General features: G+C 39.5%; 1 protein-coding gene across 1 annotated transcript; it reads right to left on the minus strand.

Moving 5' to 3' along the window:
• Positions 1–15,003: 15,003 nt before the first annotated feature.
• Positions 15,004–50,885, minus strand: LOC106093747 (ATP-binding cassette sub-family G member 1). Its single transcript, XM_059370165.1, has 8 exons — positions 50,680–50,885; positions 34,662–34,803; positions 24,712–25,047; positions 24,185–24,423; positions 23,864–24,114; positions 23,636–23,804; positions 15,525–15,781; positions 15,004–15,463 (listed from the first exon to the last, which is right to left on the minus strand). The coding sequence occupies exons 1-8, from the start codon at positions 50,810–50,812 to the stop codon at positions 15,032–15,034; spliced, it is 1,959 nt and encodes a 652-aa protein (XP_059226148.1). The 5' UTR covers positions 50,813–50,885; the 3' UTR covers positions 15,004–15,031.
• Between the last annotated feature and the right edge of the window lie 10,780 nt (positions 50,886–61,665).

The following is a 61,665-nucleotide window of genomic DNA, read 5'->3' on the forward strand; positions in this document are numbered from 1 at the left end:
AAAGATTTGTGCGGTCTAGCGTTGTCCTGGTGGAATATGACACCTTTACGATTGACCAATTCTGGTCGCTTCTCCTTGATGGCTGTATTCAATTTGTCCAATTGTTGACGGTAAACATCCGAATTAATCGTTTGGTACCTTGGAAGTTATGATTCGTTTTAAAACGGATCGAATTAATTGCGCTTAAGGTGCATATCACAAGCGTTGATTCGGCTTGTTAAATGAATTTCTTTCAATACATGTGGTACCCAAATATCAAGCTTTTTCACCAGTCCAAAACTTTTTATGTGATAATGAACGGTTGATTTTGGTATATTTAACTTCTCTCCTATCTCACGCTCAGTTACATGACGATCCAATTCGATTAATGCTTTGATTTGGTCATCATCAACTTCATTTGGCCGACCTGAAAAATCCGCAATTACTTTGGGGCATCCCAATACATGTTGTCTAAGCAATACCTTTGGGGCTGTTATCGCAGAGGCCATCCAAATCATCATCTTGTGGATAGATATCGACCGCCCAGAAGCCTTAAGATAGATCTACATGATCTAGAGTGCTACAAGAGAGAACCTCTAAATCAGCGGCATATCAAGCAACAACTATGCAGACACGTTAGCAGATGCGGTAATTATCTAACGTATGAATGTAGTCCTTGGAGAACGACCGCCTCCCATTGCACCTGAAGAAATTGAGCTCCCCCGGCAAACCAGAGTAGTTCTGGCTCAATTACGTTCCAGCAGATGCAGCCGCCTCAATTCCTACAGAGCTAGGATTGATGCCGACATGCAAGATGTATGTCCCGATTGTAACCAGGGACCGCACGATACATGTCACCTGTTTAACTGCCCGGCCAGACCCACTCGACTCAGACCCGGATCCCTGTGGACGCACCCCATCTTGGTAGCAGAGTTCCTGGGTCTTGACACTCAACAGAATCTAGCAGACGAAAGTTAGAACACAATAAACTGCTACAACAACAACAACAACATTAACAAATTCAATAATCTAGAGTCGAGAAGGGCTGGCGGCTTGAAAGTCGTGTTACACTCAGCACCGGCTTCGAAATATTTAAAGAAATAATTTGTTTTTGAAAAGCCATCTTTGGGTGTAGTAAAGCATCCGAGCCTGCTAGTAATTGGATAATATCTCTTGACATAATGGAGTTTCCATTAAAAGTCAAAAAAAAAAAAATAATAACATTCATCGTTTTAAAATCATAATTTACTTTTTGTGATGCGGAACATAGGCTTATTTCGCTTCGGACTTCCGACTAGCCCTGTTGTCGAGAATAGGCATGGTTTTGATAACACTCGGCTGCATACAGATATCACAGGTAAGTTTTGATGAATTTCCATTGGTACGCATATTTATCCATCCACATTGATGCAGCCTTCCAAACGTTCCATGGGTTTACGACTCTATAACTTTACATGTACAACATTTTCAAATGTCGTAGTTGATTATGGTTGCTGTCTTAAAAAATTAAGTGATACCGAATATGCATACAGGGTTATGGTTATATTGAGAAGAGAATTAACAAAAAATGCTGAAGTTGAAGTTTTGCTGGATGCAAGGCCCTCTAAAGGAAAAAATGTTATAAAATTCATAAGTATAAGAATAAACGTGTGCGAAGCCTTGACTCAGATGTTCTCTAATCCCATGTTGAAGACTCTAATGATTCAATTGTTCCGAAGCACCAACTTGCTCTTAACAACACTAACTGCTAAGGAACCTCTTTACAGAACTTTATGTATAACACAACCGATTGTATAGTAAGCGATAACTTGATACCTTTTTACGCACCAGTAGCTCAGTTTAACTTTACAGTTAATTTTTTTCAGAATCGCAAACGTTTTGCTGAACTTTTCTTTCAGGGTTCTACAGTGTTTAAGAAGTAAATTCAGTTATGGCAACTTAATGGAATGCGGCCAACTGCAATCGGCGCTGTATGAACTGAGTTGTTAAATTGTAAACCCTGTCCATATTCGTTTTTAATGGAAATTTATATTGTATACATCAATTAAAAATGTATATATTGAAATGTTTCAATTTAAATTTTGGCTACTATAGCCATACAATATCGGATAAATTATTGAAGTGTGAACTTTATTTGATATTGAAACGGAAGAATGACATTTGCAAAATTTTATGGTAATCGGGCAACAAATGCTGGTTTTCAAGAATACATGGACAAAAGGATGAACATAGCCACATCGAAATGATTTCCGGAAATCCTGCTTCCATAAACGTTCAGAATAATTTAAGTCTGAGTATTGAAATCATGCAATAGGCCACCGTAGCGCAGAGGTTAGCATGTCCGCCTATGACGCCTGGGTTCAGCTCCTGGCGAGAACATCAGAAAAATTTTCAGCGGTGTTTATGACCCCATAATGGGAAGAACTATGTCGCTAAAAAAGGTATGGCAGCCATGTAAAAGCTTCTCCTCAAAGAGGGGTCGAACTTCGGCACGCCGTTCTGTCTCGGCCATAAAAAGGAGCCCACTTAGCACTGAGCTTAAACTTGAATCGGACATAACTCATTGATATGTGAGAAGTTTGCCCCTGTTCCTTAATGGAATATTCATGGGCAAATTTTAATTTTTGTAATAGAGTCTTCTGGCAACCCAATTTTTCCCCAAAACATAATATAGGATAATTTTTTTTTTTTTAACTTATTTGATTCGTCCACTTTATGCCAACGAAACCTGCTTTGGAGTATTTCATTCATAATTGCATCTACCGAAGGATGGGAGTATATTAATTTTGTCATTCCGCTTGCAAAATATCGAAATATCCATTTCCGACCCTACAAATCTAAGACGATGTAGACATGTCCGTCCGTCTGTCTGTTGAAATCACGCTACAGTCTTTAAAAATTGAGATATTGAGCTGAAATTTTACACAGCTTCCTTTTTTGTCCATAAGCAGGTTAAGTCCGAAGATGGGCTATATCGGACTATATCTTGATATAGCCCCCTTATTGACCGATAGACAGTGAGTTGTGTTAGGCCCTTCGACATCCTTCGTCAATTTGGCTCAGATCGGTCCAGATTTGGATATAGCTGCCATATAGACCGATCCTCCGATTTAGGGTCTTAGGGCCATAAAAGCCACATTTATTACCCGATTAACTCGTTGAAATTTAAGACAGTGAGTTGTGTTAGGCCACTCGACATCCTTCGTCAATTTGGCTCAGATCGGTCCAGATTTGGATATAGCTGTCATATAGACCGATCCTCCGATTTAGGGTCTTAGGCCCATAAAAGCCACTTTTATTATCTGATTTTGCTGAAATTTGGAACAGTGGTATATGTTAGGCCCTTCGACATCCTCCGAGAATTTGGCTCAGATCGGTCCAGATATAGATATAGCTGCCATATAGACCGATCCTCAGATTTAGGGTCTTAGGCCCATAAAAGCCACATTTTTATCCGATTTTGCTGAAATTTGGGACAGTGAGTTGTGATAGGCCGCTCGACATCCTTCGTCAATTTGGCTCAGATCGTTCCAGATTTAGATATAGCTTCCATATAGCCAGATCCTCCGATTTAGGGTCTTAGGCCCATAAAAACCACATTTATTATCCCATTTTGCTGAAATTTGGACAGTGAGTTGTGTTAGGCCCTTCGACATCCTTCGTCAATTTGGCCCAGATCAGTCCAGATTTGGATATAGCTTTTATATATACCGATCCTCCGATTTAATGTCTTAGGCCCATAAAAGCCAAATTTATTATACGATTTTGCTGGAATTTGGGACAGTGAGTTGTCTTAGGCCCTTCGACATTTTTTTTTTTCAATTTGACCCTGATCGGTTCAGATTTGGATATAGTTGCCATATAGACCGAACTCTCGATTTAAGGTATTGGGCCAATGAAAGGCGCATTTATTGCCCGATGTCGCCGAAATTTGGGACAGTGAGTTAAGTTATGCCCCTTGACATACTTCTGCAATATGGTACAGATCGGTCCAGATTTGGATATAGCTGCCATATAGACCGAACTCTCGATTTAAGGTATTGGGCCCATGAAAGGCGGATTTATTGTCCGATTTCGCTGAAATTTGGGACAGTGCGTTGTGTTAGACTCTTCGAAACTTTTCTGCAACTTAGCCCAAATCGGTGCACATTTGGATTTAGCTGCCATGTAGACCGACCTCTCGATTTAAAGACTTGGCCCCATAAACGGCGCATTTAAAATCTGATTTAACTGAAATTTGACATAATGACTTATGTCAGGCTTTTCGACATCTGTGTCGTATATGGTTCGGTTTATTTTTAGATATAGCTACTAAAAAGACCAATATTTTGTTATACACAATTGAATAATGACTTATACTTATTAGTATTTGGTCCAAATCGGAACATATTTCGATATAACTGCTATGGGACATAATGTATGCAATTTTCACCGGATTTTGATGGAAGGTGGTTTACATACAATACATAACGCATGCAATGCAGTTCAAAACCCAAAATTCGTTTATTTGGCAGCTATATCTGGTTATGAACCGATTTAAACCATACTTAGCACAGTAATTGGGAGTCATACCAGAGCACTTCGTGCAAAATTTCAGCCGCATCGGATAGGAATTGCGCACTCTAGAAGCTATAGAAATCAAGACACCAGATTAGTTCATGTGACAGCTATATCAGATTATCAACCGATTTAGACCACACCTGGCACAGATGTCGGAAGTGATACCAAAACACCACGTGCAAAATTTCAGCCAAATCGGATACAAATTGCGCCCTCTAGAAGCTCAAGAAGTCAAGACCGCAGATCTGATTATATGACAGCTATATCAGGTTATGGACTGAATCCAACCATACTTGGCACAGTTGTTGGATATCATAACAAAACACGTTATGCAAAATTTCATTCCAATCGGATAAGAATTGCGCACTCTAGAGGCTCAAGAAGTCAAGACCCCAGATCGGTTTATATGGCAGCTATATCAGGTTATGAACCGATTTGAACCATACTAGGCACAGTTGTTGGATATTATAGCAAACCACGTCGTGCAAATTTTCATCCCAATCGGATAAGAATTGCGCACTCTAGAGGCTCAAGAAATCAAGACCCAAGATGGTTTTATGTGGTAGCTATATCAAAACGTGGATCGATTTGGCCCATTTCCAATCCCATCTGACTTACACTAATAAAAAGTATTTGTGCAATCATCTAACATTAATCTTTCAAAAGTTTGCATGCTTTCGACAGACAGACGAACGGACATAGCGAGATCGACTGACGATCGGGAATATGTATACTTTATAAGGTCTTAGACGAATATCATGGATTTTGACTTCTTGAGCCACTAGGGAGCGCAGTTCTTATTCGCATTGGCTGAAAGTTTTGTTCTGTTATGATTTTGAACAAATGATTGTTTTTAAAGTTGAAATGGGTCTGTAACCTGATATAGCTGCCATATAAACCGATCTGGGGTCTTGACTTCTTGAGCCTCTAAAGGACGCAATTACTATCCGATTTGGCTGATGTGTTGCTCGACGAGTTTCACTATGACTTTAAGCAATTATACTAAGCATGGTTAAAATCGGTCTATAACCTGATATAGCTGCCATTTAAACCGACCTTGAGTCTTGATTTCTTGAGCCGCTAGAGGGCGCAATTCTGATCCAATTTTCTGACATTTTGCATGAGGTGCTCTGTTATGATTTTCAACAACATTGATAAGTATGGTTGAAATCAGTCTATAACCTGACATAGTTGTCATATAAACCGATCTGGGGTCTTGACTTCTTGAGCCTCAGGATGGCGCAATTCCTATCCGATTTTGCTTTTTTTTTGCATGATGTGTTTCGTTATGGCTTCCAACAACGGTGCCAAATATGGTTCAAATAGGTCTATAACCTGATACAGCTGCCATATAAACTGAGATCTGCGATCTTAACTTCTTGAGCCTCTTGATGGCGCAATTATTATCCGATTTGTTTTATATGGTCTGAAGCGATCTATAGCCTGGTACAGCTTCCATATGTCCCTGTTTTACTTCTTGAGCTCCTAAAGGGCGCAATTCTTATTCGAATTGGCTGAAATTTTACACAATGACTTATACTAAAGTCTCCAACATTCAATTCAATTAACTTCCGAATCGGCCTACCGATTCGGAATGGTCCAATTCGGACCATAATTTGATATATCTCCAGTAGCACGGAAATTCTGTTCTGCAAATTCGATCTATGGTGGAGGGTATGTAAGATTCGGTCCAGCCGATCTTAGTCTATAGCCTCTACTTGTTTTAAATTAATCTGTAAAGAATATTTATCAGCAGATAATTATCTCTTAATTTAATTGAGTTTCCATTAAAAATTCAATGATATTAATTACACATGTAGTTTAAAAATAATAGCTTAACTTTTGTGATGCGTAAAATACGCACCACTTTGCTTCAGACTTCCGATTAGTCATGTTGCGGAAAATAAACATATTTTTAATCATACTCGGTTGCATGCAGATATCGCAGGTAAGTTTTGATAAATTTCCATTAACACCCACTTAATCCATTCGTATTGATCTAGTCTGCAAAACGTTCCGTCGGTTTGAAACTCTACAACTTCACATGTACAACATTTTCAAATTTTGTAGTTGATTATGCTTGTTCCCTTAAAAAGTTGAGCGACAAAGAACATGCATACAGTCTTATGTTCATTTTGAGACGACAGCTGCCAAAAAATGCTGAAGTAGAAGTTTTGCTAGATGCAAAGCCCTCGAAAGGAAAAAATGTTATAAAATTCATAAGTGTAAGAACGAACGTGTGCGAAGCTTTGACTCAGATGTTCTCTAATCCCATATTGAAGTCTCTAATGATTCAATTGTTCCGAAGCACCAACTTGCCTTATTCATGTCCAGTTAATGGGGTAGGTGTAATCCATTTGAGTGAAAATATATATCTGAAATTATTGTTAATAAACTTCTTTACAGAACTTTATGTATAACATAACCGATTGCATACTTAGCGATGACTTGGTACCCTCTTATGCACCAGTACTGCAGTTAAACTTTACCGTTAATTTCTTTGAGTATCGAAGACGCTTTGCCGAACTTTTTTTTCAGGGATCTACAGTACTTAAGAAGAAAACTTAATTGCTAGATGAATTAGGTTTATCTGCAATCAGCACGGTGTGAACTGATGTATAAAAATGTGAACCTTGTGTCTGTATGCGTTTGAAATATTTATATGTATATCCATTAACTGCTAATATATTGTAGAACAAGTAAAAACATACTAAGTTCGGCCGGGCTGAATCTTGGGTACCCACCACTATGGATTCCGCTAAAAGTGTACCTTATTAACTGAGTTTTTATTTTGATTATCTTGGTCTCAAGAAGTCATATCGGGATATCGGTACTTAGCGGGGCCTATATCACCATATTGACCAATTTGCATAAAACTTGGCATTGATGTTGTAAGTCATAAGATAGGGTTTTGGGCTATATTTCAGCCAAATCAGGTGAAAATTGAAACTTCTAAGGGCTAAAGAAGTCAAATCCGAGGATTGGTTTATGTAGGTTAGGTTAGTTTGAAAAGAGGGTGTAGATATTAATCATAAGATAGGGTTTTGGGTCATATTTCAGTCAAATCAGGTGAAAATTTATAATTCTAAGGGCTAAAGAAGTCAAATCCGAGGATTGGTTTATATAGGTTAGGTAAGGTTGAAAAGAGGGTGCAGATATTAATCCTCCCCATGCCCATATGGATATACACCTAAGCCAGTAATCGGCTTGTTGTGCGCTCCATGCTACTTACTAAATCCTTAATTGTTTCCGATACCACTCCCCTAAGTTGGCTCATGTCTGGTAGGTTTATATAGGGGCTATATCTGTTTATTGATCAATTCGATCATACTTGACATAGATGTTGGAAGTCATGACAAAAGCTTTTGTTCCAAAATTCAGCCAAATCGGATTAAAATTGAGGCTTCTCAAGACTCAAGAAGTCAAGTCCGGAGATCGGTTTATATGGGAGCTATATCTGTTTATAAATCAATTCTGATCATACTGAACATGGATGTTACAAGTCATTCCACAAGTTTTTGTTCCAAATTTTAGCCAAATCGGACGAAAATTGAGGCTTTTCAATGCTCAAGAAGTCAAGTCCGGGGATCGGTTTATATGGGAGCTATATATGTTTATAGAACATTTTCATATTCTGCTCTTTGTACTGCTTCCTCCCCAGTTCCGGAGCGGTCAATATTTTTATACCAAAAAGCACGTTGGACTGATCTCAATGGATTCTTCCAGCATTTTAATTGTAAACTATGTTTTCTAGATGATATAAATGCTACTGCTGAAATGATTGAGAAGATAATTTTAAATGGGATGAGGACATTTATTCCAGTTAAGACTATAACGCCAAAATCAAACGACAAAAGTTGGTTTAACCAGACATGCAGAGATGCTGTCAGATCGAAAGAGTTTGCATTCAGGAACTGGCACTTGGATAAAAATGCCTATACTGAAGTGCTGCGCAAGCAGGCAAGATCCTCGTGTACCAAGGTACACGAAAAATTTGTGCGAAAAATTTTTTTACGAACACCGTCTGCGTACTAAGGTTCTTGCTTCTACACGAGGAAGTAAGAGCTTTTGGTCGTTCGTGAAAAGAGTAAAGGATATTTCTTCATCTATTCCTACTCTTGTTTAGGATGATCAAACGTTCACTGACCTGGTTAATAAGGCTAACCAGTTGGCTAATATATTTGCAGGGAACTCTTCCCTACCGGATAGCAATCAACCACTTTCCTCAATCGAAAATGTATCTGGCGTCATGCCCCAAATATTTTTTCGAACTCGTGGAGTTAAAAGGGTTCTTGAGAAACTAGACGTAAATAAATCCATGTATCCGGATGGAATATCAACACTTGTCTTACGCAAGTGTTCTTCGACGCTCGCTCGTCCATTACGCAACCTTTTCAACCTTGCCTACGTGCGGGAGTCTTCCCGGCGCGTTGGAAGGTTGCGAACGTTCTGCCAATAGCCAAGTAAGGTGAGGCAAACAACCCTGCGAATTATCGGCCAATTGCGATATGCTCCGCTCTCTCCAAGGTCATGGAGAGCATGGTCAATCACCATCTTGTGAGGTATTTAGAGTCTAATGGCCTTCTTAGCGACCAACAGTATGGGTTCCGCAGAAATCGTTCTACGGGTGACCTCATGGCACTTCTGTCGGAACGTTGGAGTCGCTCAATCCACCAGTTTGGTGAGAGTAAATCAGCAAGGGTAAGATTCATATTGCCTTTATTCAGGAGCAATGGACGACAAGGATAATAGTTTCGGAACTGAACCACATAAACTACCAATTTTTATACCCACCACCATAGGATCGGGGTATATTAATCTAGTCATTCCATAAAGTATAAAAATTTTTTTTGATCGTCTCGACATCTGAGTCGTCCATCCGTCTGTTTAGATGACCCTTGCGGTCGAACGAGTAAAGCTAGGCCCTTGAAATTTTGCACAGATACTTACTATTGATGTAGGTCATTGCGGATTGCAAATGGTTCAGATTTGGATTTGAGCTGAAACTTTACACAAATTCTTTTTTTATCCATAAGCAGGTTAAGTTCGAAGATGGGCTATATCGGACTATATCTTGATATAGCCCCCATATAGACAGATCCGCCGATTTAGGGTCTTAGGCCAATAAAAGCCACATTTATTATCCGATTTTGCTAACATTCGGGACAGTGAGTTGTGTTGGGCCCTTCAACGTCCTTCGTCAATTTGGTTCAGATCGGTCCACATTTGGATATAGCTGCCATATAGACCGATCCTCCGATTTGAGTCATAGACCCATAAAAGCTGCATTTATTATCCGATTTTGCTGAAATTCGGGACAGTGAGTTAAGTTAAGCCCCTTGACATACTTCTGCATTATCGCACAGATCGGTCCAGATTTGGATATAGCTGCCATATAGACCGATCTTCCGATTTGGGATCTTAGGCCCATAAAACACGCATTTATTGTCCGATGTCGCCGAAATTTGGGAGAGTGAGTTAAGTTAAGCCCCTTGACATACTTCTGCATTATCGCACAGATCGGTCCAGATTTGGATATAGCTGCCATATAGACCGATCTCTCGGTTTTAGGTTTTGAAGCCATAAAAAGCGAATTTATTGTCCGATGTTGCCGAAATTGTGGACAAAGAGTTAAGTTAAGCCCCTCCACATATTTCTGCTATGGGACATAAGGTATGAGTTTTGCACCGGATTTTGACGAAAGGTGGTTTGCATATATACCCGAGGTGGTGGGTATCCAAAGTTTGGCCCGGCCGAACTTAACGCCTTTTTACTTGTTTATGCTAATACGGGTACTCGGACGAGGATCTGCGTTATTTCTCATAAAAATTACAATAAGATTCTTTCTCCAGGACTGTACTGCTGCCAGCGGCAAAAAATCGGATCGTGGGGTTATACGAGACACTACCAGACAAGAACCGACTTCGGTGCCTGGTATGGAAAACAATTGAAGATTTTGTTAGTAGCACGGAATTCCTGACTTTGATTTCTTTTCCTTCGAGCTTCCTTTTTATACCCGCTACCATAAGATGGGTGGTATACTAATCTACACTGATAGAAAAATGACGGTACTTTTCCAATACCGCCTTGTATTATTTTGTTCGCGTCATTGGCAAAGATTTTTAATACCATTTGGAATCTATTCAGTACCAGACAAATGAGGCTGTTAAGAATTGACGGCATCACATATGTATGTATTCTTGTCATGGCGCCAGCAGCGTTGTTAGGCTTTGAACTTAAAATATTGACGCAATTATAAAATATTTGTTAAACAAATAAATAAAATGTTTTAATATAATTTGAGTGCGTAAAAACCTTTTCAAATATTCGCATGCGGTGAAAATGGAAATAGTATAAATTCCAAGGATATTCTACATTTAAAACATGATAGGCTCTTATGTGGAAAACGAAGCTGTGTTAATGTATTCATATGAAAACGACTTCTGGGAATCAATGCATATGAAATCAATTGCTGATTACAAAGAATTGAGGTTGGTCACGGTGTAACATTATTTTTATACCCTCCACCATAGGATGGGGGGTATACTAGTTTCGTCATTCTGTTTGTAACTACTCGAAATATTCGTCTGAGACCCAATAAAGTATATATATTCTTGATCGTCGCGACATTTTATGTCGTTCTAGCCATGTCCGTCCGTCTGTCTGCCGAAAGCACGCTAACTTTTTGCACAAATACTTCTTATTACTGTAGGTCGGTTGGTATTGTAAATGGGCCATATCGGTCCATGTTTTGATATAGCTGCCATATAAACCAATCATGGGTCTTGACTTCTTGAGCCTCTAGAGGGCGCAATTCTTATCCGATTGGAATGAAATTTTGCACGACGTGTTTTGTTATGATATCCAACTACTGTGCCAAGTTTGGAATCGGTCCATAACCTGATATAGCTGCCATATAAACCGATCTTGGGTCTTGACTTCTTAAGCCTCTAGAGGACGCAATTTTTATCCGGTTTTAATGAATTTTAGCACGAAGTATTTTGTTATGATATCCAACAACTGTGCATAGTATGGTATGGTATGGTTCAAATCGCTTCATAACCTGATATAGCTGCCATATAAACCGATCTGGGATCTTGACTTCTTGAGTCTCTAGAGGTCGCAATTATTATCCGATTTGCCTGAAACTATGTACGACGGATCCTCTTATGACCATCAACATTCGTGTTTATTATGGTCTTAATCGGTCTATAGCCCTATACAGCTCCCATATAAATCGATCTCTCTATTTTACTTCTTGAGCCCCCAAAGGGCGCAATTCTTAATCGAATTGGCTGACATTTTACACAGGTCTCCAAAATGTAATAATATAATAATAGCAGAGCAAATCTTTTCTTTTGCCTAAGAGGAGATGCCGGGAGAAGAACTCGGCAAATACGATCCATGGTGGAGCGTATATAAGATTCGGCCCGGCCGAACTTAGCACGCTTTTACTTGTTTGTAATTACTAACATAAATAATCACAAAAAAAAAATTTTACTAAAATAACTTTCAATGGTTTTATTTTGGTTAATTAGGGGTGGAAGAATCACCAACGGTTTGGTACTTAAACCAATAACGGTCTGGTGCAAAAAGCAATAACAGATTGGCATTAAAACCAACACCAGTTCTATCATAGGGCTAGTACCAAACGGTACTAATCATTTTATGTTTCATCCATACCATCCGGTATTGGTTTGTACCATACGGTGTTGCTATACTCCATTTGAAGCACGTTTGGTATCAACTTTTCTCTGGGTGTAGTCACCTCGAAATATTGATCTGAGATCCTGTAAAGTATATATATTCTTGATTGTCTTGAAATTTTGCTTCGATTTTTCCAAGTCTGTCCGCCCGTTTGAGCGTGCATCGAAATCATCACAGCGTTCGAAAGAATGAGGATATTTTTCTCGATATAAGATTCGATTGTTACAAAATAATTCCCTGGCTTAGGGAGATATAATCTGCTTGCATCAGAATGTCATATATGCCTGTGGGATGGAGGGACACGAAGGTCATTTTCATTCCGAAAGCAGGAAAACCCTACCACACGAAGGCGAACAATTTTCGTCCTATTAGCCTGTCATCCTTTATGCTGAAGACTTTTGATAGGTTGATAGAAACATATCTTAGGATAAAGATCCCTGGAGAGCGCCTGTCGCGGTGGCAGCATGCATATAGTTAAGGCATGACCTAGTCGGGTACATAGAGGGTTCTCTTGCTGTCAAGGAATATACAATGGTAGCATTTCTTGACATTGAAGGTGCTTTCAACAATGTAAAACCGAGCCATTCATGAAGGAGTTGGAGTTTCTAAGCATCAACTCTACCGTAAGAAAGTACATTAATAACTTACTTACTAAAAGATGCATTACGGCAGGCTTGGGATCTATGGATCTAAAAATATGGGTCAGCAGAGGAACACCTCAAGGAGGTGTACTGTCTTCTCTACTTTGGAATATAGCCATTAACAATATATTATTGTCTCTGGAAGAAAAAGGCGTAAAAGTGGTCGCGTATGCTGATGACGTGGCAATTGCGGTTAGGGGAAAGTTTCCCCGTACGCTAAGAGATAAACCACAGGAAGCTCTACGTGCAACAGCAAAGTGGGCTACCGAAAGTCGTCTGGGTATAAATCCATGCAAGACAGAAGTAGTTCTTTTCAGCCATCGAACAGCTAGCCACCCATTAAATCCTTGGAGAACGTATTTCTGAACACAAAAACCGCCCCCGACGTCGCAAATCTCTCAACGAGATGGCTGAACAGTTAAAAATAAATCTGTTCTGGGTGCCGGGCCACAGAGATATCCCAGGGAATTGTAAAGCAGACGAGCTTGCGAGACTAGGAACTATCTTACACACTCCAGGGATACTAGAATCAGTGGGTATGCCTCTAACGACATGTAAGCTAAGGTAAGGACCAGGCCCGAAGGGCAACGAATGATAGGTGGTCACAAAGAGGGGCTGTGAGCATTCCAAAACTATGTGGCCTCATCTAGACTTGAAGAGGTCTACAGCTTTGCTGTCATTGGCTAGAACATACGTCTCAATCATTGTGTCCCTCATGACAGGTCATTGTCTAATCGGAAAACATGCCGACAGTCTGAAGGTTGCCAGCAACGACTTTTGCAGAAGCTGTGGGGACATAGAGGAAGAAGAGACTATAGAACATCTTCTGTGTGTGTGTCCTAATTTCTTTGAGAACCTGTCTGATTTAGCGGATGTGAACATTCGCAAGTTACTGGGCTTTTTATAGTGATCTGGATGGTTCAACGGCAGGAACTAGAAGGCATCTTCCTTCTTCTGTTCCTGTGGTATCACAATGGACGAAAACGTCTAAGTGAGTCTGATGGCAGACTGCCATTTAAACCTAACCTAACCTACAAAATAAATCAAATACAATCTGTGAGGGTAAACTTTTAACGGAATCCATGGTGATGGATACCCAAGATGTGGCCCAGACAAATTTTGCCTCTTTTTTGGTTGTCTTAAACCTAACTTTACCTATATCTCCGAGTGAAGAGCAACACATTCTCACAGTCCTTCATGACAGTCTACTCAGTGACCTTTCCATGATCTCGCTGATCGTCGACAATAACTTGCATTGGATGACATTGTCCTCATTTTTTATTTGTTAGGAACCAACATGACTTCGTTTCTCACGGGAGAACACTCACCCTTGAGGCGTTACCCTAATCTCGCGCCCGATTTGGCCATTTTGTCTCCAAAGTTTGCATTGATAATCCTGGCGACCTTTAGTCGGAGTACGCTATGTCGGCTTAATTGGATAACAAGTGAGCATTCAACAACGCACAAATAAGGTTGATAATAACAGATCTGAACTGCACCGGGCCTCCTTTTGGTCAAAAAAATTGTCTTTGCCAAATTTAAAGAAAGTCCGATCATACCATCCGATGCGATCTGAACTTTTTGCATAAATTAACACTTACGGAAGGACAGATAAACAGAGGGACATGGCTTAACCGAATCTGGAAATGATCAGTATACTCAACACTGGGTCCATGTCATTTTCTTTTGGGTATTACAAAATAATTTGCACAGGGTAATGTAGCACAGTGGTGAGGAGGGGTATGATAGTAGTTACATGATTTAATATTTTAGACTTGTGTTTTCCTTGAGCAGATATTTATTAAACATATTCTTAAAAAGGAGTACAAAATATATGCAGCCTAGTCCATGAGAAGAAATCACATATCTTATAATCCATAGATAAGTAAATATAAAAGTTTAATTGGAAATTAGATTCTAGTGAGCTTACATTCAGTATACAAATTCTAAATGCTTATCCATTATTTAAAATATTTTCATTCTTTTTAAATTCTTATGATGAAGAGCTTCTAGAGTGCAACTAATGATGACCCATATTTTGTCCAAACCTCAAGCTCCAAGGGTACACTCAATTTGCATTCCTTTGCTATTTTTAATACTTTAATAAACATACAAATTAAATACCCATCGCAAAGTTATTTAATTTATTTATATTTAAACACTCTTAGAGTACATGTTAATAGAGAACGTTTCAATTTGCCTAAATTGCTGCTTTTGTTCGACTCCTTTTCTGTGGTGCCCAGACGTTGTTTAAAAACTAGAAACGACATAAATGACATAACGAAGTATAAGCCGCACAAAACCAACACAGAGCGAAAATAGCTGATCTTCACATCCCCGGCAAGACGTAGTATGTATTTGGGCTTGGCCGACCAACACATAAATTCGGTTTCAGGACAGGGGAAATCTGGTCGACCAAAACCTAGCAGCAGTTCCAGTAGTCCCTCCAATGGATATCTTACAAAATTGCCATAGCTGACAAAATACTCCAATGCGGATAGGTTGGTGCGTTCACCTGGATAAGAGGCCATAATAATCATGCCAGACATTACATAGGGGCCTAAAAATAGAGCATGCTGAAAATAGAAAAATTATGAATCATAGTTAGGTGCTAGCTAGTGCTAATGTTCTGCTTACCAAAACACAAAATCTTGAGCCCAGAAGTAGACCGAAACTCGACGCCATCATTGATGTGGCAAATGCTATGCCCAGAAAAAGTAAAAATCTGTGCAATTCCAAGGGTTGAGCACTGCCAAGGTAGAGAGTAACGGTTCCAATCAAAGATGTTGCGCATAGTATAGGCAACTGTGATGTCAGCAAAGCCAAAAAATATGAACTTAAACGATACCATTGATTGAAGCATTCTCTTCGGATGAATTGCATGTCTTGAGGAACTGTAAATAGTAAAAATACAATATTAACAAGTAAAAGCGTGCTTTATATGGCAGCTACATCAGATTATATACCGATTTAGACCATACTTGGAACAGTTGCAGGAAGTCATACCAAATCGACATATGTAAAATTTCAACCGCATGCGATAGGAATTGCGCCCTCTAGAAACCCAAGAATTCTAATCGGGAGATCGGTTTATATGGCAGCTATATCAGGATATGGACTGATTAAGACCATTCTTGACACAGTTGTTGGAAATAAAAAAAAAACACACTTCACGCAAAATTTCGGCCAAATCGGATAAGAATTGCGCCTTCTAGAAGCTCAAGACCCAAGATCGGGTTTAATGGCAGATATATCAGGTTATCAAACGATTTTAACTATACTTAGCACAATTGTTGGAAATCATAACGAAACACGTCATGCAAAATTTCACTCAAATCTGATAGGAATTACGCCCTCCAGAGGCTCAAGAAGTCTAATCGCGAGATCAGTTTATATGGCGGCTGTATCAGGTTATGGACTGATTTAGACTTTACTTGGCACAGTTGTTGGGGGTCATACTCGAATACTTCATGCAAAATTCCGGCCAAATTGGATAAGAATTGCGCCATCTAGAAGCTCAGAAAATCAAGACCCAACCTCGGTTTATATGGCGGCTATATCAGGTTAAGAACCGATTTCCACCATACTTAGCACAGTTGTTGGAAATTATAACGAAACACGTCATGCAAAATTTCAGCCAAATCCAATAGGAATTACGCCCTCTAGAGGCTTAATTACTCTAATCGGGAGATCGGTTTATGTGGCGGCTATATGAGGTTATTATGGTTAGGACTATACTTGGCACAGTTGTTGGGAGTCATACTACAACACTTCATGCAAAATTTCAGCCAAATTGGAAAAGAATTGTGCCTTTCAGAAGCTCTAGAAGTCAAGACCCAAGGTCGGTTTATATGATAGCTATATTCGGGTATAAAAGGATTTAGACCATACTTGGCAAAGTTGTCGGAAGTGGTACCAAAATACTACGTGCAAAATTTCAGCCAAATAAGATAAGAATTGCGCCCTTTAGAAGCTCAAGAAGTCAAGACACAAGATCGGCAGCTATATCAAAACATGGACCGATTTGGCCCATTTACAATCCCAACCGACCTACCCTAATAAGAAGCTTTACTCCTTCGAAAGTTAGCGTGCTTCCGACAGACGGACGGACATGGATAGATCTACTTAAAAAGTCATGACGATCAAGAATATATACATTTTATAGGGTCTTAGATGCATATTTCGAGGTGTTGCAAGTAAGGAGGTGTCGACTATATAATACCCCACCTAGTCTGCCAACTATTTTTGCCAATATCTGCAAGGTATGGCTTAAAGGGGTCCTTAACCTGAGTTCCCATATAAACCGGTCACCCGATGTCACTTCTAGAGGGTGCAATTTTTATCCGATGGCTGAAATTTTAAACGTGATATTTTTTATGACTTTCAACAGCCATGACAAGTACGGTCCATATCGGTGCAAAACCTGATGAATATCTTATATATTGGAAAAAGTCTAGAAAGTTTCGTTCAATCATGTTACACGGATAGATCAAAACTAGGGGACAGAGTGGGCCTGGGGGTCTACATTGAGAATCTAGGGACTGATATCTATTTTAGACTGCCTGACCATAATACGGTCCTGCAAGCGTGAGGTGGTGTGGACGTCGAGTTTGAACATCTTTATGGACAGTAAAATTGCTATAAGAGCAATAACAACCAGGCTGGTAATTTACGAACAGTCATGCATTGTAAGAAGGAGATTAACGCCATATCTGAGGATGGCACAATCCGCATCGTTTGGTTGCCTGGCCGTAACGGAGCAAGGGGGGAATGAAAGGGCAAACGATTTGGCAGTGAAGGCCATAGAACTTTCGCCAATAAACTTGGTTAACCCGAAGCCTTTCGGGACGACGCAGTCCGATTTAAGGGCGTAAGCGACAAACGCATGCAACACTGTGGAACAGCGAAACAGTCGGTAGGACGGCGAAAATCTTGTGTGGTGATCAGGATCATTAGAGGACGAGGCTATAACTGAAAGGAAGTAAGAAGGAGGTCAGTATATCTTTTGGTATCACAACGGGACACATAGCATATGGGAAAGATGTTGAGATGGTGGAGCATTTCCAATGTCATTGCCCGGCTTTCGCGAGTAACAGATACCGGTACTTAGGTGAGGACACGATACCAGACATTAACCAATTTTGGGGAGTGGTATGGAAAACAATTAAGGATTTTGTCTAAGCAATATTCATGCAGACATGGTAGCAGATGCGGTGAATAGCTACCGATTGAATCTGGTCCTTGGAGGACAACCGTCTCCCATTGGACCTGAAGAAATTAACCTCCTCCGGCAAACTAGAGAAGTTCTAGCTCAATGACAATTCGCTAGATGCAACTGCCTCAACTCCTACAGAGCATGGATTGGTGCCATTGTGACCAGGAATCACACGTCGCTGTTTAACTGCATTGCTGGACCCAGTCGACTCAGACCCAAATCCCTCTGGACGCACCCCATCTTAGTCGCAAAGTTCCTGGATAAGGATACTCAACAGAATCAAGCAAACCAAAGATAGAGGGTGATTTTTTAGCTATTACCATTTTGGAAACACTGGTTTAAACAGCTCATGCACTTTTCATGATTTGTTTCACTGTCAAACATCTTCAGTTTGGTCTACAATTTTAACCATGAATCGTCTTGCAAACGAACAACGCTTTCAAATTATTGAATTTTATTTTCAAAATGCGCGGTCTGTTAAGAAAGTTCATCGCGCGCTCATTTTTTCTAATTTTTGGCTGAATGGATGCACAAATAAGCAGAATTGGCGATTTTGGGGTGAAGATCAGCCAGAAGCATTTCAAAAGCTTCCAATGCATTCACAGTTTGGTGCGTTTTATGGGCTGGTGGCATCATTAGACCGTGCTTCTCCAAAGATGATGCGTAATGTAACTGTGAATGGTGAGCGCTAGCGTTAGATGAAATCCAAATTTCTTTTGCCCAAAATGCAAAAGCTTGACTTGCAAGACTTGTGGTTTCTATAAGATGGTGCCACATGTTATTTCTCTCTCTGAAACCATCTACTCTTCTTATAAACAAATCGATCAAATTACTTGACTAACCATATTGGACGGTACATTAGATTCGTTTCCACCGAACTTAATTGTAAACCAAGCATTTTGAAAGCTCTGCTATGGCTTAATTATTTATTACAATTATCTGATTCGTTACTTTAATAGAGAAAACGTTGGCGAACCATAAATTTTTTTCAGTCTATGCAACAATTTTTGCTTATTTGGCTATTTTTAAATTCTTCAATTGCATATCGTACTTTGGTTTAGGTTGTGGTGCCAAGCTGTAGCAACACTAAACGTGTTTTTTTTGTAATGTCATTATATACCAGTAGATATAATTCTTAGGTTGTTTTTCAATCTGGCATTGTAAAAGAGTTAAGGCCATTAAAATTTGTTTTGCTTTTAAATTTTGAAAACTATGCCATAAGCGCAGACTAAAAACAACTTCGACCCTAAGAAATCGAAGAAACAAAACATTGCTATTACTCAGGGTTCATACTTTAATGCTCGAAAAATCAAATCGGAGAATCCGTTTTTAAGCTATACGAAGTGTGAACTTACTTGATCCAAATTTAAGGTGCTTTCGACAGGCGGACAAACGGACAGGGCAAGGTTGATTAAGAGTGTCAAAGCGATTATAAATTCATATACTTTACAGGATTGCATAGGTATTGCGAGATGTTATATACCAAAGGCCACCATAGCGCAGAGTTTACCATGTCCGTCCTTGACACTTAACGCCTGGGGAGAACATCAGAAAAAAATTTTCAGCGGTGGTTTTCCCCTCCTAATGGTGGTGACCAGCGACGTAGCCAGGTGACGTTTGGTCAAAAAGTCGGAGATGAATTTTACATTTACATACTGATTGCCAATACAGTGCTAATATCTTTTGGAAGTTGTACGGTATACAACGGCAACGGCTCTTGCTGCTGCTCCGAGTGCCCAGCTTGGCATTAACGACGAAAAATACCCAAGAATAGAGCTGCCTTAGAAAAATTCTAGCTCCAGTAAGGAAAAAGGTATGGTAATAAAATTTGGACTAGCGTAAAGTAGACGATTTAAACCAGTTACAACAATTTTTCCCGTCATGTTTTGGGGGAAAATCGGCTTGTCAAAAGTCAGCAATTTTTTATATCCCAAAACAAGTACAAAGGCGTTAAGCTCGGTCGGTCCGAATTTTAGATACCCACCACCTCTGGTATATATGTAAACAACCTTTCATCGAAATCCGGTGAAAATTTATACCTTATGTCCCATAGCAGTTATATCGAAATATGTTCCGATTTGGACCAAATAATAATAAGTAGAAGTCATTGCTCAATTGTGTATAACAAAATATTGGTCTTTTTAGTAGCTATATCTAAAAATAAACCGATCTGAACCATATGCAACATGTATGTCGAAAAGCCTAACATAAGTCACTGTGTCAAATTTCAGTTAAATCGGATTATAAATGCGCCTTTTATGGGGCCAAGACTTTAAATCGAGAAGTCGGTCTATATGGCAGCTATATGCAAATCTTGATCGATCTAGACCAAATTGCAGAAATATGTGAAGGGGCTTAACTTACCTCTATGTCCCTAATTTCGGCCACATCAGACAATAAATGCGCCTTTTATGGGCCCAAAACATTAAATCGAGAGATCGGTCTATATGGCAGCTATATCCAAATCTGGACCGATCTGTGCAATATTGCAGAAGTATGTCAAGGGGCTTAACCTTACTCACTGTCCCAAATTTCGGCGACATCGGACAATAAATGCGCCTTTTATGGGCCCAAAACCTTAAATCGAACGGTCGGTCTATATGGCAGCTATTTGAACGAGTCTGAGCAAAATTGACGAAAGATGTCGATAACTCACTATCCCAAGTTTCATAATAGCTGCCTTATAGACCGACCCTCCGATTTAGGGTATTAAGCCCATAAAAGCCACATTTATTATCCGATTTTGCTGAAATTTGGGATAATGAGTAACATCCTTCGTTAATTTGGCCTGGATCGGTCGAGATTTGGTTATAGCTGCCATATAGACCGATCCTCCGATTTAGGGTCTTAGGCCCATAAAAGCCACATTTATTATCCGATTTCGCTGAAATTTGGGGCAGTGAGTTGTGTTAGGCCTTTCGACATACTTCGTCAATTTGGCACAGATTGGTCCAGATTTGGATATAACTGCCATATAGACCGATCCTCCGATTTAGGGTCTTAGGCCCATAAAAGCCACATTTATTATCCGATTTTGCTGAAATTTGGGACGGTGAGTTGTGTTAGGCCCTTCAACATTTTTCTTCAATTTGACTCTGATCGGTTCAGATTTGGATATAGCTGCCATGTAGACCGAACTCTCGGTTTAAGGTTTTGGGCCCATGTATTGCCCGATGTCGCCGAAATTTGGGACAGTGAGTTAAAATATGCCCCTTGACATACTTCTGCAATATGGTACAGATCAGTCCAGATTTGGATATAGCAGCTATATAGAACGATCTCTAGGTTTTAGGTTTTGGTGCCATAAAAGGCGCATTTATTGTCCGATTTCGCTGATATTTGGGACAGTGCGTTGTGTTAGACTCTTTGACATGTTTCTGCTTAACTTAACTCAAATCGGTGCAGATTGGGATATAGCTGCCATGTAGACCGATCTCTCGATTTAAAGTTCAGATCGGTTTATTTTTAGACATAGCTACTAAAAAGACCAATATTTTGTTATACACAATTGAACAATTACTTGTAGTTTTTACTATTTAGTCCAAATAGGAACATATTTCGATATAACTGCTATGGGACAAAAGGTATGCAATTTTCACCGGATTTTGATGGATGGTGGTTTACATATATACCCGAGGTGGTGGGTATCCAAAGTTCGGCCCGGCCGAACTTAACGCCTTTTTACTTGTTATTCTACTACTTGTACGATTTCAAAATTTCATCTTTGGTACAACTAATTGTATATTTTTCAAAACATTGATCAGTTTTAGCAAATTTTTTTAATTTTACCCTTCTCCGTTCACTGTAAAAGTAAATAAGCTATTTCGTACTTTTTGGTATTGAAACGTAAAAGTATAAAATGGCACCAAATAGGGTACGGTACTTTTTCCGTTTTCGTAAATATTTTTCTGTCTACTCTTTATTTCGCAACAACAATCATATAAGCCAAATTTCGATGTTCTAGCTCTACCCGTTCGCCCTATGCAAAGTTCCCTTATTTCGTACCATTTTTGGTCCTTTTTTGTTTCTAAATGTCCAAAAGCTTTTCTGGGATACCAATTAGTTTGCCATAATGTACCTAAATTCCAAAATTGAAAGCTCTAGCTCAATTAACAAATAAGGTACCAAAAAGTACCACTTGCGGTATTAAACGTACCATTTTTCCCACTTGCGGTACTATTTTGGGAAATTTAAGTCACCAAATCGTATTTTTTTGAGACGCTCTTTTATTTGAGGCCAAAATCATAATTCTAGCCCTAGAGATACAATTTTATCAAAATCACACAATGGAATAGAGTCAGGCATAATGGGTTCACATTTTGCCTTTAAAAATATTAATTGAAAATTGTTTATAGAAAAAATTTTATGAAAATGTTTTTTGGGACAGATAAGCATAATAAAACCAGTAGGGAAAGGCAAAAGTCGGGCGGAGCCGATTATATAATACCCCACACCACCGAGTTTATGTAATACTTTTAATAGATAGCCGTTATATTGAAATTTAGTCAGACTTTAATTTTGCATACCTATTAAAATATCGAATAGAACCTTATACGATTTTCTTACGATGGTACGAAAATTGTGACTTCTATGGCTTTAAAAGTCGAAACGCACAAAAGATTTATATGAGAGTTTCATCTAAATCGATTTTGATGAAATTTTGCACACGTATTGGGATGTCAATTAAACCATCTCATGAAAAATTTTGTAGAGATCGGACCAAAATTGTGGCTTCTACAGCCTTAAAAGGCCATATCGGATGAAAAATATATATGGAAGCTATATCTAAATCTTGACCGATCTTATTGGAACTTTGCACACATATGAGGACGTTGAAAAAAACCCTCCATGCCAAATTTTGTAAAGATCGGACCAAAATTATGCCTGCTACAGCCTTAAAAGTCCATATCGGATGAAAGATATGTATGGGAGCTATCTATGAATCTGATCCGATTATGATGAAATTTTGCACACATATTGGGACGTCAAAAAAAAAAATTAGTGCCAAATTTTGTAAAGATCGGACTTAAATTGTGCCTTATACAGCCTTAATAGGTCAAATCGGACGAAAATTATGTATCGGAGCTATATCTAAATCTGAATCTTCGTGCCAAATTTGGTAGAGATCGCACCAAAATTGTGGCTCCTACAGCTTTAAAGGTGCATATCGGAAGAAAGATATATATGGGAACTATATCTAAATCTGGACCGATTTTTTCCAAAAGACACTTATACAAAATTTTGTGAAAATCGGACAACAAATGCGACCTGTTCCTTTAATAAAAGAATACATGGACAGACAGACAGACGGACATAGCTAAATCGAATCAGGAAGTGATCCTAAGCCGATCCGTATACTTATCGATGGGTCTAGCTCTTCTCCTTCTTAGCGTTGCAAACAAATGCACAAATCTATAATACCCTGTACCACAGTGGAGGGGCTCGGCCCCGGGGTCCCCCCAACTAGATTTTTTCTATCGTATGTTGACTTTAGTATGCAAAACATTTTCAATTTTTGAATATTTAATCTCACCTGTTGATAGCATGGGAACCATAGATATAAAGAAGAACATTATTGATACTATCAATGAGAAATGATAATTGTAAATGCTGTATTTTGCATTCCTGCTGACATTTATATTGGCACTTCCAATCAATAGACCGCTAAGTATATGAGCAGCCAAACGCAATCTAAAGTTGGCCTGAAATAAGATAAACAATAAGAAATGCGAAACTGTGGGGAAAAAACCTAAACATTTACCTGATCGCGCCATAATTGTGAAAGGAACCTTTGCAAGTTCAGACTATACTCCTTGGACCATGAATTGTACTTGTGGGGATTTGATTTTAAATATCGTTTTATATCATGTGTATTCTTTGTGTTCTGCAGGAACTGGCACTCGTTGGTGGCAACTTCCATGTTAGGGGTCCATTTTGAAACCTTGCCATTTGATATTGCCTCAACCATTACATTATGATAATCACCATAGGCTTTCATGGCCACTTCTATAACTGTAATATATGAGAGGTATTCTTATTTTCAATATTCTGTTAAAAGAAAACAAAACGCATGTCATATTACTAAAGTCCGTGGGATTATACGACACCGGGCAACACAGACTAAAACATTCCAAATAGGGCACTATATCATCAACGGTTCCTTGGTAAATACATTGACCGCTGGCCATGGCATACACCTTATCGAACATTTGAAATAATCTCGCTGAAGGACAGTGCAGGGAACAAATGATGGTACGACCACAGTCTGCTAAATGTTTCAAAAGTCGTACACATTTGGAAGCTGAGACTTCATCTAAACCACTGAAAGGAAAAAAGTTAAGAAACAGTTCATTTATGTTGGTTGCCGATAAAATCAGAACGAATTAGAGATGAGAAAAGTAAAATAATAAAGACATTCCGTCACAAACTTTTCTCGATAATTTTTATTCTATAGAGTAAGTGGAAATTGAACCAACTACCACCCAAGCGCTAGTAAGCTGAGTACCCAACCAACTTGGTTACAGGGGCGTCCAACATAGATGGCATATTCTCCTACCTCACCATATACTTTGTAACACTTAAGTCCATTATTAAAATTTGCATACTTACGCTGTTGGCTCGTCAAGGAATAAAACAGACGGATTGTCAATCAATTCCAATGCAATGCAGATCCTTTTTCTCTGGCCACCCGACAGCTTTGAGATTAAAGTATCGCTGTGTTGTAGCAGATCAAAAATATCAAGAATTTCATTGACCACAGCCTCTCGTTGTTTATCCGTACGTTGTGAGTCCAACTTAAGCTTCGAAGCAAATGTCATTGTTTCCATAACGGTGAAATATGGACTGATGTGGTCTTCTTGTAGAACATAGCGGGACAATTTGCGAAAAGACTTCATCTGGCGAGGTTGGTTGTTGACATAAATTTGTCCAGAAGTTTTTTGTAATCTAAAACGAATGAATAGCAATTAAGAAAACAGCAAGAAGATTGTAACTGGTAAAAGCGCATTAAACCCGATTTGAATCCCAGGTACTATAACAGGTATCTTAAGTCCTAATTATATTATGGTAGTACTGTACACTTCAGATCAAATCATCTATGGACGGAGGTATATTCAATTCGTTTGCCTTTAAATCAAGTCTGACTGCGGATGGGGATATACTAATCTAGTCATTCCGATTGTAACAACTCGAAATATTCTTGATCGTCTCGACGTTCTGAGTCGAGATATTCTTGATCGTCTCGACGTTCTGAGTCGAGATATTCTTGATCGTCTCGACTTTCTGAGTCGAGATATTTTTGATCGTCTCGACGTTCTGGATCGATCTAGCCATGTCCGTCAGTCCGTCTAACGAAATCACGATTGCGGTCGAACGCATAAAGCTAGCCCCTTGAAATTTTGCACAGATACTTAATATTAATGTAGGTCGTTGGGGATTGCCATATCGGTTCAGATTTAGACATAAATCAAATATTAACCGCTCTCCCAATTTTACTTCTTGAGCCCCTGGAAGCCGCAATTTTTGTCCGATTTGTCTATAATTTTGCAAGCGGTGTTCTGTTACGATTTTCAAAAACTGTACTAAGTACGGTCCACATCGGTTTATAACATGATATAGCTCCCATATAAGCCGACCTTCCGATTTGACTTATTGAGCCCCTACAAGCCACAATTTTTGTCCCATTTGGCTGAAATTTTGCATATAGGATTGCAACTGGGCCACATCGGTTCAGATTTAGATATAGCTGCCATATAAACCGATCTCTCGATTTAGGGGCTTGTGCCCATAAAAGACGCATTTATTGTCCGATTTTGCCAAAATTTGACCGTACTCTCGATTTAAAATCTTAGCTCCATAAAAGGCGCATTTATAATCCAATTTCGATGAATTTTGACACAGTGACTTATGTTAGGATTTTCGTCATACATGTCGTATATGGTTCACATCGATCTATATTTGGAAATAGCTACCAAAAAGGCCAATATTTTGTTCTACAAAATTGAACAATGGCTTGTACTTATTGGACCACTCAATGTCTGTGCCGAATTTGGTCTAAATCAGACCATATTTCGATATAGCTGCTATTGGGTCATTTGGTTTCCATATACAGCCGAGGTGGTGGGAATCCATAGTTCGGACCGGCCGAACTTGACGCCTTTTTACTTGTTACTTGTTAAACTATAAGTTTATTGTATATTTATAATTGCAAGTTTGGAAGTAATTGGCAAGAAACACGAAGAAGTGTTTATTGACCTCTTATTGACCATAAGTGGTAGCTATTTGCACATACTTTGAATGGTCCTTATTAATGAGCATTTATTAAATATATGCTACATCGTATATATCCGTATAGTCTGTCTGTCAGTTCACCCATCAGTGGAAATAATGATAGCGGTCGAACGAATCCGCATTCACAGAGATTTTTATTGATGTACGTCGTTGTGGACTGCAAATGGGACAAGTCGGTCCAGATTCAGATATAGCTCCCTTATAATGTGGTATTTCAATTTGACATTTTGAGGCCCAAGAAGCCGCTATTACTGTACGATGAATTATTGCGTCCAACAACCGTGCCAATTACTGTCCAAATTGGATAATAATCTGATATACATGAAACAAGTATAATCGTGCTAAGTTCGGCCGGGCCGAATCTTATATCCCCTTCACCATGGATCGCATTTTTCGAGTTCTTTTTCCGGCATCTCTTCTTAGGCAAAAAAGGATATAAGGAAAGATTTGCTCTGCTATTAGAGCGATATCGAAATATGGTCCTTTTCGGACTACAATTAAATGTTGGTGACCTGTCAGCCAATTGGAATAAGAATTGCGCCTTGTAGCGGCTCAAGAAGTAAAATAGGGAGATCGATTTATATGGGAGCTGTATCAGGCTGTACACCGATTCAGATCATAATAAACATGTTGTATGTTGCTGGTCATGAGAGGATCCGTCGTACAAAATTTCAGGCAAATCGGATAATAATTGCGACCTCTAGAGGCTCAAGAAGTCAAGATCCCAGAACGGTTTATATGGCAGCTATTTATATCAGGTTATGAACCGATTTCAACCATATTTCGCAAAGTTGTTGAAAGTCTTAATAAAATACGTCATGCAAAATTGCATCCAAATCGGATAGGAATTGCGTCCTCTAGAGGCTCAAGAAGTCAAGTCCCAAGATCGGTTTATATGGCAGCTATATCAGGTTATGGACCGATTCGAACCATGCTTAACACAGTTATTGGAAGTCATAGCGAAACACGTCGTGCAAAATTTCGTTCCAATCGGATAAGAATTGCGCCATCTAGAGGCTCAAGAAGTCAAGACCTCAGATCGGTTTATATGGCAGCTATATCAGTTTATTGACCGATTTGAACTATACTTGACACAGTTGTTAGATATCATAACGTAATACTTCGTGCAAAATTTCATTCCAATCAGATAAGAATTGCGCCTTACAGAGGCTCAAGAAGTCAAGACCCAATATCGGATTATATGGCAGCTATTACAAAACATGGACCGATATGGCCCATTTACAATCCCTACACTAATAAAAAGTATTTGAGCAAAATTTCAAACGGCTAGCTTTACTCCTTCGAAAGTTAGCGTGCTTTCGACAGACAGACGGACTGACGGACGGACGGACAGACGGACGGACATGGCTAGATGACGATAGTGACGATAAAGAATATATATACTTTATGGGGTCTCAGACGAATATTTCGAGGAGTTAGAAACAGAATGACGAAATGAGTATACCCCCATCCTATGGTGGAGGGTATAAAAATGCAAGTTTTGCCCATAAACATTCCACTAAGAAACAGAGGCAAATATTGCACATATGGAGGAGTGCAGGCCGATTCAAGTTTAAACTCAATGACAAGGAGCCTCCTTTTTATAGCCGAGTCTGAACGTCGTGCAGCATTGCGGCACCTTTTTGGAGAGAAGGTTTTATATGGCATAGTACCCCATAAATGTTGCAAGCATTAGAGGGGAAAACCATTGGTGAAAATTTTTTTCTGATGGTCTCGCCAGGATTCGATCGCAAGCATTCAACGTAATAGGCGGACTTGCTAACCTCTGCGCTATAGTGGCCATCTGATATATTTAGCTTCTGTATAAACCTATATCCCGATTTGGAATTCTGTGCCACTGGAAGCCGCAACTGTTATCTGACAAGTATGATCAATTCGCCCTGATATAGCTCTCATATAAGCTCTATTTTATAAGCTCAATATTGGCTGACTTGGTAGTAAAGTACATATGTGCCCTTCAACTAATCTAGCCACCATGGGTGGGTTCCCAAGATTCAGAACCCACCCTTGTTTGTATATATTTTACATATGTATACGGTTTGGCCCGACTGAGCTTTGCTCCAGATACCTGCACATTACTAAAGCCTATCTCAGAAAATCAAGCCTGGCACAAATATTTACCACTAATCTATAAATCATTTATGTTTTAGAATTAATTATTCAATTCTATTATTAAACATACGTTTATGGGAAACTTTTTTCTAATGACGATTACAAACGATTTGTGTAGACAATACATTTTTGTTTATAATTGTTAACCTAGACAGTCGAGAGTTGCATGACATGTGGAACTATTTTAAGGCAAATATTATAGGCAAATACAATGTGACAGAAAAATGGAAAAAAACAGCACATTTCAATACAAAGTCATGAAATAAGGGGCCAAAGGCTGCAAATAAAAAATGCTTACTGTAATAAAAACATTCTAACGCGATGTGACGCAAACTGCTATGGAGAAAGATTACATGAACTTTCGCTGAAATAGAACGGAGTTTAATTAATTTTGAAATAAATGCACGAGACGAGTTATTCGCAAATAATACTAAAGTCAACTGTTGTTTAATGGTAGATTGATCGATAAAACCTTGTCTAACTATGATGAAAATTTAAATCGAATTAAAAGACAAGTAAGAAAAGGCAACAGTTGGGCGGCACCGGCTATATAATAGACTATACCTACCCTAGAAGTGGAAATTGGGCGTTTTATCTTTTCTATACGCACCACCGAAGGATGGGGGTATATTCATTTTGTCATTCCGTTTGCCATACATCGAAATATCCATTTCCGACCCTATAAAGTATATATATTCTTGATCAGTGTAAAATTTTAAAGCGATCTAGCCATGTCCGTCCGACTGTCCGTCTGTTTGTTGAAATCACGCTACAGTCTTTAAAAATAGAGATATTGAGTTGAAACTTTGCACAGATTCTTTTCTTGTCTATAAACAGGTTAAGTTTGAAGATGGGCTATATCGGACTATATCTTGATATAGCCCCCTTATATACCGATCCGCCTATTTAGAGTCTAAATCCACATTCATTTTCCGATTTTGCTAAAATTTGGGACAGTGAGTTGTGTTAGGCGCTTCGACATCCTTCTGTAAATTTAGCTCAAATCGGTCGAGATTTGAATATACCTGACGTATAGACCGATCTCTCGATTTAAGGTTTTGGTATCCATAAAAGGCGCATTTATTGTCGAATGTCGCCGAAATTCGGGACAGTGAGTTAAGTTAAGCCCTTCGACATATTTCTGCAATTTGGCTTCGTTCGATCAAGATTTGCATATAGCTGCCATATAGACCAATCCGCCTATTTAGGGTCTTAGGCCCATAAAAGCCACATTTATTGTTCGATTTTGCTGAAATTTGGGACAGTGAGTTAAGTTAAGCCCCTCGACATACTTTTGCAATTTGGCACAGATCGGTCGAGATTTGGATGTAGCTGCCATATAGAAAGATCTCTCAATTTAAAGTTTTGGGCCCATAAAAGGCGCATTTAATCTCCGATATCACCGAAATTGGGGACTGTGAGTTGTGTTGGGACCTTCAGTATCCTTCTTCAATTTGGCTGAGATCAGTGGAGATTTATATATAGCTGACATATAGACTGATCTCTCGATTTATGGTTTTGGTTCCCATAAATGGCGCATTTATTGTTCAATGTCGCCAATATTTTGGTCAGTAAGTTAAGTAAAGCCCCTCGACATATTTCTGCAATTTGGCTCAGATCGATCAAGATTTGCATATAGCTGCCATATAGACCGATCTCTCGATTTAAGGTTTTGCCGAAATTCCTGCGCCAAATTTTAAGATGGTCGAAGGAAAATTGAGATTCTATCACAGGATATTGTACGGCTTTAGACCTTTGTTTAAAGCTTTCTATCCAAAGAAGAGCATTGCAAAACACTTAAAAGTCAGCGTGGTGTTGGCTATCCGTATCGCGATTTTAAATTCGACCCAGAATTATCATCAGCGGACGATGTCAAATGGATCCAGAGGCTCAAGAAGTCAAATTGGAAGATCGGTTTATATGGGAGCTATATCAGGTTATTGACCGATTTGAAACGTACTTGGCACAGCTATTGCAAAATTTTAGCTAAATCAGACGAAAATTGCGCCTTCCGGGGGATCAGAAGTCAAATCGGGAAATCGGTTTATATGGGAGCTATATCCAAATCTGAACTGATATGGCCCATTTGCTATCCCCAACTACCCAAATCAATACTAGGTATCTGTGAAAAATTTCAAGCAGCTAACTTAACACGTTCGACCGCTATCATGATTTCGACAGTCGGACGGACGGACATGGCTACATCACTCAGAATGTCGAGACGATCCAGAATATATATTTTATGGAGTCGCAGATCAATATTTCGAGATGTTATAAACGGAATAACAAAATTAGTTTATTCCCATCCTATGGTGGCGGGTATAAAACGAAAAAATTAAAAACGGATCCCCCTATGTTGACGACACCCTTGATTTGCGCATCTGTGCCTGGCATGTTGACATTCGTTATGCAGAGGGCCCTGTATATGCATGTGCGGATGTATTGCAGAAATACAAGGCAGACATTTCAACGCCATTCAGGAAATAAGATGGCGCGCGAAGGGAGCCAAAACAATACCGAGAGATGACGCCCTATATTAAAGCTGTTATTAAACAAGGCATGAATTTGGCTGTGGATTTGTGGTTAGTCGGAGACTAAAAAAACTTGTCTTCAGGTTTACTCCGGTAGATGAGAGGCTAGCCACAATCCACATAAAGGTCAAATTCTTCAACCTCAGCCTTATTTGCGCCCATTCCCCGACGGAAGACAAGAACGAAAATGCCGAGGATATTTTCTACGAGCGCCTAGAGAAAAAATATGACCGCTGTCCAGCCCATGATATTCAAATCGTTCTGAGAGATTTTAATGCGAAAATAGGGAAGGAAAATATCTTTGGCCCAACAGTACGAAATTTTATCCTTAACGAAAAAAACTACCGATAATGAATTGGATTGAGGCTAATAGACTTCGCCGCGGTAAAGATCATGGTAGTTAGCATCACCCGATTCCAACATCGAAGGATTCGTACGGCCACATGGCTGTCACCCGATTAAAACATGAGAAACCAAATAAATCATGTTGTGACAGAGAGACGGCATTCAACCAGCGTGTTAGATGTACGATCGATCCGAGGAGTGAACGTCGATTCGGATCATAACCTTGTTGCAGCAAAGATTCGCATTCGTTTTAGTGTGGCAAGAAAGCTGGACATCGGAATGCTGCAAATACAACCGGTGCCAACAGCATACTCCACGCAGCTGATCCAATTGCTTGAAGAAAACACCCCCCGTACCGATAGTAGACCAGCGCTTTCCACTCCATGGAAAGAGCCGCAACATCCGTACTTGGGTACCAAAGCCTTGCCCATGGATGCCATGGTACCAGCAGAAGTGCCGAAAAGCTACTGAAGCCAAGAATGCGGCTACAGGCAATCTTACAACCAGAAGCAATACGTCAAATGAAAGAGAGGTATCGGGAGGAGAGGAGAGTTATCTCTTCTGTTAGAAGAATAAAGAAAACGAAAAGACGTAAATGTGAGCGAATTCTGATGTTCAGGAGCGAGAATAAAGTCCGAAAATTCTACCAAAGAATTAAACATCAAATCGATGGCCAAAGAAGGGAATTTGATAACTGATGCATATAGTCTGCTGAGTATATAGAAAGAACACCTTTCCCAGCTGCTGGTATCCGATAATGGTTACCATTAGTATATCACAGAACTAGAAGAACGCATACACGATGATTGGAACCTCAGCATATTATGTCCGTATACAATAAAGGGGACAAGACGATATGTGCAAACTACAGAGGAATAAGTCTCCTCCGCATCGCATACAAGGAGCTATCGAGCGTACTGTGTGTAATATTCAAGTAGAAAGTATCGAAATAATTGGGCCCTATCTTGCTTTAGATCTGGTAAATCCACCATAGACCAGATATTTACACTGAGCCAAATCCTGGGAAAAACTCCATAAGGATACATCAACACCACCACTACCATATTTTCTTTGACTACAATGTCGCCTTTGACTGCCCTATAGGTTCAAAAGTGCTTCAAGCCATGTTTGAGTTTGGTATTCCTGCACAACTGATACGACTTTGCAGGATGACGCTTACTGATACACGCTCCTCAGTTAAAATGGGAAATAACCTCTCCGAACCATTCAATACAAAACGCTATTTCAGATACGCGTATCGTGTGATCTCTTTAATAACCTGCTGGAAAAGTTTATACGAGAAGCAGGTGTAAATAGCCATGGCATACTATTCACAAGAGAACATATGCTACTCGCCTATGACGACGACATCGATATTATAGGTCGATCACCGGAAGAAGGAATTGCAGTCTTTGGAAGAATCGACAGAGAATCAGTGAATGTGGGTCTGGCATTAAGTGGAGATAAGACAACTTGAATGATATTAACTGCCACAAAACCCGGTAAGCTCGAGCAGATAAAGAAAAAGTTGGGAACCATAACTTTAAGATAGTCAACCACTTTATCTACCTCGTCACCGCCGTAACCGAAACAAATGGCACAAGTTAGGAAATAAAACAAAGGACTATATTGGCTGACACATGCTACTTTGGAGAAAGTTAGCAGTTGAGGAGTAAAGGCAGACGACGAAACACTATATATTGTTGGCTCCGAAACATGGGTACTTGTGAAAGCAGTTGAGGTGGTACTAGGAGTGTTTGAGAGAAAAATCCTTCCTATATTATATGGACCAGTCTGCGCTAATGGAAAACATAGCCATCGTATTAACTACGAGCTGTATGATGACGATCGTATACAACGGTTGCGTTGGCTAGGTCATGTTACCAGAATGGATGAAGAATCTTCAGCAAAGAAGTGTTTGAAGGCGACCATACCACAATACGCAAAAGGGGAGGCCCAAAACTCCGATGGGATGACCAAGTGGCGAGTGGCATCTGGTAAGAAATTGGAGAAGAAGCGCAGAAGATCGCGGCTCTTGGAAATCTGTTCTACGTTCGGTTAGAGGAATACATTTTCTGTAATGGCTAACTAAAATATAGTTAAGTTATCATTTTATAATATCTTACTTACCGATATCCCGATAACAAATTCAACAGTGTTGTTTTTCCACATCCTGAGGGACCAATAATGGCAGATAATTCTCCAGCTTTGAAAATGCCACTGACGCCGTTCACTATAACCTTTGTATCTTTGGCCGGAAATAAAATCGGAACTTTATAATCAAAAATAAAGAAAGTAAAATAAAAATAAAAGTAAGTTAAAGCAAAACAAAAATACAACTTTGATCAACTTAAAGTCTTCATAAGAGAATTCAATTAATGCACAATTCAGTAGATTACATTTCATAGAAATTCAAATACAATACCTTTCTGCAAAATAATGGAAAAGCAAAACTTTTGGAGACTCGTGGGTAGGCTAGGTTAGGTTTAAGTGGCAGTCTGCCATCAGACTCACTTAGACGTTTTTGTCCATTGTGATACCACAGGAACAGCAGAAGGAAGATGCCTTCTAGTTTCTACCGTTGAACCATCCATATCCCAATAACTTGCGATTGTTCACATTCGCTAAATCAGGCAGGTTCTCAATGAAATGAGAACCTAAAGTGGAACTCCTTCTAACTGCTAGTGCGGGACACACACACAGAAGGTGTTCTAAAGTCTCTTCTTCCTCGATGTCCCTACATCTTCTGCACATGTCGTTGCTGGCAACCTTTAGTCTGTCAGCATGTTTCCGATTAGTCGTGACTGTCATGAAGGACACAACGACTGAAACGTCTCTTTTAGCCAATGACAGCAAAGCAATAGACCTCTTCAAGTCTAGATTAGGCCACATAGTTTTGGAATGCTCACCGTCCTCCTCTTTGTGACCATCTACCATTCATTGTCTTTTGGGCCTGATCCTGAAAACTTAGCTTACATGTCGCTAGGGGCATACCAACAGATTCCAATAACCCTGGAATGTGTAAAGTAGTCCCTAGTCTTGCAAGTTTGTCCACTTTACAATTCCCTGGGATATCTCTGTGGCCCGGCACCCAGAACATATGAATTTTGAACCGTTCAGCCATCTCATTGAGAGATCTGCTACAATCGAGGGCGGTTTTTGTATTCAGAAATACGTTAACCAGGGATTTAATGGCTGTCTGCGAAGACAGACATTATTTCTTAGTTAAGTTAAGTTATCATTTTATAATATCTTACTTACCGATATCCCGATAACAAATTCAACAGTGTTGTTTTTCCACATCCTGAGGGACCAATAATGGCAGATAATTCTCCAGCTTTGAAAATGCCACTGACGCCGTTCACTATAACCTTTGTATCTTTGGCCGGAAATAAAATCGGAACTTTATAATCAAAAATAAAGAAAGTAAAATAAAAATAAAAGTAAGTTAAAGCAAAACAAAAATACAACTTTGATCAACTTAAAGTCTTCATAAGAGAATTCAATTAATGCACAATTCAGTAGATTACATTTCATAGAAATTCAAATACAATACCTTTCTGCAAAATAATGGAAAAGCAAAACTTTTGGAGACTCGTGGGTAGGCTAGGTTAGGTTTAAGTGGCAGTCTGCCATCAGACTCACTTAGACGTTTTTGTCCATTGTGATACCACAGGAACAGCAGAAGGAAGATGCCTTCTAGTTTCTACCGTTGAACCATCCATATCCCAATAACTTGCGATTGTTCACATTCGCTAAATCAGGCAGGTTCTCAATGAAATGAGAACCTAAAGTGGAACTCCTTCTAACTGCTAGTGCGGGACACACACACAGAAGGTGTTCTAAAGTCTCTTCTTCCTCGATGTCCCTACATCTTCTGCACATGTCGTTGCTGGCAACCTTTAGTCTGTCAGCATGTTTCCGATTAGTCGTGACTGTCATGAAGGACACAACGACTGAAACGTCTCTTTTAGCCAATGACAGCAAAGCAATAGACCTCTTCAAGTCTAGATTAGGCCACATAGTTTTGGAATGCTCACCGTCCTCCTCTTTGTGACCATCTACCATTCATTGTCTTTTGGGCCTGATCCTGAAAACTTAGCTTACATGTCGCTAGGGGCATACCAACAGATTCCAATAACCCTGGAATGTGTAAAGTAGTCCCTAGTCTTGCAAGTTTGTCCACTTTACAATTCCCTGGGATATCTCTGTGGCCCGGCACCCAGAACATATGAATTTTGAACCGTTCAGCCATCTCATTGAGAGATCTGCTACAATCGAGGGCGGTTTTTGTATTCAGAAATACGTTAACCAGGGATTTAATGGCTGTCTGCGAAGACAGACATTATTTCTTAGCCATTCCACCACTTCCTTAATTGAAAGAATCTCCGCTTGATACACACTGCAGTGGTCAAGTAACCTTTTGGATATGACTAGTTCTATATCTTTAGAGTACATCCCAAAGCCCACCTGGTCGTCTAGTTTAAAACCATCCATATAGAAGTCTATGTAACTGCTATTACCAGGGATATGGTAGTTCTAATCGGTTCTATCAAAAATTATCTCTGGAACAGTGGTGTAAAAACATCACCACAGTGGGATAGAATCAAAAGAAATTAGTTAAAAAAATATGCCATGTTCGTCTTTTTTCGTCATGGGAAAGGCACATCGCGAAGTGCCTATTCCGCCAGCTTCTGGCCCGTGTCTGGATTGAAAAGAACCCCCGACTCTGGTTCTGTTCGGTTTTCCAGAATAGCCTCCTTCATCGGTCGCTGTCGGTGAGGAGTAACCAGAATATGGATTTGCATCACTACGGGAGTATAGTCGCACTGAATATGTTGCAAGGTGTATGTTCGCACACGTTGGCAGCAGTCGTGTGCTGTCGACCTCTCCCGTGCGGCAATAATCACAACAGGTAAACCCCATCCTAAATATTGCCGGCCAGTGCCTGGAAGTGTATAATTCTTCCAAGTGAATTGCAACGGCCTCCGGGGAAAGATCGACGAGACGGTAGTTGCAGCGTTTCAGGAGACAGAGCTGACCAACCCCTGCAGCCTGTACAGTTGTCAAGGATACATTGCTACGTAATGATAGCTTAGGGAGTGGGGGAATTGCCCTTCGTGATACACCATTCCGTGCAGTATAGACCTATCTCGACTGCGCCTGGCGCTAGTCACCCCTGCATGGAATGTATGGTCATAGCAGTCAGGTTCGGTACTGCTGAAATAGAGCTATACAACATGTATATACCGCCGGTTGATATTTGTGTCCCAATTAATGGCCAAGTTTGCAAGCCCGACATTACTGGCCTACTGTCTGGCCATAATCGTTTGGTTCTAGGAGACTTTAATGTGCATCACATTTCATGACACTCTTTCCTAGATAACGATCAGCGGGGCATAGCTTTGGCAGAGCAGATTAAAAGCTCCACGTTTCGCACGGTGTATGAGAATGCCCCCAGTAGGATTATGAGGAGATGCAGCTGCCCTCCAGATATTTCTATTGCATCCCCGGATCTCTAGAGTGATGTATCCTGGCAAGCCGTAATTTCCTTGGGTTCAGACCACATCGCATAATACCAAACCCATAAAACCGATCACCCGACTTCATAACCCCTGAATAAGGCTGATTGGGCCGGCTTCAAATATTACCTGCAAGAGCTGCTCGCTTTATACCAGCTGTTCGAATACCCCATGCTGTGGCACTCGAAGACGAATGTGGTGGAATTCGTTGCACGGACCCCACTTATACTAGAATTAGCGTATTGAATCTGGAACTCAACAGGGTAGTCAACGATCGTAAGCGGAGTTTGAGGCTGGAACACTTGGAGCAATGTAACTTAGGTACCGGTTGAGGCAAGCTGTGGTCTAATATAATATCACTCTCGAACACCAGTAGAAGGAAAGACAGGACCCCAGTCACTTTTTGGTGACGAAAGTGATTCGAAGAGATGTGCACGGTTATTCAACCGTAGATTTATCGAGCACCCCGAGAGTGACAGGGCTAGGAGGAGAACCATTCGTCATATCCGTGGTCTCCGAGATGATGGACAGTCATCACAGTTTATCGTGGACGAAAATACGAATATTATCCTTGGGGCTAAATCATCCAAGGTGTTGAGCTCCGACGGACGCCTACTCTGACGCTGAAGAATTTGGATCTAACTGTAGTCGAGTATAACTTACAACTACAACTGCCCTTAACCTGTCTTTGAGCACTCTATAGTACCCGACGACTGGAAAATTGGGCCGAGTGATCCCACTACTGAATACTGAAAAGGACCCGAGTAGGGCGAAGTCATACAAACTTATCTACCTTCTTTCACCACTAGAGGGACTACTCCTCCCGAGTCTCGTTGGAGAACTGCCATTTGCCGAGCATCAGCGTAGATTTAGAAGACTGCATAGCACCATTGCACAACAACTGCTTTGCATGCCATCACCGCACACATTTGCCGTGGCTTCAATTTCTTCAGGTCATGTGATAGGATGGTCCTCGTAGCACTGGACCTATAGAAGTTATTCGATAAATTCAGCCATGCCAAACTATTTGAGGACATCGCCTACATGTCCCTTCAACCTGGCCTGAAACACTGGATCATGAATTTTCAGTGTGGTCGTCAGTCGTTTGTGGAATTTCGAGACAAGAAGTCTAAGTCCCTTGGACTGAAACAGGGAGTTCCCCTAGGCGGGGTGATATCTCCTGCACTGTTTAAGATCTACCTATCCTCTATTCCACCCCTCCAGTCAGCATAGAAATCGTATCTTATGCGGACGATTGAACGATTGATCATGGCATCAGGCTCCCAACCGTTGTTGGCATCTAAGATAGTTTAAACGTCTACCCTAACGAACTTGCCATAGTTGCAAGAGACCTGAATATATCTGCCACCAAATATTAAACCCCATTGTTCACTACAAATACTCGTTTGGTGAATAATGAACTGAATGTGATAGTGTGATTGCGACTGAATATGATTGGTGCAAGACCCATAAGTCACTTGCCAGGAGTAATTGGGTGCTGACAAAGATACCTTGTTGACCACGTACCAAGCAATTGGCCGGTCTCTAGTAAGTTGTGCAGCGTCAGCGTTGTCTCGTATGCTATGTACAATGTATTGGAATAATATTCAGATCTGTCCGAATAGCGCTCTTCGAACTCTTCCATCAGGAGACAAAGATCCTACCCGTGCGAAGACAACTACATCTTCTTATATATAACAAGTAAAAAGGCGTTAAGTTCGGCCGGGCCGAACTTTGGATACCCACCACCTCGGGTATATATGTAAACCACCTTTCGTCAAAATCCGGTGAAAATGCATACCTTATGCCCCATATCAGCTATATCGTACAAATACTAATAAGTGCAATTGATTGTTCAATTGTGTATATCAAAATATTGGTCTTTCAAGTAGCTATATTTAAAAATAAACCGATTTGAGCCATGTACTACACGGATGTCGAAATGCTTAGCATAAGTCACTGTGTAAAATTTCAGTGAAATCGTATTATAAATGCGACTTTTATGGGATCAAGCTATAAATCGAGATATCGGTCTATATGGCGGATCTGGGTCAAATTTGAAAAGGATGTCGAAGGGCCTAACATAACTCACCGTCCCAAATTTCGGCGTCATCGGACAATAAACGCGCCTTTTATGACCCCAAAACCTTAGATCGAGGGATCGGTCTATATGGCAGCTATATCCAAATCTGGACTGATCTGAGCCAAATCGACGAAGGATGTCGAGGGGCCTAACATAACTCACTGTTCCAAATTTCAGCAAAATCGGGTAATAAATGTGGCTTTAATGGGCCCAAAACCCTAAATCAGGGGATCGGTCTATATGGCAGCTATATCGAAATCTGGACCGATCTGGGCCAAATTCACGAAGGATGTCGACGGGCTTATCACAACTCACAGTCCCAAATTTCAGTAAAATCGGATAATAAATGTGGCTTTAATGGGCCTAGGACCCTAAATCGTAGGATCGGCCTATATGACAGCTATATCCAAATCTGTACCGATCTGAGCCAGATTGACAATGGACGTCGAACGGCTTAACACTACCCACTGTCCCAAATTTCAGCAAAATCGGGTAAAAAATGTGGCTTTAATGGGCCTAAAACCCTAAATCAGGGGATCGGTCTATATGGCAGCTATATCCAAATCTGAACCGATCTGGGCCAAATTGAAGAAGTATGTCGAAAAGCTTATCACAACTCACTGTCCCAAATTTCAGCTAAATCGGATAATAAGTGTGGCTTTTATGGGCCTAAGATCCTAAATCGGAGGATCGGTCTATATGGCAGCTATATCCATATTCCGACCGATCTGGGCCAAATTGACAACGGATGTCGAGGGGCCTAACATAACTCACTGTCCCAAATTTTAGCAAAATCGGATAAAATATGTGGCTTTTATGGGCCTAAGTCCCTAAATCGGAGGATAGCTCCGATATGACAGCTATATCTAAATCTGGACCGATCTGAGCCAAATCGACGAAGGATGTCGAGGGGCCTAACATAACTCACTGTTCCAAATTTCAGCAAAATCGGATAATAAATGTGGCTTTTATGGGCCTAAGACCCTAAATTGGCGGATCGGTCTATATGGGGGCTATATCAAGATATAGTCCGATATAGCCCATCTTCGAACTTAACCTGCTTATGGACAAAAAAATAAGCTGTGCAAAGTTTCAGCTCAATATCTCTATTTTCGAAGACTGTAGCGTGATTTCAACAAACAGACGGACAGTCGGACGGACATGTCTAGATCATCTTAGATTTTCACGCTGATCAAGAATATATATACTTTATAGGGTCGGAAATGGATATTTCGATGTGTTGCAAACGGAATGACAAAATGAATATACCCCCATCCTTCGGTGGTGGGTATAAAAATCAATTTGTGTTTGTAGGTTTGTTTGGCTGAACCGATTTTCTTGAAATTTTCACAGATGGTCCATAATAACCCCGTGGTGAAAATAGGGTACTACATTTTTTGATATCTGAAGGGGGGCGGACCCTCTCCCTTACCCTAATTTTCAGAAACGCCAGATCTTGGAGATGGGTGGTGCGATTTAAGCGAAATGTTGTGTGAAATTTTATAGTACCCTAAAAATAAACATTTGGTATCCAAATTTCGGATGGGGTACCTTGGGAAGCTGCCCCACCCTAAAACCTACCAAACATAAATTTAGACGAATCACGACAATATGGGACTCAAATGAAAGGTATTTAGGATAAGAAAACGTATCTGATATCCAATTGCCGGACCAAGTGCTAGGGGGACCACCCCAAGCCCCAAAACACCCCTAAATCGGACATATTTATCGACCATGGCAATATGGGACTCAAATGAAAGGTATTTGCGAGTAGAATACGAATCTGATATCCAAATGTCGGACCACGTTACGAGGGGTCCACCCCTTTCTCAAAACACCCCCCAAACAGGACTAATTTACTGACCATGGGAATATGGGGCTTAAATTTTATTTGAATGTGGAATATATTTGAATGTAGAATACGAATCTGATATCCAAATATGGGACCAAGTGTTTGGGGGCCGCCTCTCACCAAAAACAACCCCAAAAGGCACAAATTTACGACCATAACAACATGGGGCTCAAATGAAAGGTCTTTGGGAGTAAAGCACGAATTTGATATCAATATTCGGGAAAAGTGTCTATGTGGCCACCCCACCCCCAAAACATCCCCCAAGCCGGTCATGTTTGCCGTCTATGGAAATATGGGGCTCAAATTAAAGGTATGTGGGAGTAAACCACGTATCTGATATCAACATTTGGGGGCCAACTGTCTAGCGGACGTCCCACCATCATAACAACCCCCAAATAGGACGTATTTGCTGACCAAGACAATTTGGGTCCTAAAGAGAGTGGAACTAAATATTCATAGTTTTTAGGGCCAATACCCCAAACCGGGCATAGTTGCTGACTTTTGCAATAAGGAGTTTAAATGAGATTGGAAAACGAATTTGATACCCAATTTTGAGGGCAATGGCAATATGGGATTCAAATAAATGATATATAGATATGTGAGAATATAGTAGAATATATGTATATATAGAAGTATTTTAAGAATGGAGTACACCTTACATCCAAACTTAAATTCGTAGACCAATAAAGATCATATGGGATTCAGATAAGGGTACTTATATTGTTAAACTGTTCGTCAAGCGATATACTATTTTCGTAGCATGGTATTTCACCAAAATATCTTTGATTGTCGAAAATAAATATTCCAAGGAAACTTTTGTTCCATATAAAGTAAAAGAAGGCGCAGCGGAGCGGGCCCGGGTCAGCTAGTGCTATATAAGCCATACTTTTTGGACTCTTATCGCAGGGACCACCCAAATCATCGTCTTGTGGATAGGTATCACCATTCATGTGCATAGCTACTGGGTGAATATGGTCTTAGAAAACAACCGCACCTGAAGAATTTGACCTCTCCCGGCAAACCGGAGTAGTTCTGGCTCAATTACTATCCAGCAGATGTAGACGCCTCAACTTCTACAGAGCAAGGATTGATGCAAACTTGCAGGATGTGTGTCCCGATTGTGATCTGGGACCTTACGACACACTTCACCTATTTAGCCGTCCATCCAGACCTACTTGACTCAGACCCAGATCCCTCTGCTCGTACCCCAGCTAAGTCGCAGAGTTTCTTAATCTAGATATTCAACAGTACCAAGCAGACGAAAAGTTGAACGCAACATACTGCTACAACAGCAACAACACAATGTTCTCAATTCCAAACTATTGTCTAAGTGCAATGTATTTTTTCAAATAGTTTTAGTTTTTTTGAAAGTTAGCGTGTCTTTAAAACATACATGGGAAAGTTCATTGTTTATTGCTCCATCGCTTGTTTATAAAGGGTGATTTTTTTGAGGTTAGGATTTTCATGCATTAGTATTTGACAGATCACGTGGGATTTCAGACATGGTGTCAAAGAGAAAGATGCTCAGTATGCTTTGACATTTCATCATGAATAGACTTACTAACGAGCAACGCTTGCAAATCATTGAATTTTATTACCAAAATCAGTGTTCGGTTCGAAATGTGTTCAAATTTTGACAAATTTTGTTCAGCGATGAGGCTCATTTCTGGTTGAATGGCTACGTAAATAAGCAAAATTGCCGCATTTGGAGTGAAGAGCAACCAGAAGCCGTTCAAGAACTGCCCATGCATCCCGAAAAATGCACTGTTTGGTGTGGTTTGTACGCTGGTGGAATCATTGGACCGTATTTTTTCAAAGACGCTGTTGGACGCAACGTTACGGTGAATGAACACATTTCGAACCGAACACTGATTTTGGTAATAAAATTCAATGATTTGCAAGCGTTGCTCGTTAGTAAGTCTATTCATGATGAAATGTCAAAGCATACTGAGCATCTTTCTCTTTGACACCATGTCTGAAATCCCACGTGATCTGTCAAATACTAATGCATGAAAATCCTAACCTCAAAAAAATCACCCTTTACAATGAAGTTAAAGATTTTATTGATTTACAAATGGAACGATAGTTCAGTGATAAGACATTTTATAGGGAAACGTGTCGTAAAATATCAATCATATCGCGTGCTTTTGAGTTTGCCGTTCATTTAACTTTAACATGGTATTTTCTTGAATATCATGTTGAAACCAGTAATACTGTTAAGATGCTCCACCCCAACTTTAATTCAATTGAAAACTAATTATTATTTAATAAGTCATTCATTGCTGAGGTTCGTTTTCGAAATGTTGGAAGTAGTAGAAAGATGACAATGCCTTATATGTCATGGTGTTTGTCAATTGATGTGCACAATTTGTAGATTCTAAATAGTTTACGACCTATTAGGGGGCTCAAGAAGTTGGTTTAAAATGCAAATTGCAAATTTTGCCCATGAACATTCCACTAAGGAATAGGGGCAAACTTCTCACATATCAATCAGTGCAGTCCGATTCAAGTTTAAGCTCAATGATAAGGGGCCTCCTTTTTATATAGCCGAGTCCGAACGGCGTGCAGCAGTGCGACACCTCTTTTGAGAGAAGTTTTACATGGCATAGTACCTCACAAATGTTGCCAGCATTAGGAGGGGAAACACACCGCTGACTATTTTTCTGATGGTCTCGCCAGGATTCGAAACCAGGCGTTCAGTGTCATAGGCGGAAATGCAAACCTCTACGCTAAGGTGGCCTCCCAAAAAGTTGATTCTTTCTCAAAAAATTTTAGTTTAACCTGCTAGTGATACATTTGTTGATCGACTTTCAAATTTTCTATACCCTCAAATACGAAAATATGTCATTCCTTTTTCAACACTTTGAAATATTCAGTATTCTTGTCTATAGAATGGTTGAATTCGAAGACGATTTATATCGGTCTATATCTTAAAGTAGCCCGCACATGAACCGATCTCCTGATTTACTACTTAAAATTGTAAAAGTCATATTTCTATATTCGATTTCGATGTAGTTTTGGAACATTGTGTAGTAAGCAGGGATCCGGAGTGGATACCTTTATTACGCTCCGCTTCGAATCCCTGGTTGTAAACGATCAATAAACACCCATATCAAAAACGTTCTAATTTGGTCAATACTTGGTTATGCTGCCATATGTATGGATATGCCAACCTTCCTCCTTTAGCTCATAAATGTTTTTTTTCCCCCAATTTCGCTCTTAATAAATAACAAACATTTTCAAATTGATTTGCTTCCTAATTCATAATGTGGCATTCCTCATGGCGATATTTCCTGTAAAGTTGTGGTATTGAAAAAATAACACCAAAAGCTGCTCCATAGATAAATTCTTTGTTCGATGCTTTTAAGATTTTCAAGTTAATTCATATTATTACCACATTTGCACATATAGACAATATAAGCTCATACAGATAGGCGTTAATTCGAAAACGCAGACAGCTCATTGGCCAGTTTTATGGCAAAACAAGTAAGAGCGTGCTAAGTTCGACCGGGCCGAATCTTATATACCCTCCACCATTGATCGCATTTGTCGAGTTCTATGCGCTGTATCTCTTTTTAGGTAAACAAAGAATATTGAATAAGAACTGTTATGATATTGGAGCTATATCAAGTTTAGTCCGATTCGGACCATAATTGAATGCTGAACATTGTAGAAGTCATTGTGTAATATTTCAGTTCATTCGGATAAGATTTGCACCTCGTAGGGGGTCAAGAAGCAAAATCGGGAGATCAGTTTATATGGGAGCTGTATAAAGCTATTGATCGATTCAGATCATATTAGACACGTATGTTGAAGATCATGAGAGAAGCCGTTGTGTAAAATTTCACCCAAATCAGATAATAATTGCGCTCATTAGAGGCTCAAAAAGTCATGATCCCCGATCGGTTAATATGGCAGCTATATCAAGTTGTATACCGATTTGAACCATACTTTGCACAGTTGTAAAAAGTCATAACGAAACACCTCACGCAAAATTTCAGTCAAATCGGATAAAAATTAAGTCCTTTAGTGGCTAAAGAAGTCAAGATTCAAGATCGGTTTATATGGCAGCTATATCAGGTTATGAACCGATTGGAACCATACTTTGCACAGTTGTAAAAAGTCATAACGAAACACCTCACGCAAAATTTCAGTCAAATCGGATAGGAATTGCGCCCTCTGAAGGCCCAAGAAGTCAAGACCCCAGATCGGTTTATATGACAGCTATAGCAGGTTATGCATCGATTTCACCCGTACTTGACACACATGTTAGAAATCACAACAAAACACATCTTGCAAAATTTCAGCCAATTCGGATAAGAATTGCGTCCTCTAGTGGCTCTAGAAGTCAAGATCCAAGATCGGTTTATATGGCAGCTATATCAGGTTATGAACCGATTTGAACCATACTTAGCACAGTTGTTGGAAGTCATAGCAAAACACGTCGTGCAAAATTTCATTCCAATCAGATAAGAATTGCGCCCTCTAAAGGCTCAAGAAGTTCAAGAAGTCAAGACCCAAGATCGGTTAATATGGCAGCTATATCAGATTATGGACCCATTTGAACCATACTTAACACAGTTGTTGGAAGTCATAGCGAAACACGTCGTGCAAAATTTCATTCCAATCGGATTAGAATTACGCCTTCTAGAGGGTCAAGATGTCAAGACCCAAGATCGGTTTAATTTGCAGCTTTTTCAAAACATGGACCGATATGGTCCATTTACAATCCCCACCGACCTACGCTAATAAAAAGTATTTGTGCAAAAATTCAAGCGGCTAGCTTTACTCCTTCGGAAGTTAGCGTGCTTTCGACAGACAGACGGACGGACAGACAGACGGTCGGACAGACGGTCGGAAGGACATGGCTAGATCGCCATAAAATGTCGCGACGATCAAGAATATATATACTTTATGGGGTCGTAGACGAATATTTCGAGTAGTTACAAACAAAATGACGAAATTAGTATACCCCCATCCTATGATAGAGGATTTAAAAATAATTATACAAGTAAATGAAAGGATTACCTTATTAACTTTGTTTGAAAACTTAAACTTTTCGTTCAAAATTGATATGAAATTTAAACCATATAAGAATAAAATTCTATTTTACGACAATACAAAACATTTTGCAAAATAACTTGCATTGCATTGGAAGTTAAGGCACTGGCATTCCAATAAAAACGTTTGAGGGTCAATAAACAATGTGATTGATAGCAAGGGATCAGATGACTCTGTCTTGGTATAGGCTCTATTTCAATTTGTTTATGTGCTAATGATAAAAAACAAATTGTTGTTGTTGTTATTTTTGTTTTTTCATTTAAATTCAAGTCAATACACTTTGAAATGCAGACGTTCTTAATAATAAACAATTATATAGGTTCGGATGAGATGATAGATGTTGGAAGGCAATATAGAATTTTATGTGCAATGTTGCACCCAATTTCAATGTACATAGGTGCTGAAGACATCAAATTGAAAGATCGGTTTATATTGGAGCTATGCCATGGCCAGATGCGCTCGGGATTTTGAAAATTATTATAGAACATTATACACAAAATTTTAGCTAAATCAAATGACAGTTGTATCCTTCAGTAGAGTTCTATCTAGATATGGGCAAATTTGTTTCATACACTCAGAGAAATTTGTTAGTAAAAATATCAAAACCGTTTGCGGAAACAACAGAAATTCTGCTGAAAATGTGACAGCAGCAATTTGTAACTAAAAAAGAGAACATTTTCTTTTGTTTTCAGATAGTATAATTTTTAATATAGCCTGAAAATTAAAAAAATTCTTCAAACTTTGTATGAAGCATACAATCATTTAGTATAAGAGGTACAAATATAAAATTTTGATCAATTTGATCTTTTTTAACGATTTCAAATAACAGGAAAAATAATTTCTACTAAATATTATATGCTATTAAACAAAAAATGTAAAATGCACAAAAATGTGTATTAACGAAAAATTAACGAAAATAATAACGAATATTAACGAATATAGAAAATTTTTGAAAAAGATTTTCTTCAATATTTGAAAATTTTGTACCCACCACCATAGGACGAGGGTATACTAATCTAGCCATTCCGTTTGTAACGCCTCAGACATTCGTCTAAGACCCCATATATATATATATATATATATATATATATATATATATATATATATATATATATATATATATATATATATATATATATATATATATATATATAAATAAATAAATATATATATATATATATATATATATATATTCTTGATCGTCTAGCCGATATGAGTGAATCTAGCGATATCCGTACGTACGTACGTCTGTCGAAATCACTATAGCTGTCGAACGCGTAAAGTTTGCAGCTTGATATTTCGCAGAGATACCTAATATTGATAAAAGTCGTAGGACATTGCAAATGGGCCATTTCGGTTCAGATTTAGATACAGCTCCCATACAAACCGATCTCCCGATTTGACTTCTTGACCCACTGGAAGACACAATTATGACTTCAAACAACTGTGCTAAGTACACTCCGAATCGGACTATAACCAGATAAAGCTCTCATAAAAACCGATCTTATGATTAAATTCTTGAGCCCTTAGGTTAGGTTGAAAAGAGGGTGCAGATATTAATCCGCCCCATGCCACTATGAACATACACCTAAGCCAGTAATCGGCTTGTTATGCGCTATAAAAACTATAAAGTAACCTCCAAAAAGAAAATTTTAAGTTAGGAATTAGGTGCTACTTACAAAATCCTTAATTGTTTACAATACCACTCCCCTATGTTGGTTCATGTCTGGTATTGTGTCTCCACCTAAGTGCCGGTATCTGCTAGACACGAAAGCCGGGCAATGACAAAGGAAATGCTCCAATGTCTCATCATCATCCACGCGTGCCCTACACATGGTATCACTTGCCTCATCGATTTTGCATAAGTTAGCTCGTAGTCCTATGTGTTCCGTTGTGATACAAATAGCTATACTGACCGCCTTCTTGCTTCCTTTCAGTAATAGCCTCGTCTTCTCACGATCTGGATCCCCCCATAGGATTTTCCCCGTCCTACCGACTGTTTCGCTGTTCCACAATGTTGCATGTGCATTCGTCGCCCACTCCCTTAACTCGGACTGCGTGGACCCGAAAAGCTTCGGCTTAACCAAGTTTATTGACGGCAGTCCTCTGGCCTGGCCAAATCGTCTGCCTTTTCATTTTCCCTTAATCCGTTAGGCGTTAATATCCTTCTTACACTGCAAGACTGTTCGTGACCTTACCGTCCTGGTTGTTATTGGCCTTATGGCAATTATACTGTCGGTAAAGATGTTCACACTCGTCGTCCTCGCTTTAGCACCACACCACTTCACGCATTCCGTGGTCGCCCGGATCTCCGCCTGCAGGACTGTACAATGGTCAGGCAGTCTAAAACAGATTTCAGTCTCTGGGTTCTCAATGTTCTGCTCCCATCCTCAATCCATTCTCCCATCGCCTTATGTCTCATAGCCGCAGTGGCTGCCCTTTCTTAATCTGTATGTTAATGGATCGGATATCTAGAATAGTCTCCAGTACCCTAGTGGGCGTGGTCCTCATCGCTCCGCCTATGCCAAGACAACATGTTCTCTGAACCTGTAGTATGTTCCAATCTTCGGATTCAAGCCCTATTTCGAGCCTAAGGCCCGTCTACATCTGTGAGCCTTCTCAGTACGCTCCTGAATGTGACACTTCAAATTCAGTTTCCTGTCCAAGATCACACCTAAGTATTTGACCTTGTCAGATATTGAAATCGTCTTGAGCCCTTACAAGCCGAAATTTTTGTCCGGTTTGGCTGAAAGTTTGCATGCGGTGTTCTGTTACGACCAACAAACGTGACAATTACGTCTATAACCTGATATAGATCCCATGTAAACCGGTCTTTCGATCATCCTTGTTCGGTTCCTAGAATTAATTTTTGCTGTTTTGACAGAAGATTGGTATGTAGAATAAAATTATGCCCTTCAACTAAATTTTTTTATACCCTCCACCATAGGTATACTAATTTCGTCATTCTGTTTGAAACACCTCGGAATATTCGGCTAAGATCCGATAAAGTATATATATTCTTGATCGTCGTAAAAATCTAAGACGATCTAGCCATGTCCATCCGTCTGCCCGTCTGTTGAAATCACGCTACAGTCTTTAAAACTAGAGATATTGAGCTGAAACTTTGCACAGATTCTTTTTTTGTCCAAAGGCAGGTTAAGTTCGAAGATAGACTATATCGGACTATATCTTGATGTAGGCCCCATATAGACCAGTCTGCCGATTTAAGGTCTAAGGCCCATAAAAGCCACATTTATTGTCCGATTTTGCTTTAATGTAGAACAGTGAGTTGTGTTAGGCCCTTTGACACCCATGTTCAATTTGACTCAGATCGGTCCCGATTTCATAAAAGGCGCATTTATTTTTCGATGTCGCCGAAAATTGGGACAGTGAGTTGCGTTAGGTCCTTGAACATCATTCTTCAATTTGGCCCAGATCGGTCCAGATTTTAATATAGCTGTCAGATAGACCGATCTCTCGATTTAAGGTCTTGGGCCTATAAAAACGCATTAGTGCGTTGCAATAGTGAGTTGTGTTAGGCCCCTCCCTATTCTTCTTTAAGATGGCCCATGTTGGTCCACATTTCGATATAGCTGCCGTATAGATTGATCTTTCGATTTAAAGTCTTGACCCCATAAAAGGCGCATTTATTATCCGATTTCGCTGAAATTTTACACAGTGTTCTGCTTTTTGACATTTGTGTCCTATATGGTTCAGATCGGTCTGTATTTGGATGTAGCTGCCAAAAGGACCAATATTGAATGAAAATTGAACAGTGACTTGTATTTATTAGACCACTCAATGTCCGATGATCCGATTTGGATCAAATTCGGCACGGACATTGAAACAAATTGATCCAAATCGGATAGCTGATGTGGGTGCACAACTATTGCATTTTTCACCGTATTATGACAAAAGATGGTTTACGCATATACCCGAGGTGGTGGGTATCCAAAGTTCGGCCCGGCCGAATTTAATGCTTTTATACCCACCACAATAGGATGGGGATATACTAATCTAGTCATTCCGTTTGTAACTCCACGAGATATTGATCTAGCTCCCCATATGGTATATATGTTCTTGATCGTCTCGTTATCCTGTGTCGATCTAGCCACTTCTGTCCGATCGTCTGTCGAAATCACGATAGCGGTCGAACGCGTAAAGCTAGCCGAAAATAAATTTTGCACAGATACTTAATGTTGATGTTGGGGATTGCAAATGGTCCATATTGGTTCAGATTTGGATAAAGCTCCCATGTAAACCAATCTCCCAATTTGGCATAAATTTTGCACATAGTATTCTATTGTGACTCTGAACAACTGAGCAAAGCACCGTCCAAATCGGTCAAGAACCAGATATTGCTCCCATATTTTAGCAGAATCCATGGTAGTGCGTTCCCAAGATTCGGCCTGGCCAAACTTGCACGCTTTTACTTTTTACTTGATAATCAGACCATTTGTCAACCACGAGTAGAAATATGTTGTATTTCCATTGTCATTGGCCTTTTGCAAAAGATTACCTCCAATTTGACATTTTTTTACCATGCGTTAGGCAATTGCAACATGCAGTGATTTTTAGAACACACCCCTTCATTCATTTAAACTTGCAATGCGATTTCATTGCAATTTGTTTAGAAACGCATTTGCATTGCAAAGGCTGTCCATTGTTATTTTTTGTTTGTTTTTTTGTACACATGTACTTTGGTCGATTTTGTATGTAATAAATTAACACTTAATAGATTGTAAACACTTTTTTAATTACTTTTGAAGGTGCTGCTGGTTGCGTATGTCAAATCCATGAATTGAACATTAACGCCCGCCTCATTTGGTATTCTCTGAAATGTGCTGCAATCATCGTCCGTTAATATTTCTTGATTTTCCGCGCACGCATCCATTTTTATTTAAAACAACCGCAAACGTTGAAACGCGTCCACTTTCTAGCCTTTGCACAGCAGTACTAAATTTGTTCTGTAAACTTTGGTTGCAGATAAGCATCTGGTGGCGCTTGCCGGCAGCATATATGCAATCGAGTGAGTACCCCATTGCAAATTAGAATTATCGAAACTTTTATGACGATTATGGGCTATGCCTCACTTTGGAGTCAGAATAGGGTGAACAGTTTTTGTAAAGAGAAATGAAAAATGCTATCGCTGTCAACAGGTTTTAGAGTAACGCAATTCCAATTAAGTCGGTTAAAGTCTTTCAAAACATATTTTCTTTTATGCATACACCAGATTGATTGACCTTGTAAGTTCAGGTGTTTATTGATATGTAAATAAATTCGCAGGAGCCACGGAAGCTAAACGGTGAGCTTGTATGTCTTTTACTCTATACGTCTGGATTCAAATCTAGAGTATGCTCGTATCAAAAAAAATGTCTCCTCCTGGTACTGGTGGCACTTGTGAGGTATTTACCTTAGATAATCGGTGTATAACTTCTCCTGCGGCAAGCCGTTCGGACTCGGCATCAAAAAGTAGGTCCTCTGTCCGGAAGCATTTATATCAGAGAAGTGTCCCTGCTGTTCCTTAATGGAATGTTCATGGGCAAATTTGCATTTGCAAAAAAGTTCACGGCAAGGACACCCAGTTTGTGTGATTTAAAGACTTCTCAGAAACATCATGACTTCTGGGTCACGTTATAACATTTTTTTACCCACCACCATTGGTTGGGGAAAATACCAAGTTAGCCATCCCGTTTGAAACACATCGAAATTTTATGATGATTTAGCTATGCCTGCAGATGATACTGATGGAGACACCTGATTTTCGTATCCTTGCCCAAATGGCCTTCAAAAATATAAGCCATAAAGCCCAAATCTCGGTTTCCTTTTGCAATTTTGGTGAGATTTCATAAATTTATTGTTCAAGGTATTTTCATAGACATAATAGTTTAAATCAAGTAAAAGCGGGATAAGTTGGCCGGGCCGAATCTTATATACCCTCCAGTATGGATGGAACTTGTCAAGTTCTTTGGCCGATATTTCTTTATAGACAAATAAAGGATAATGGATAAGAATTGTTATGATATTGATTGGAGCCATGGTAAGGTTTAAGGGTCATTTATTGTCCGATATCGCCGAAAGTTGGGACAGTAGGTTGTATTAGGCCCCTCCGTATCCTTCTTGAAGGTGGCCTAGATCGGTCCAGATTTGGATATAGCTGCCATATAGATAGATCTTTCGATTTAAGGTCTTGACCCCATAAATGCCGCAAAGTGGAATTCATCGTGGTAAATTTCAGCCAAATCGGATAAGCAGTGCTCCCTATATATATATATATATATATATATATATATATATATATATATATATATATATTTATATATATATATATATATTTATATATATATGTATATATTTATATATATATATATATATATATATTTAGAAATTTAAAATTTTAAAAATTCAAATTTCAGCCAAATCGGATAATAATTATGCACTCCAGCGGCTAAGGAAGTCAAGATTCGAAATCGGTTTATATCGAAGCTATATCAGGCTGTGTACCGAATTGGGCCATGCTTGGCACAGTTGTTAATGGTCAAACCAAAAACTTTCGTGCAAAAATTCAGCAAAATCGGATAATAACAGCGCCCTCTATAGGCTCACGAAGTCAAGATCCCAGATCGGATTATATGGGAGCTGTATCAGGTTATGAACCGATTTAAAACATGCTTGGTGCAGTGGTTAAAAGTTAGAACAAAACATGTCATGCTACATTTCAGCCAAATTGGAAAATAATTGCGCACTCTAGCGGCTCAAGAAATCAAGATCCGAAAACGATTTTATATGGGAGCTATGTCAAGTAATGAAACGATTTGGGCCATACTTGACGCAGTCGTTGATGGGCAAACGAAAATAGTTCATGCAAAATTGAAACCCAATTGGATAATAAATCCGCCCTATATGAATGTCAGAATCCGAAATAAATAAGTTTATATGGGAGCTATATCAGGTTATGAACCGATTTGAACCATACTTGATACAGTTATTGATGGTCAATTCTTATCCGATTTAGCTGAAATTTTGCACATAACGTTGAGGAATTACTTCCAACAACTGTGCCAAACATAGTCTAAATGAGTCCATTAGTTCATAACCTGATATAGCCGCCATTTAACGATGTCCGTGTGTCTGTCCGTCTGTACGTCTATCTGTCTGTCCGTCCGTCTGTTGTAATCACTCTACAGCCTTCAAAAATTGAGATACTGAACTGAAATTCGGCACAGATACGTTATTTTGATGCGCGCTGGATAAGTTATTGAAGGAGCCAAATCAGACCATATTTGGATATAACTGCAATATAGAATAGTTTTCCGATAAAGGGTCTAATGCCCTTAAATGCTTTATTTTTCATCCGATTTCGCTGAAATTTTAAACAGTAAGTAGGTTTAGGCCTCCCGACATCTGACTCAAATATGGTTCATATCGGACTAAATATATTTATATATAGCTAGGTATATATAGCCATATATACCGATCTGCCGATAAAGGGTCTGAAGGGTCTGACCTAAAATGGATAAAATCGGACCATATTTAGGTATAGCCGCCATATAGACCAATCTCCAGATAAAGGGTCTAAAGCCCATAAAAGCTTTATCTCTTAACCGATGTCGCTGAAATTTGAAACTTTGAGTAGTTTTAGGCCTCCTAACATTGGACCCAAATATGCTTCAGATGGGACTATATATAGATATAGCTGCCATATAGACCGATTTGCCGATAAAAGGTCTGAAGCCCATAATAGCTCTATTTATTACCCGATTTCGCTGAAATTTGAAACAGTGGGTAGTCTTAGTTCTCCCGACATCCCTCCCAAATATGATTCGGATCAGGCCCAAATAAAATTAAAATTTCCCTCAAATTACCTTTGGGGGTTCTTTAATTTTTTTGCCTTGGAGCTTATTTCGTAGGCATCAGTTTATACAGCCGGTCCCAAAAAGACCCATATTAAGATATAACTCACATACAAACCCGATTTCCAGATTTATTTTCTCATTAGCTCATTCAATAGGATTCACTTAAAGTAGATAAATGTATGAAATGAACCGTAATTTTCAGAACAAAGTTTGAATTATCTATCGTCATTGCTTATTGCTGGTTATATTTGAACTATTTTCCTTAGCCAACACAATGCACTCCTTTTAACCAGACCATTTATCAAACCCCAGCAAAAATATTTATTTTCATAATCACTGTGAAATTTTCCAAGATCACCGTCAATTAGTTAATACATCATGCGTTAGACAATAAATTAGCTGTGAATCATTACACACCTTCATTTACGTAAACTAGCAATGGCAATATATTGTGACTTATTGCAAATTGATAAGAATCTCATTAAGATTTTAAAGACAAACCGTTTTTTGTATGTTAAACACATGTTCTTCGGTCGATTTTATATAATCCATATCGATTGCTATTTAATTTTTTTTAATTACTTTGGACCTTGCTGCTGATTGCGTATGTCAAATCATTGAAATGTATATTGATGGTAGCTTCCTTTGGTATTCTTTGAAATGTGCTGTAATCGCCAATCTTCAATATATGTTGCTTCTCCGCGCACTCTTCCATTTTTACTAAAAATTACCGCAAGAGTTAAATCGCGTCCACTTTCTGGCCGTTATACAGCAGTACTGAAATTGTTTTGTAAACTTTCATAGTTGCTAAATATCTGTTGGTGCTTGTCTAAGCATTTTCTTCCCAATCAAGTACTTCATTGCACATCAGAATTATCAAAACTATCTTGCGAGGGTTATGGCGTTGCGATACCACACAAGAATAGGTTAAACCGTTTTTGTTAAGAAACAAAGGGTGCTGGGATAAACAAGAATGCTGTCACCGCCAACGGGTTTCGAAGTAATATCCATCTAATTAAGGCGTTTAAATTCTATATTCTTCTTGAATATATTTTCTACCAAGAAATAGTTGAGCTATTCATATACAAGATTGCTTATAGTTCTAAAATCAAGTACGTAGTCATTATATTTTAATTATGTTAATTGATGATGTATAAAAGATAATTTATCATATATAGATTAATTTACAACAAAAAACTAATTAACACAACTGTCAATTCATTAATAAATGCATAAACCAGTAGAACGATCAATGCCTTCCTTAGGAAAAATACTCCGCAAATGAAAGAACTTGTAGTTGTCAAAGACAGAAAGAAACAAACTCGCCACGCCTACATGCACTTCGAAAGTGATGAATGCACTGAAAGAAAAAACGTTGCAAAATCATGCACTAATGTTGCCATTATCATTCACTGACGTTCTTGGATATTTTAGAGGTGTTTTATTTACGCCCTCTGGAGGCTCAAGAAGTCAAGATCCCAGATCGGTTAATATGGCAGCTATACCAAGTTATTAATCGATTTGAACCATATTTGACACAGTTGTTAGAAGTCATAGCAAAACACCTCACATAAACTTTCAGCCAAATCTAATAAGAATTGCGCCCTCTAGTGGCTCAAAAAGTCAAGATTCAAGCTCGGTTTATATGGCAGATATATTAGGTTATGAACCGATTTAAAGCATACTTGGCACAGCTGTTGGAAGTCATAACTTAACATGTCATGCAAAATTTCAGCCAAATCGGATAAGAATTGCTCCCTCTAGTGGCTCAAGAAGTCAAGTTCCAAGATCGGTTTGAATAGTTGCTATATTAAAACATAGACCAATATAGCCCATTTACAATCCCAACCGACCTACACTAATAAGAAGTATTTGTGCAAAATTTCAAGCAGCTAGCTTTACACCTTCGAAAGTTAGCGTTCTTTCGACAGACAGACGGACGGACGGACATGGCTAGATCGACTAAAAATATCATGACGATCAAGAATATATATACTTTATGGGGTCTCAGAGGAATATTTCGAGGAGTTACAAACAGAATGACGAAATTAGTAAGGCCCCTTATCATTAAGCTTAAACATGGATCGGACGCTCTTATTGATATGTGAGAAGTTTGCCCCTGTTTCTTAGTGGAATGTTCATGGGCAAAATTTGCATAGATGTTCACACTCCACGTCCTTGTGTTAGCACCGCACCACCTTACGCATTCCGTGATCCCCCTGATCTCCGCCTGCAGCAGTATTATATTAAGGCAGTCTGAAACAGATCTCAGTCCCTGAATTCCCGATGTAGACCCCCAGGCCTATTCTGTCCTCTAGCTTTAATCCATCCGTGTAACATTATCTTCCAGATGGCAATGCTAGGGTTCCGTCAGTCCATAACTGTGCCGCTGGCAGCAGTTCCTCGCACTCGACCACAAGTGTCGCCTCAGGAATCCGTTCGAAAACCTCTTCCATTCATCCCTGGTTTCCCTTCGATCCCTTGATTATACCGCTATGGCATCCTCTATCCATTCTCCCATCGCCGCTGTGGTTGTCTCACACTTTTTAGGGCATAACGAAACGAACTCAATGGAACATTGTTCCCCGAAAGCAATAAGTTTGTATCGCCACTAATAGCTCCCTGCATTGTCACAAACTTTAGGAGACCCAGGCGATTCCGCAAGGACGTCGGAGTATACAGATGACATTCCATTGATAATCCAACTCCAATTTTTTCTAGGCATACAGCCATTTTCTTCTCCCAAGTTTTCCTCTGCGACATTAGCAAAGGTTCTGCTACCCATATTACTATAGTTCACCTTGGTTTTTTTTTGGGCATGGGATGCATCTCAGGTGACCGCAGCCTCTAAGTGACTGCAATGCCGTTTCCGAATCTAGACGTGTAACTTTCGGGGTAGCCTGTGCAGCGAAGCTCAGTTAAATCAGCCTCTCAACTTATCTGTGAACATTTTAGGATCATTCGCACCAAGCCTCTCAATAAAGCAGAGAGCATTGCGCCTTTGTTATTTAAAGCCCTCAGGATGCGAATTGGTCTTCCAGAGAAGGCCGATGGCGTAGGCAAACTTAAGGCATGCGAAGATGAAATAAGTTTGGCTTTCTTAAGACTCGAACCAGGTGTCTCCGCCAAAAGCCCAGTCATCTGTCGGCTAGGCCAGTAATCTTTCGGCTAAGCCAGCCATCTTTCGGCTAGTGGAACTTGGTGCAGCCGTTCCACCAATCGAGTGCTGAGTAGCCATAACGTGCCACCACAGAGTTATCCCACTGACATTCCACTGGATTGATCTGCCGTTTAAAAGCTTTAGGCCAAAAAAGCCGCATTTATTTTCCGATTCCTCAGACATTTGGTATAGTGAGTTGTACTATGGTATAATCCGTACAAAATATTGTTCAGATGAGACCATGTTTGGATATAGCTGTCATATGGGTGAATTGTCATCGCTTCTATTTTGTTGTGCAATACTAAATAAAATTAATCATTTTGCATTCACAACTGTTAATTGTTTCAAGCATTACTAAAAACTTAATATCGAACTATTAACTCAATTGTTTATTGAGTATATGATATATTATTTATCTGTTAGAGCTTCCAGGAAGTCTTCATATGAAGTCTATGCATTAATTTGTCGTTAATATAGATTTGAATAACCCATTTAATTTGTCGTATTGCATATATTAGAATAATAACATACTCATATATTATATCAAAACTGCCATAATACAATGTGTACACGTAAAAGATAATGGCTGTGACACTTAATTGACAACGACTTTACTACTATTTGTTTTCTTGCCAAGACTTTAAGCATTAAGTGATTAATCTCTATACGTTTTTGATAAGGGCAATGTAAAAGATATGGACATTAGCCTAAGAACTAATCATGTATGCAAATGCAAATTTTCCCATTAACATTCCATTATGGATCCCAGTAAAAATAAAATTTTGTAAGCTAGAGAATTTCGCTCGGGAGATCGTCCAATATGGGATATTTAAGCTTCAATAGCCAAGAATTGGCTAGACAAAAATCCTCCTCTATACATACTTACTTTAATTGGCTATGACAGAATATTTGTTCCATTAGCCGAACGTAGAATAGAGTTCCAAGCGCCTCGATCTTCTGCGCTCATTCTAAAATCTAGGGGCTTTTGGTCTTTCCGGTTGGCGTGTACCACCGTGTTTGCCTTCAAAAGATTTCTTTGCTAGAGCTTCTTCATCTATTTTGACAACATGACCCAGCCAACGCAGCCGTTGTATTTTGATGCGTGTAACTATGCTATCGTCGTCATACAGCTCGTGATTCATACGTCGCCTATATTCTCCATTGACGCAAACTGGTCCATACATTTTACGAAGAATCTTTCTCTCAAATACTCCAAGCACTGCCTCATCTGCTTTCACAAGTACCCATGCTTCAGAACCATATAACAGCACGGGTAGTATCAGTATCTTGTATAGTGTAATCATTGTCTGTCGAGAGGTGGGCTTGTTTCTAAACTGCTTACTTAGTCCAAAGTAGCATCTATTTGCCAGTATTATTCTTCGCTTAATCTCAAAACTGATGCCATTCGTTTCGGTGACGGCGGTGCCATGGTAGATAAAGTTACCGACTGTCTCAAAGTTGTGGTTCCCAACTTTCTCCATTTTCTTTATCTGCTCGGTTGTGCAAGGCTTTTTGGGAATTAAAACCATCCATTTCGTCTTATCTCCATTTACTGCCAGACCCATTTTCACTGACTCTCTTTCGATTCTTTCAATGGCTGAAGTTACTATTTCCGGTGACCGATCTATGATATCGATGTCGTCGGCATAGGCGAGTAGCATGTGCTCTCTTAGTGTGCATATCTATTCACATCTATTGGGTTGCCCAAAAAGTAATTGCGGATTTTTTAAAAGAAAGTAAATGCATTTTTAATAAAATTTAGAATGAACTTTAATCAAATATACTTTTTTACACTTTTTCCTAAAGCAAGCTAAAAGTAACAGCTGATAACTGACAGAAGAAAGAATGCAATTACAGAGTCACAAGCTGTGAAAAAATTTGTCAACGCCGACTATATGAAAAATTCGCAATTACTTTTTGGGCAACCCAATACATCGCGTATTATCTTCTCCAGCAGGATATTAAAGAGATCACACGACAGGATAGGTCTCCTTGTCTGAAACCTCGTTTGGTATTAAATGGTTCGGAGAGATTCTTTCCTATTCTTACTGAGGAACGCGTATAAGCCAGTGTCATCTTGCAGAGTTCTCAATACATGCAAAAAGAAAATAGGTTGAAACATTATGGGGGCAAACAAGTCTCTCTTGAGGATGTTGGAAACCAAGCAACGCCTCTAACTGGTTTTGACTTGGCAAAATCCAGGCTTATCTTGGTCTTTCTTTATATCAATTGTGGAAACAAACCTTCCCGCCGTGTCACCTGGGTTGGTTAGGTTTGGTTTGGTTTCAGTGTTAGCAGTCAGCAGTTAGCCATCAGACTCACTTAGAAGTTTTCGTGAATTGTGATACCACAAGATCTGAAGAAGGAAGATGTCTTCTAGTTCTTACCGTTTAAGCATCCTGATCGCTTTAAAAATCTCAACAACTTGCGAATGTTCACATCCGCTAAATCAGACAGGTTCTCAACGAAATGAGAACCTAAAATGGAACTCCCTCTGACTGCTAGTGCGGGACACACACACAAAATGTGTTCTATAATATCTTCTTCTTCGATGTCCTCACAGCTTCTGCAAAAGTCGTTGCTGGCAACCTTCAGTCTGGCAGCACGTTATCCGATTAGACAGTGACCTGTCATGACGAACCCAATGACTAAGACGTCTGTTCTAGCCAGTGACAGCAAAGCGGAAGACCTCTTCAAATCTAAATTAGGCCACATTGTTTTGGAATGCTCACCGTCCCCCTCTTTGTGACCATCTACCATTCATTGTCTTTTGGGCCTGATCCTGAAAACTTAGATTACTTGTCGCTAAAAGTATATCCACAGATTCCAGTTCCCTGGAATGTGTAAGGTAGTTCCTACTCTCGCAAGCTCGTCCGCTTCAAAATTCTCTGGGATATATATGTGGCCCGGCACCTAGAACAGGTGAATTTTGAACTGTTCAGCCATCTCGTTTAGACATCTGCGACAATCGAGGGCGGTTTTTTGTGTTCAGAAATATGAAAGGATCTCCGCTTGATACACACTGCAGTCGTCGGGTAACCTTTTCGATATGAACAGTTCTAGATATTTAGCCCACCTGGTCGTCTAGTTTGAATATATCCATATAGAAGTCTATTTAACTTCTATTACCAGGGATATCGTAGTTCCAATCGGTTCTATCAGAAATAGTAGTACGATACTTTTTATCAAAAAGCGGCTCAGGTAGGGTGTTATCTACACTGCCTGGAATATCGGACATTGCATCAAAGATAACACAGTGTCCTTAGCCGCCACATGATCAAAGAGAAAGCTCCCTTAACCTCACAGCAAGTCATCCTTTGGATCCGGTTGAGTATTGAACAGTAGGTAGACTTTTGAAGTGCCGTCCACCACACCACAACACCATATAATATTAAAGGTCTGACAACTGCAGTATATACCCAGTGCATGACTCACGGTCTAAACCCGCAATTTTTGCCGGTGTATAGGGCAAGAGTTGCCTTTCTTGCCCTTTCCAAAATGTGCAAAACACAAAATTGAACATTCTCTCCTCCCAAGAGGACAGGTGCCACCGTAGCCAACTTGTATATCCTGCTGAAAAGGACTACTTCTGTCTTGCACGTATTTATACTTAGACCACTTTCGGTAGCCCACTTCGCTATTGCACGTAGAGCTTCCTGAAGTATATATCTTAGAGTGCTTGGAAATTTTCCCCTAACCAGGTTCATAACCTGATATAGCTATCATATAAACCGATCTGGGGTCTTGACTTCTTGAGCCCTTAGAGGGCTCAAATCCTGTCCGATTTCCGGTCCGAATCGGACCATAATTTGATAAATCTCAAATAGCATAGCAATTGTTTTTTTATCCTTTCCTTTGTTTGCCTAAAATGAGACACCGGGAAAAGAACTCGACAAATGCGATCCATGGTGGAGGGTATATAAGGTTCGGCCCGGCCGAACTTAGCATGCTTTTACTTGTGGCAGGCCACAGTGGCGCAGAGGTTAGCATGTCCTCCTATGACATCAGAAAAATTTTAAGCTGTGGTTATCCCCTTACTAATGCTGGCTACATTTGTGAGGTATCCTGCCTTGTTAAATCTTCTCTACCAAGTGGTGTCGCTATGCGGCACGCCGTTCGGACTCGGTATAAAAAGGGAGGCCCCTTAGCATTGAGCTTAAACGTATATGGAAGATTAACGGAAAATTCTTCCAGAAGAGTCGTATTGGGGACACAACTCCTCACGACTGGGGAGTCGTGAACGACCTTTAGACGAGCTCTTCCGCGATTATAACCTTGATCTAGAAGATTCAAACAAAAATGTTTGCAGGGCATCGGAATTACAGCCCTTCTATTGTGGTGGGTATAAAAAACGGAATCTCGACAAGAATACGTTAGGAATTCTGTATTGTTCACATATTCCTTAATCTTCTTAATGCCAAGTTGTCCCATCAAAAGGACAACAACGCGTAGTTCTATACCAAATCATATATTCCGTAATCCACCAGATTTTCACCTGTAGACATGATCAGACTTCCTCACGGCCTCTCTCCACTAGCTTCGAGTAATCCAGTATTCAACAGCTACCAGGTGGGCATTTTTCTCAGAGTTCCACATTTTCCCTTCTCCAATAAAATCATTTAGTTTCCACAGTATATCTCAATTGTCGTTGTAGGTATTTGATCCGAAATTTCTGTCATCCCATCCATTTCACTCATCGGTAATAACTACTCCTCAATTTCTTTCATCATC

This window comes from Stomoxys calcitrans, chromosome 5 (genome assembly GCF_963082655.1).
Source record: "Stomoxys calcitrans chromosome 5, idStoCalc2.1, whole genome shotgun sequence".
Lineage (NCBI taxonomy): Eukaryota > Metazoa > Arthropoda > Insecta > Diptera > Muscidae > Stomoxys > Stomoxys calcitrans.

Coding starts and splice junctions, on each gene's coding strand:
- LOC106093747 (XM_059370165.1), bottom strand. CDS start 50,812: ATGGATGCGTGCGCGGAAAATCAAGAAATATTAACGGACGATGATTGC. Junction 23,805..23,863: donor CACAATTATGGCGCGATCAG/GTAAATGTTTAG, acceptor ATCTTATTTCAG/GCCAACTTTAGATTGCGTTT. Junction 15,464..15,524: donor GCTCAAGATTTTGTGTTTTG/GTAAGCAGAACA, acceptor TTCTATTTTCAG/CATGCTCTATTTTTAGGCCC.